The sequence below is a fragment of the Medicago truncatula genome, chromosome 2 (genome assembly GCF_003473485.1).
Source record: "Medicago truncatula cultivar Jemalong A17 chromosome 2, MtrunA17r5.0-ANR, whole genome shotgun sequence".
In the NCBI taxonomy this organism is placed as follows: domain Eukaryota; kingdom Viridiplantae; phylum Streptophyta; class Magnoliopsida; order Fabales; family Fabaceae; genus Medicago; species Medicago truncatula.
In genome coordinates this window covers 40,915,482-40,987,570 of record NC_053043.1, presented here as the reverse complement: position 1 = coordinate 40,987,570, position 72,089 = coordinate 40,915,482, and the positions used below count along the sequence as shown (strand labels likewise).

The window sequence follows — 72,089 nt, the reverse complement described above, 5'->3', positions numbered from 1 at the left end:
CAAAGGATTTAAGATGCTTTAAGGGACGAAGCAAATGCTTATTTATAGGCCAAGGGTCGAGCTTCAATGGCATATAAGGCTTCATTGCAGATCAATGCATCAAACCCTTCAAATCATGCAAAGTGTAACCAATGTTTTCTTAAAATTCACAAGCATTACGATTGTGTTAAACAACACTGGTTCCTATAAGGTGCTTGATTGTCATCTTTTATCAAATTTTCATCTTCAAGCATTTGGCTACAAAGAAAAAAAAGAAGAAGAAGAAGAAGAAGAAGAAGAAGAAGAAGAAGGAGGAGGAGGAGGAGGAGGAGGAGGAGAATGCAACATGAAGATTCGAAAAAGGAAATCTAGTAAAAGACAAAGGAAGAGAAAGGTTCGAAATGTAGTAAGGGATGTTTAAAAAGGAAAAATATTCAAATTTTGGGAGGATATACATGTTTCTCCATATCTTGGGTGACTTAGGGAGTAAGTCACGTAACAAGAGGCTAAAAAAAGGCTACAAATAATCTTGTTGGGATCATTCTCAAGGGATGAACTAATCATATATTAAATCTTATTTTCAATATTGTACTCACGGCAAGTACATAAAATGAAGAGAACGATTTCATTTTTTGAGAGATATAGAGAAAATGGTTTTTGTAATGCCTTAAGTCATGCTAATGAAAATTGTTATTGAATATCGACATAATATATCCTAAAAAAAGACAGTTTGATGAGTTTTTTCTATGAGGATTTGAATACCCCATCAATTTGATGTTATTGATTAGAACATGTCTCTTTTTATGTTGTTGATTTCATTTATAATTTTTTATGTTATTTATAATTTAATAAAATATGGTTTTTGTTTTTGAGTTTTTGATCATCATTTTATTGGATTCGGCTCCTCCTTCTAAAATGAGAAACTTAAATTAGCGTGTAAAGTTGTCAATATCAATCATTAATTAACAAATTAAAGATAAATATTATAGATACATAATAACAACCATTGTATTTTTTTAGTTTACACTTTACCCACTTAAAAGGATCTTTGCCCCATTTTATTAGTTCCCAATTTTTAAGATTAGAACAAGATCACCATACTGTTTAAGATGACCATGCATCTAGTATATGCATTTTTGGACAAATGCATAATGTTATCCTTTAAGTTTAACTTTTGTACTGATTAGTCCTTTTAGATTTTTTTTAGTTTTGAAATTGATCTTTTAGGCTAGTAACAATCAACAAGTTCTGACAAAAAATAAAATAAAAAACAATCAACAAGTTAATTAAAAAAAAAAAATATCTCCTTTTTCGTCATACTTACTTGATCATTTAGTATTAAACTAGAAGGTCCGAAAAATGTTTATGACACAAAGTAGCGAGTACTTGCATACATTTTCTTATTGTTATTCAATCCTGATATTACAAATTAGTATTTCATCAACAACATCATAAATTAAATAACCGTGGATTTTATTTCAAACTAAGATTGATAAATACACTTATATACTATAATTTTGAGAGCAATGAATTTAAACATATCAATTTAACAATAAATATTCACACAAGTATTTTTTTAACATGTATATAATGACTTAAATGATTTGATGCAAACTTTTACAAACATAAATAAACAATGAGCTCCTTCCAAAAACGTATCCGGAAAATATCAGGTTCGATTCACAAGAGGAAGAACGTTTGGTCAGTGCGCATGCTTTTTACGTACGGGCTGGATTAGCCGTCCATCATAGGTGGATCGGAAACCGGTGTGAAAACTAAAAAAAAAAATAAACAATTTAAAATTAAAAAAATAATATGACACAATCAGAAAAACAATAGATCACAGAACCATCAAATTGAGTAGGATTAGTTTAGGCAGCAAAACCTACCGAAGTACTGTGCAAATGAGGAAGCAAAACATACAAAAGAATAAAGATAGACTAACTAATTTTTTTAAAAAATATTTTGGAAGACTATGCACTAAATTTGTTACATCAATCGTACAAATTGACATGAAAGATTTTTTTTGAAAGGAAAATTGAAATGAAAGATTGAAAGTATTGAGTTTTTGCGATAATGATATAAAGGCACTGTCAATTGATGTTAAGTTTTTTTTTCTTCTTGCCGACAGCCAAAAAGTCGTGATTGAGAGGGAGCATGTAGGCATGGTTTGAAATAAAACTTTCCTTATTTGGAGGCTAACCAACACTACATGGATGGAGCTACCAACACTACCATGGAAATACCGATTTTTTTTTTTAATCCCTACTTCTGGTCAAAAAACATAAAATTGTCCTACTTTTTCGAAAAATTGCATAAATGCCCTACTTTTTCTGGGATCCCTGTCACCACACAACCTCAAGTTGCAGGGTACCCTCAAAATTGACGAATTTTTTATCCTTATTATATCTCACAACTCCAAGTTGCGGGGTACTTTTTTTTTTTTTTTTTAATACCAAGCAAGATGGATTTGCGAGGTAGTTTTAATTTTTTTTTTTTTAAATTTAAATACCCCACAACTTGGAGTTGTGAGGTTGTTTTCTCATTTATTTATTTATTTTATAATTAATTAAATATATTATTTCATCTACTATAAATACTTCCTTTCATCTTTCAATTTATCACACCATTTCATCTTTAAATAATTAGTTGCATTATTTTGGTCAGCATATTAATAATGTTATTTTAGGCATTAATAAAAAAGTAATTATAATAATAATCATAATATTTATAAAATAAAAAACATATCAAATACAATAAATATGAAATAAAGACTAGATTGCTACTGATGTCTAATATTAATGCAATTTTTGTGGGAATGACTAGGCATCCTACACACGCCGCATCTTCTCTCAGTTTCCACATCGTCCATCTCGGTCCTAATACGAGTAATTGGTGGACGACCTTTCTTACCCTACGCATGGACTTGTTAGGAACCACCTTTAGTCCTACATAATCAGGCCAATATGTCTGGTGGTGAACAACGTCGAAGTGGATGTTGTATACAGCGTATACACACTCATTTGTGAACTTGTTATCGATAAAAGTCTTGTAGTCGTGACAAAAGCTAGAACATGCGGCAATTACATGTGAGCATGGTAGATGTAACGCTCTGAACCGTCCACAGTCACACCATTTATTTTGCAGATCCACCTTGCATTCGCCCTTTGGTAATCCTTCTTTATGGTCGATGGTTTCACGGACGGAGAAGGTATATCGATCTCGGTCAAACTGAGTGACATTATGACTGTTGGATTTAATCACCTCAGCCTTCAGAAATTTCATGATGTTTGATGAAAATGGCTTACCAGAATTAACCCTTGTCGCTGCCTCATGTCCTCTTTTAGCAAACAAGGCCGCCAACCTGTAATAGGATGCTTTCACAATTGCTGTGATCGGGAGTCCTCGAATTCCCTTATACACGTTGTTTTGTGACTCTACCAAGTTACTTGTCATGAAATAATATATTTAATTAATTATAAAATTTAAAAAAAAATGAGAAAACTACCTCACAACTCCAAGTTGTGGGGTATTTAAATTTAAAAAAATTAAAATTAAAACTACCTCGCAAGTCCATCTTGCTTGGTATTTAAAAAATAAAAAAATAAAAAAATAAAGAAAGTACCCCGCAACTTGGAGTTGTGGGGTATAATAAGGACAAAAAAACGTCAATTTTGAGGATACCCTGCAACTTGAGGTTGTGTGGTGACAGGGGTCCCAAAAAAAGTAAGGCATTTATGCAATTTTTCGAAAAAGTATGACAGTTTTGTGTTTTTTGGCAAGAAGTAGGGCATTAAAAAAAGAATCGAAAATACCCTTTACCTTTTATACAGTGTTTTTAAAAATGGGTCTTACTTTCCTTAAAAAAATGGGTCTTACAAAGGGTGATGGAATATTACTATTATATTATTATTATTATTATAAAAAGGATGCTTGATTAGTAGGCCACTCGGGATGGATCTAGACATTTGGTATATATGGGGCTAAAATTTTAAAGAAACAATAATGAAGACTATACTAAAAATAAGAAATAAGATTTGTTTGATACAATGAATTACAATATAAATTCTTTCATATTCATTTGTTGAAAATGAGTTAAAAAGACGTCATTGTTAATTGTTAAAAGAACATATATTTCTATATAAGTTACAAGACGATCATTTAACCATTAATCACTCATATTATTACATAGTTGACTCTTCACAACTTTTATAATTGAAAAAGCATGTTCAACACTTGCCGTTACTACCGACAAAGGTAAAGCCAACTTCAAAAGTTTAATACCTTTCCATTCTAACTAATTAACATTCTAATTTTATGTAGTTAATACATTTCAAATTCCATTTCAGTTACTAAAAAGTAAAAACTAACGATCCAAAATTCAATTTTAATTCTAATTAACAAAAAAAGTGTTCACAACAAAATTGTAATTCTAATCTAAATAAATACAACTTGTTCATGACAAACAAAAGTGCAATTCCAAATCCAATCATAACAAAATTCCAATTCCCAATTCTGAAACCTTAAAACTAAAACAAGCAATTGGAGAAGGAGGGAGAAATTGAAAAATCAATTGGGTTACTTTAGAGCGAGTTAGACTGTAAGAATTGAGAGAGAAATAACAAGAGATGGAGAATCACTTCTTCTCACGCGAGAGTTGTTGGGTTGGCAGTCAAAATTGTTGTTGAGACTGGCAGAGAGAGAGCAGTTAAGACTGAGAGAGAGGGTCATAATTGTTGTGTCAAAGGATAGGGAGGAGATAGAGGGAGGGAGGGAGTCTAATAGCCTGATTTTCACTAGATTTATTTTATTTGTTTATTATGTGTTTGTATGTGATTATTTGACTGTGTGTATTTTGATTGGGATTAGTAGATTTTGGCGTTAGAAGGGTATTTTGGTCATTTTGTGAGCAAGGGTAAATTAGTAATTCATTGTGAGGATTAATTGTAGCGTTTTAGTGGAATAAATTATTTTTACTAACTTACTAGTGAGTGGGGTAATTAATTAAGAGCCGGTAACTATTCGTTATTTTTACCCCTTAAGTGAGTAGAAATTTTGTGAATTAATTAGTGTGAACTTTGAGCCCATTAAGACAAGTGAGGGTTGAGCACATTTATGGGAGAAAATAGGATTTTCGTGTGACAAATCGACGTTTAAGCATTTTTAAAATTAAGTGATTATGTGAGGTTTTGGAAATCTGTTTTGGGATGGTTGAAACTTGAATTTCTCTGTAGAATATGATAGAGCTAAGTGTCAGGAGCGTGTTGGCGAAAACGGCATCGAAAACAGATTAATGGTTTGAATTTTACGCGCGAAATGGCGAACGGCGAAAAATCGGATTTTCTGTCTGCATAACGAGCACGACCGTGCGTGATAGGGGCACGGACCGTGCGTGGGGCTCGACATTGAGCCGCACGACCGTGCGCCCTGTAGGCACGACCATGCATGCTGTACAGGTGTCCGAAAACTTGATTTTTCGCGTTTGCGTGACTTTTAAAGCATGTCTATGAGTTCCTTATACCTAACCCTATCCAATCAAAGTATAATTAAGCTTCTTAAGAGTGTTATAGCTTGGTTCTATCTTGATTTATATTTGGTTTTCTTTTATGATTGAATTAACTTTGTTTTTGGCAGAAAATTGTTGAGTTAGCGTTTTAAATCACAATTGGCCGATGAGACGAACACGTATATGCAACCGCACATAAATTTGATTACTGTATATGCATAGTTGAGGCAAATGATTTGGTCTTCCTTGTTACTTTAGAGTTAACCGGAAAATGGGGATTTTTACCAAATAGACGGACTTTGTTGAAAATGATTTTTAAGACCGAATAACTTGTAAGTCTCTTTGTGAATAGATTAATATGACTTTATGAGGACGAATGAATGATTGATAGTTGTTGAACATGATGCTTATCATGGTGTGTTATTATAATTCTTTTACTTGAATTATGAGAAAATAGGTGAAGTCGTTGTTTTGTGGTGATGATTGTTAAATAATGATTCGATAATGATGATGTTGTTGATGTTGATTAATGAATATGCTAAATGTTGATTGTGATTGTATATTGTCGTTGACTTGTTGTGAACATATGAAAGGTTGATTGAGTCATATGTTCATTCATCATATGTCATGTCAGATGTTTACATCCATATTGTCTTTGACCGGATACTTGTATGCATATAGCCGTTGACTATGATGTGATGTTTGCATCATGAGGTGACTACCTTGGAGGAGAATGATACCACATGCATATAGGAGTCGTGTCAAGGCGCATTGCATGATTGACATGAGTCCTAATTGCTTATGTGCTTGGTGATTGATTAATTGTATACTCGTAATAACGTGACTTTATATGTGATGATGAATGATGTGGATGTTGAACTATCATTTCGTTTATTCATTTGGAAGTATAAAATGATGAAAACCTTTTCAATTGATTATGTTTATTTATGAAATGTGAACTAACCCCCAAGTGGTCGTTTGGTTGACCGCCTCACTGTATTTAAATATGGTTTAGACAGCGCGCATGATTAGCTTATCTTTGCTTGGTGAGTTGATGAGTTATAGCTTTGGAGCTACCTCGTTTATTTGATTTGGAGTCTTAGATTAGGGCTCTGATTAGGATGTCAATTTTCTTTTATTTTGATGTTGACTCTGTGGTTGAGATTTATATGACGATGTATTTATGATGCTTATGACCTAGCTATTTGGAGATGTATGCTATTTATCTGCTGCGACATTTTTGAGAAATTTTTCATGCATGTTGTTTGAGTTTTATTGAAAACGTGACGTCTATTTCTTGAATATTTGTATTATTCGCATGTTTTATCGCTTTAATAGAAGTAGGGCGTTACAGAGAGAGAGAGAGAGAGAGAGAGAGAGAGAGAGAGAGAGAGAGAGAGAGAGAGATGTTGACATAGAGTTGAGAAGGATGATATGGAGGGAGAGATAGTGACTATCGTGAGGGAACATTAAAGGAAAGAGTTCCGAAAGGTTGTTGACTTATTGTTCTTATTCTTAACATATTGTGTTTTATTTATAATTAAAAAAAAAGGAAAATTGGATCGGTGGCTTTAGCTACGCATAGCCTTTAAGTGGGTGTGCCCATGAGACCACTGAGTCGAGCTATATGAATAAACCTAACCAAATCTGTAATTGTTTTTAGAGGTCTCTCTCACACACACACATAAACACAACAATATTCAATCATCTAAATTCTAAATTAATAAAATATCATTCAATGAGTCTGTAAACAAACTCACTATTTCTTTATAACAACGATGTTGGATTACTTGGCTATTATTTATTAGCGGGATATATGGCTAAAACTAACTACTAACTGTAACACCCCATTTTCCCAACATAAAAATTTCATAACAATTAATCAGAGTTTTCCACATAAACGGAATGCTACACTTTTTAAAAATCATAAATGGAATAAATAACAATTTATCCTTCATAATTCAATTCAACATAAATATTCAAAACTTCGCAGCGGATTTAATTCAACAACTAAAATAGTCTTTGGCACGAAGGCCTCATCATAACATCTCATAAAAATCCAAACTAAATCATAGTCATGTAAAATCATAAGCAATACGTAAGGAATAGAAAATAGCCACAAAAGTTCCTATCCCGTTACGTATCAGAGCACCTAAAGACACAATGAGAGATAACCACTCACGACAGCAATCAACAACTACTTATTCTCGATCACCTGCTAGTTACTCATACGAAGAGCAACATTTCCAAGCAGAAGGGGTGAGATTTCACAAACAATAATATTAAGCATATAATTCAACAATTAAATTTAACAACATAAACATTATTAATTAATAATAATAATTCTTCATATAGTGCTTCATTAATAGTCCAATCCACTTCTAATCATCATTAACTCATAACAAATATCAACAATAACATAATCATCATCTTATAATAACATAAGCAACAACATATTCATCATCTTATAATAATATAAACACAACATAATCATTAATATTATATGGTTTGTCATCAACAACAACTTCAACGATTCAACGACGACAACGTCAACCTGACAATCCAGCTACGTGAGAGTATACCACATCTTATAATACGACAACGTAAGAGTACACCACCTCTTATAAAACAACAACGTAAGAGTACACCACCTCTTATAGAACAACAACATAAGAGTACACCACCACTTATAAACAACAACGTAAGAGTACACCACCTCTCACAAAACACCTGAACATAAACAGTCACCAACAACAGCTTCAACTACGACTTCAACAACTTAGACAACATTAACAACTTAAGACTCCAATACTTTGGAAAGACAACTTACAACTTTACAACTTAGACCAACACCTGCAACTTGATCAATATGCAACAGCAACAGAAACAGTACAAGCAATTCACAACATAACAATATTAATGAAGAGCATCAACAACTTAAACATCATACATTTTTCACATAAGGCATATAAATATTTCACATAACCAACAACAACAACATAGGCGGCACTTAAACATCTCAAGATATAACAACATCAAATGATAATCAACATCAACTTAAACATCTTATATAATTCACATAATGCATATACAAATATATTACAATACTTTCAACATTAAATCATATTATAACAGCTTCACATATCATCAGTAATATTATATTCAACCTCCATTCCTATCCCAAGGATCAACTCATAACATAGGTTAAATACTCTTAAACACCTTAATTGAACTCCTAGTACTTCTAGTTTTGAGGTTTGAAATTATTCCCTAAGTTTTGGATTAACTTAGAAACGGTTATGCTGAATTTTCCTAAGATTTCTCTAAGACCTTTTTGGAGTATTTTCATCATATCTCAAAAACCAAAAATCATTTTCAAGTAAAACCAATGCCATTGGAAAGCTAACAAAATTATCTACAACTTTCATGAAGACTTCCAAACCTAATTCAGAACAGAAAATTCCAGAAAAGTTGATTTTCCTATGCTCGGAAAAAAAGGACGATTGTGCTGACCCCTGTGTAGTAATTTGATCATATCTTGAGTTCTATGTGCTTAAATCGAGTGCCTCAAAAGCCGAGTGACAGATAACATCCATATGTACAACTTTTATGAAGGCACCTAAACCCAGTTCGAAACTTAAACTTGTCAAACTGAGACAATAAAAACGTGTTTTGCACACCGAAAGCAAAATCGCAGTTCAGCTGCGATTTCGCCTTTGGGGAAATCTTTTCGACTCCGTTTTCGATACAATACTCTCCAAACATGACCCTAATCATTACCCTATGATCACCCTATCATTATAACACTAATTATTCATCAACCTACTGTATTATCCACTCTTTTTAAGACTAGAAACTCAATTCGAAACCTAAACTAGTTTTCCTTAATTCTCAACTTTCAATTTCATCTTTTAATTCTAATCTCTCAAATTCTAAAACCTCAACCTAAAACCATGTTAAATTCATCTTCAGAATCACATACTCAAAATTATTGAAGGTTAGTCCCACCCTTACCTTAGTATTGATGATCGGCGGTCTCTCTCCCTCTTGGTTATCTTCTTTTCTTGTTTTCTCCCTTTTTCTTCAAAAAGCAGTTTCACGTAAAAACTTTTCTAAACCTAGTTTCCTCCTTATATATCTCCTCAATCCACTTTATCTTATTTCCTCTATTTCCACTAAACTCTTCTAAATTCCAAAACAGCCCCACATCTCAATATTTATTTTATTTTCAAATCTTATTCTAGTAAATAATAAAACAAGTCTTTAAATAAAATATCAACACATCACATAATCATATAAAATCACATAAATCATCAAAGTGGACTCTAAACTCTATAAAATAATTAAATAAGTAAAGAGGATGTTACACTAACTATATCTATATTTTTTTAGAGGTATATATATATATATATTTTATAAAACTAAGAGGAATTCACATTCCAAATTGTTATCATGGTTTTTGGGTGCCAAGCCATTAATTGGACTTGTACCTTTCGACCGTTGATATCTCTCTTTTTTCTTGGGAAGGGTAAAAGGAGAAAAACCCTTGAGTTTCCGAATTCGGGGGTCGGTTTTACTACGGGAAGGTGTTAGGCACCCGGAGTAACTATAGTCCTCTATAGGAGCCGTTTTCCTAAGTTGATTTCTACGCTTTAGTTTTATTGCTTATTTGTAAAAAGAAGGTGTGATTAGTTAAGAATGGGGGTGAGAAGAAGTAGAATTTGATTTTATTTCGGCTTGGAGGGGTTAAAGTCCCTTGCCTACGTACCGTTTTACGGGATCAAAACCGGCGTAGTTCTTGCTAAAAAAACTTGTTTTTTGTTTTAATTGTTTGATTTTAAGTTTTGAAAAAAGGTTTTGAAGAAGGAGATTGGGAGGCTTCATGAGCGTTAGATTTAGCAAAAAAGTAAGGTTTGATTAGTGATTAGAAAGAAAGTCTAAATGGTTAAGATGGATTGAATTTTTCTTAAGAAAAAAGAAAGGAAAAAAAATGAAGTGTTGACTTCATATTTATTATGAAAATTTTTGAAGTGAAGTTCAATTGTTTTTTTTGGAAAAAGGATGGATTTTCTCTAAGTGTTTAAAACCTAAACGCTTATTTAACCATACAATCCTATGCATACATCTAAGGTGAGTGTGTGCGTGTCGGTGCGTCATAGTGTCCATAGTCCATATTACAAAAATTGCCTAAATACATTCTATGGCCCCTTTGCCAAGCTACAAACCAATGATAACAAATTACATCACCAAATGAATTAAAATTTGCAAAAAATAAATGCTAAACTAAGGAAAGTGGGGGAGGTGGTGAAATGCTATGAATGAAGTCACATAAGGAACAAGATGTTAGTGAAACAAGGCAAAATATAATGGGAATGATGAAAAATGCACCAAATGAATATGCAATAAAAAGGGGTAAAAACATGAGAATTTATCAATCACAATATGTAAAAAATGCATCAAGAACATATATGGAATTTTAATGAGCAAAAATTAAAGAACAAAGTAAAGGAAATAAATGCAAAAATAAGCGAATAAATTCTAATACTTAGAGGAAAAATTAAAATGATAGGGAAATATTTTTTTTAGAAATTTTTAGAAGCATAAAACACCAAGAAAGTGTAAAAAAAGCATTTAAAACACAATTAAAAAGCAATTTAAAAAAAACTCAGCAGGATTTAATCTGGACCGTTGGATGAATCCAGAGGTCCAGATCAAGCTCTCAAGATCACATCACAGCCATTTGATCAAAGATCAAAGGGTCCAGAAAAAAGCATAAAAGATAGTGTAAAATTGCAGGAAGCACAATGACCGTTAGATCAACAATCTAACGGTTCAAACAGAATATGCAACATACTCCACACAAAAGATCATACACAGGAAACAAAATCAAATACACAACAGCCATCAGATCTTGGAACAATCCAGATCTGATGGTTCACAATATGAAGGAGCATAGCAAGAGCATGTACGCGCGCGCGTGGGAACAAAAGAGTATATAAAAGGAACTTCAACAAAAAAAAACACCAAATCCTCAAAAAAACTTCTCTCTACTTTGGATTCTAGAGAGAGAGAGTCTGTCCTCTCTCTAGAATCCGGTTGTCTTCTCCGGTCACGCTTAGCTTCTCCGGCGCGGTGGCCGGCCACCTCAAGGTGGCGGCGCCGCCGCCGGAAAACTTTCCTTGCTCCGATTCAAAAAATTTTTACGTTTTCAAACATCCTTTTTTACGTACTACTCGAATCCGAGCTTAGATTTTTCAAAAGAGCTTTGAATCGGAGTAGATCTAAACTTGAACTTTGAGGAAAACCTTTTTTTTAGAACAAAGAAAAAGGAAAAGGAAAGCGCGGAAAGTTACCTTTCCACTGTGCTTTGCGGTTCTGGCTTGTGCTTGTGATTCTGGCTTGTGCTTGTGATTCTGGCTTGTGCTTGTGATTCTGGCTTGTGCTTGTGATTCTGGCTTGTGGTTCCGGCCTTGCGCTTTTGGTTGCACGGCTCTGGTTTCACAGTTCTGGTTTCACAGTCCTTCGCGTTCTTCTTCTTCTTTCTTCTCTGTGTTTTGCGAGTTGGTTCTGGCTTCGCGTTTCCTCACGTTTTTCCTCTCCTCTGTGATCGGTGCTGGAGTTTCTCGCCTCCGGTGAGAAATTCGTACCTTGAATTGCAGGGGAATCAATTCAATGATGAAGATTCATCGGTGAATCTCTGAGAATTGGTGAATTTGTTGCTGAATCTGGTTCTGGAAACAGTTAGGGTTTTTCTTTGTTCTTGAGACTTTTTCTGTTTTGATCTGTAACTGAATGGAAAGAGAAAAAGAATCTGTTTGTGGTGATTTCAATGATTGTGTATCTGATCCTGAGAATCTGACACTGTGTTGTTTTTATAGCTGACATGTGTGAGTGATTGGACCATTAGAAAGCTGACATGTGGCATTGGACTGAGAAAGGGGCGCTGCCCTGTAATTTTGACTTGAGGGACCTGTTTGCAATTTTAAAAAAATAGGGACTAAACTGCAATTGACAAAAAGGACTGAAATGTAAAAAAAAGAAAATTCTGGACTGACACGCAATTTTGGACCTCTTGGGGACCAAAATGTAAAATAAAAATAAAATTGGAATAAAATTGGCAATCTGACAAAACGTAAAGTGAAACTAAAATAAAATTGACAAAACGGACTAAAACGAACCAATGGCCTAAATGAGGTACTTCAAAGTAACCTCCCCATGCCAAAATTTTATGTGAAATGACCAAAATGCCCCTAGGGCTAAAAAATGACCTAAACAGACTCAAATTGACTTGACACTGACTCAGACGCAAGTTTGAAATGAAATTAGCAGGGTTTACTGATGAAATGTTAAAAATCAATCTGAAAAGACTCAGAGACAGTCACAAGGATGAAAATGGGTCCCACTGCAGGAAATGACCAAAATACCCTTCTGTATGACTTTTTGCAAATTTTGAAATAAACTGTAGAAAAAGCAATGTAATGATTCAGAGACACTTTTGAATGACTTACAAGACAAGTAAAGACATTTCAAAAGGTTTTATGCAAGAAAAACATAGGTAAAATTGTGATTGAAAATACTGCGAGGCAGAGACAATTTGAACTGTGCAGTTGAAATTTGATTTTTGACAAAGTTTGAAATGCAATTGGGCCCAGTAATTTTAGGTCCAAAAACAGGGTATAACAGCTGCCCCTATTTAAGTTTCTTTGTCTGGAGAGTCAAGAGACGGAGTCTTTGGCTTGACAGGACGAAGATACTTAAATATTAGCATTTGCACTGTGTTTGGACGTAAAAATACGCCTTCCCATTTTCAAATAATATGCATGCCATGCATCATTTGGATTATGAATGCAAGACCTCATGGGGATTGGAATTAACAAAATATGTCGTATCCATTGCGGGATTGGTAGACATTGACAAAGATAGTGAATAGCAGAGTAACGGGAAATTAGAAACAAGTTGGACAGGTACAAGCTGTTCTTGGATTCAAACTAAGCCACTTGACCGGGGATGAAACAAACAGACAACTGCGAGTTGTTCTTATGGATTCGAACTGGTCACTTCACAGGGGATAGAGGTTACTGGACAAACATGAGTTGTTCTTATGGATTCGAACTGGTAACTCACTTGGGGATGTTGGAAAGTGCAAGTTGTTCTTATGGATTCGAACTGGTGACCCGACTGGAAAAAGAGAAAATTGGCAAGTACGAGTTGTTCTTATGGATTCGAACTGGTGACTCGACTGAAAACAAGGCAAATAGACAGGTGCGAGCTTGTTCTTGGATGCGAACTGGTTACTCCACCGGACAGAAACAGATAGACAGGTACAAGCTGCTCTTGGATTGAGCTAGTCACTTGACCAAACGGAAACATATTGACGGGTACAAGCTGCTCTTGGATTGAGCTGGGCACTCGACCGATAAGCAAATTGATAGGTACAAGCTGTTCTTGGCCTTGAACTAGCCACTTGACCAAACAGAAACATATTCACTGGGGATTAGTTTGTTGGCAAAAAGTAGATTGAGATTGACTTGACGTCGATTTGATTTGAAAGGTAGAAATTGACCGATATTATTGGCTCACAAGGTTTTGACAGAGAACCTGACATGAGTATTGAATTGAGACTGATGTTGACATTGGAAATGCAATATGTATGGATGATATAACAGATTCATTAATATGCATGGGTACGTAATATGCATGATTATGCATGTATGAATGCTTGTAATGCATGACTGTTGGCATTTTGTAGACACGACTTCACGGGGAAGACAAGACATCAGATCATTGGGCACGTAGTGGCTCGTGCTATATTACACATTCTTGGAAATCCTCTTTGGAGATGACGTCGTTGGGAGACGTATCGGAGCCAAGGCTGAGGGCAGGCAGGTATGCAACTTGCTGGAGATAGAATCTTGGAAGACTTTACTGGGGAAAACGCCGTTGTGCTGGGCATTTCAGTGCTGGGTACGTTGTAGACATTGCATCTGTGGTCAATGCTTTTTGCATGTTATATTCTTAATTTCATTCATTCATTTTTTGCATCCCATTTTTGCCTGGATCGCCCTTTCGGGTTTTCGATCCACCGGGGAAATAAATTCTTTTCAATGCCCCATTTTTGCCTGAACTGCCCTTTCGGGTTGTCAATCCAGCGAGCTCATTTATTTTCATGCATTTTCATTCTGTTTTTTCATTCTTGCCATTGACCACAGACTATCCTGGAGGAGAACCTGCTTGTAACATATATTGAAATAGACATCAACATACTCTCGCTCATGCATGTTTCATTTGAATGTACCCTGTTGCTCAGGTTTGCTTTTCAAAATAGACAAAAAGTTTTCAATTTTCAAAAATGTTTGTTTCAAGCATTGTCATTATCAAAATAGAAGGAAAATGTTTTGTATATAGCTTTGAAAATAGAAGAAAATAGAGTTTTAAACAAAAGCACAGGCTCAATTTGATGTATAAGAGTGGTGGTCAGCCGAAGGCGTGACTCTACGGATTCACAAAGCTTGGAAAATGGTAATTTTATTGGTTGGTGGTACATTGAACACAGTAATCATTTCATTTCCTGGAAACTTTGAATTCGCAAGTGTAGGAGCTTTTGATGAAGATAGTCATTAACAGCTGCAGATGCCCCAAGGGGGACGGTGGTTAGCCAGATATAGTTACTTGCCTTTTGTTTCAATCTCATTTTTGCATGAACCGCCCTTCCGGGTTTTCGATTCATCGAGACGCTCATTCTTGCCTGAGTTGCGTACAATCTCAGCGAGCTTTTCATATATATTTTTTGTCCCTTATTTTTGCCTGGACCGCCCTTTCGGGTTTTCGATCCACCGGGAAGCGCATTTTTGCCTAGGCCGCCCTTTCGGGTTTTCGACCTACCACGCTGTTCTTTTCATATTTCTAGGCAAAGTACTTCTTGACTATATCGGCATTCACTGGATTTGGAAGTTCTACACCATCCATGTGTGTAAGGATTAAAGCACCACCGGAGAAGGCCTTCTTGACAACATAAGGACCTTCATAGTTAGGCGTCCACTTGCCCCTTGGGTCGGGTTGCTGGCTTATCCTCCTTTTCAATACAAGTTCCCCTACCTTGAATTCTCGAGGATGGACTTTCTTGTCAAAAGCAGCCTTCATCCTTGCTTGATATGATTGTCCACGAGCCATGGCATCCATACGTTTTTCCTCAATCAAATTCAACTGGTCATACCGGCTCTGGCACCATTCAGCCTCTGATAACTTTGCTTCCATGATCACACGGAGAGACGGGATCTCCACTTCCAAAGGAAGAACCGCTTCCATACCATATACAAGAGAGAAAGGGGTTGCCCCGGTTGAACTGCGCACGGTAGTACGGTAGCCATGCAGAGCATAGGGTAACATCTCATGCCAGTCCTTGTAAGTGGTTACCATCTTCTGGACAATTCTCTTGATATTCTTGTTGGCGGCCTCAACTGCACCATTCATCTGAGGTCTATAAGGAGAAGAGTTATGATGCTCAATTTTGAATTCTTCACAAAGAGCTTGCACCACATTGTTGTTCAGGTTGGTACCATTGTCAGTAATAATCTTGCTGGGAACACCATATCGACAGATGATGTTGTTCTTGATGAACTTAGCTACCACTTGCTTGGTCACATTGGTATAAGATGCTGCTTCGACCCACTTGGTGAAGTAGTCAATTGCCACTAAGATGAAACGATGACCATTTGAAGCTTTCGGTTCAATTCTTCCAATCATGTCGATGCCCCACATTGAGAAAGGCCATGGGGATGACATAACATTGAGAGCGTGCGGAGGCACATGAATCTTATCAGCATAGATTTGACATTTGTGGCATTTTCTGGCGTATTGGTAGCAATCATGCTCCATGGCCATCCAGTAGTAACCTGCCCGTAGCAACTTTCTTGACATAGTATGCCCTGTAGCATGGGTCCCGAAGGTACCGTCATGTACATCATGCATTAACTGCTCTGCTTCATATTCATCAACACATCTTAACAATACCATGTCGTAGTTCCTTTTGTATAGAATATCTCCATCTAACAGGAATCTACCGGCCAATCTTCTCAGGGTCTTCTTGTCTTGTTTGGAAGCACCCGGCGGATACTCACGGCTTAGCAAGAACTGCTTGATGTCATAGTACCAGGGTTTATAGTCAACCATATTTTCACCAGCCCGATCGATCACATCTCCAATAGCAAACACATGTGACGGTCTTTCAAGGCGTTGCACCTTAATTACTGGCACATCATTCCAATGGTTTACTCGAAACATGGAGGATAAAGTAGCAAGGGCATCAGCCATTTGATTCTCATCGCGAGGAATATGGTGCAGCTCAACCTTTGTAAAATATGTCAGCAAACGTCTCGCATAATCACGATAAGGAATCAACTTAGCATGGTGGGTCTCCCACTCACCCTTTATCTGATTGATGACGAGCGCAGAATCTCCATAGATGTCGAGGTGTTTGATTCTCATGTCAATTGCTTCCTCGATCCCAAAGATACATGCTTCATACTCAGCCATGTTGTTTGTACATTCGAACAGAATTCGGGCGGTAAAGGGAATGTGATGCCCTTGCGGGGATACAATGACTGCCCCAATTCCTTTGCCATAAGCATTGACAGCACCATCAAAGACTAAACCCCACTTGCTAATGGGATCTGGACCTTCATTAATCAACGGTTCTTCGCAGTCTTTGGATTTCAAATACATGATCTCTTCATCGGGGAAATCGAATTCAATTGGTTGGTAATCATCAAGAGGTTGATAAGCAAGGTGATCGGCAAGAATGCTACCTTTGATTGCCTTTTGAGTTTTGAACACAATATCATATTCAGACAAAAGCATCTGCCAGCGTGCGATCTTCCCAGTAACGGCCGCTTTCTCAAAGATATACTTTATCGGATCCATTCTGGATATCAACCAAGTTGTATGATTCACCAAATAATGACGCAGGCGTTTGGCAGCCCAAGCTAAAGCACAACAAGTCTTCTCAAGCATTGTATACCGAGTTTCACAATCGGTGAACTTCTTGCTTAGATAGTAGATAGCATGCTCTTTCTTTCCAGTTTCATCTTGTTGACCAAGCACGCATCCCATGGATTCATCAAATACTGCCAAATACATAATCAAAGGCCTTCCTTCCACGGGAGGGACAAGGATAGGTGGTTCCAGCAGGTAATTCTTGATGCTATCAAAAGCTTCTTGGCATTCATCATTCCATACAACAGGCTGGTTCTTTCTAAGTAGCTTGAAGATCGGCCCGCAGGTTGCAGTCATATGAGATATGAATCGGGAGATGTAATTCAAACGTCCCAAGAAACCTCTGACTTGCTTCTCTGTCTGTGGAGCTGGCATTTCTCGGATGGCCCGGACTTTATCAGGATCGACTTCAATGCCCTTTTGGCTGACAATGAAGCCTAATAACTTTCCGGACCTGACACCAAATGTACATTTGTTGGGATTCAAACGCAGCTTGTATTTTCTCAACCTTTCAAACATCTTTGTTAAATATTCAACATGCTGCTCCTCATCTGCTGACTTCACAATCATGTCATCCACATATACCTCAACTTCTTTGTGAATCATGTCATGAAACAGAGTGGTCATTCCCCTTTGGTAGGTAGCACCAGCATTGATTAGACCGAATGGCATCACTTTGTAGCAGAAAGTACCCCATGGAGTGATAAAAGATGTCTTTTCTCTATCTTCAGGAGACATCTTGATCTGATTATAACCGGAAAAACCGTCCATGAAGGAGAACACCTTAGATTGAGCAGTATTATCAACAAGCACATCAATATGAGGTAATGGAAAGTTGTCTTTTGGGCTGGCTTTGTTCAGGTCTCTGAAGTCAACACACATCCGAACTTTACCATCCTTCTTTGGCACAGGCACAATATTGGCAACCCATTCGGGATACTCAACTGTCATGAGGAAACCCGCATCAATCTGCTTTTGAACTTCATTCTTGATTTTGAGAGCCATATCAGGATGAGTCCTTCTCAATTTCTGCCTGACGGGAGGACATTCAGGCTTGGTAGGGATCCGATGCTCCACGATCATAGGGTCTAGACCTGGCATATCTTCATAGGACCATGCAAAAATATCCGGATATTCCCGGAGGAGCTGGATGATCTTCTGTTTAACCCCTTCCTCTAGAGTAGCACCAATCTTGATTTCTTGCTTGTTTTCCTCGGTACCTATGTTGATAAGCTCAATTTCTTCCTGGTGAGACTGAATGGCTTTCTTTTCTTGCTCAAGTAACCGAGTGATCTCATACGGTATGTCATCACCTTCCTCATCTTCGGCTTCATACACAGGGAAATCAAAACTTGGAGGAACCGTAGGATTACTGTGTTCAACGGGTTTATTATGGTTCAACCTGCATATAATGATTGGATGATTTTAGAAAGAGTTTTTTTTTTTCATGCAGATTTTTGAAATTAATAAGAAAATACAGACGTTTTGGTTTTTTCTGGCATTACCATTGTTTCCAAGGGAAAAAGCACTAAAAAAAAAAAAAAGTAGTCGTGGAAGAAACGACAAAATTTTATTAATCAACGGCAATGCCGAAACAAACATGCCCTTACAGAAAATATCACTCTCGCTTTGGGCAGAGCGAGAGGATTGTTATTTTGAAAACAAAGCATTAAAGCAACAAGACACATTACTCAGAAACATGCATGATTGAAGGAATGTCAATGGCATCCCAATCTGTCGCAATGCCTCCTGGTGTAACAAATACAGGCCTGAGACCAGATCCAGTGGCTTCTTCAGAGATAGCATTAACAAACCCTGCACTGTGGAAGACTCCCGAGGAAACCCTTGATGACGGGGAGAACCCGAGACCTTCTTTACGCTTGTTCTCACAGAGCTGTATCACCTTGCCCCAGCCGGCAGTCTGACCTTCTTGAATGGCTCTCTGAGCATCCTTCAATGAAGCCATAGCAGCCCCAGCTTCCTTTGACTCTGCACCTTCAATGGTCAAACCTTGGAAAGCAGTCCCTTCAGCAGACCCTGCTTCAATACAAGAAAAAGAAGACAATTGGCTGACTAAGTACGCTTCTTCACCATGGATTGTAACGAGTTTTCCATTCTTCACAAATTTCAACTTCTGATGTAAGGTGGAAGTAACCGCACCTGCATCGTGTATCCACGGTCTTCCCAACAGGCAACTGTAGGATGCATTAATGTCCATCACTTGGAAGGTAACCAAGAAATTCTCAGGGCCAATGGTTATCGGCAAGTCTATCTCCCCCAGCACATTCTTTCGAGATCCGTCAAAAGCTTTAACCAAGAAAGTACTTCTCCTCAACGGGGTCCCACGGTAGCTCAACTGATCTAGAGTTGTCTTGGGCATTACATTGAGAGAGGAACCGGTATCCACCAACACATTTGATATCATGTCTGATTTACAATTCACCGAGATGTGTAAAGCCAGATTGTGACTCTTTCCCGCTTCCGGCAATTCTTCTTCACTAAACCAGAGATTGTTACAAGCAGTAATATTTCCCACTATGCCACCGAAACGATCTACCGTAACTTCGTGGTCAACATAAGCCTGCTCCAGCACTTTCAACAAGGTATTCCTGTGAGCCTCAGAGCTTAAGAGTAATGACAAGACAGATATCTTCGAAGGAGTCTGCAGCAACTGATCAACGATCTTGTAGTCGCTCCTCTTTATTATCCTCAGAATCTCATCTAAATTCGAATCCTCTATAGATTTGCCAGGCTGGTTCACATCTGTAGCAATGGGTGAGACAACGGTTGGAGTTGCTTCTTCAACTGGTGGAATGGTCGGTGTAGCTACCTTCTTCTGAAATAACGGCGGACGAACTTTCCCGCTTCTTAGCGCTGCAGAAGTCCCTTCGGCAATATTGCTTACTGTGGCAAAGGAGGCTAGAGGCACCTCTACTCCATTTTCTATCATAGTAGCATTGTATTTGTATGGAACAGCCTTATCCGAAACATAAGGAATTGGTCCTGGCAACCTTATCACCAAAGGCTCAGCATTCTTCTTCAAAGGTGTACTCTTGACAGGCGGATCGTGAAAAACCGGCATAATCACGCAAACATCACTGACAGTCAGAAGATTATCATTCATCAAGCTTTGGATGTCTTCTTGAACAGTATAACAACCCAAAGGATCACGGAGACATCCCAGACACTTGGCATGATCATGATTGAACAGAGAAGCTTTGCACAGCTTGATGTGTAGAGGTACCAGAGGAGTTGCGACGTTGCGGACATCTAGTCTCGGAGCTTCTTCACACACTTCGATCATATTCACAGCGGCATGATTTGGAAGAGGATTGTCGAGGACGTGTGGGACATTATTCTCAAAAGTCAGCTTCCCTTGATCGATGAGCTTCTTCACGATATACTTCAAAGCATAACACCCCTCGACATCATGACCTAGGGCACCTTGATGAAAGTCGCATTTGAGATCAGACCTGAACCTTGGAGGCAACGGATCAGGTGGGGGCTTACCCTGTCTAGTTGTACAATGCCCTCTCTGGAGTAAAGTTGGAAGCAACTCAGCATATAACATCGGTATCGGAGGGAAAGTAGGCCTAGCTTGCTGATTTTGTTGTTGTTGTTGAACCGGCATCTGTTGTTTCATCTGTTGGGCAATCGCATTGACGGGCACTTGAGGCTGGCCCGGCGGCAAAGGGTACTGATGATAAAACGGTGGGAAGAACGGATGCTGAGAATACGGCATATATGGGTATGACGGAGGCATTTGAGCTGCATTGATAGGAGCAACAGTAGCCATTGATTGACCGGCTCCAGCTGACACCATCCCCACTTCCGTTTCTTTCTTCTTGTGGTGTCCATTACCGTACCTTTTCGATGCACTCGTAGAAGATTCAGCTTTCTCAAACACAATGATTCCATCCCTGACTGCTTCCTCAAGACGGGTTCCCATAGTGACCATCTCCGAAAAGTTGTTCGGGGCAGCGATGATCATCCTCTCAACATAATCTTTCTTCAAGGTCTTTAAGAATGTCTGGGTCATTTCTTCCTCATCTAAAGCAGGAGTGATACGGGCAGCCGCCCCTCTCCACCTTTGCGCATATTCACGGAAACTTTCCTCCTTCTTCTGAGATAGGGACCTGAGAAACTCCCTATTTGGCCTCAGTCGAGTGTTAAACCCATAATGGCTCTTGAAAGCGGTGGCTAACTCATCAAAGGTATGGATGTCATTCTTACTCAAACTAGTATACCACTCTGCGGCATCCTCCATCAGACTATCCTGAAAACAGTGGATCATAAGGGAATCATTGTCTTTGTAATTGCCCATCTTCCGGACGTATTTGATGATGTGATTTTGAGGACAAGTTAGCCCGTTGTACCGGTCGAAGTCCGGAATCTTGAACTTTTTAGGAACATCCACTTTTGACACTAAGCAAAGGTCTTGAGTTTTGACAGAGTCTGCATTCCCTCGATTGGCCTGGATCTCGTGACGGAGTTCTTTAGCAAGTTCCTCCATCATCTCTTCCATAGTCTTGGTTACGGGGATGCTTCTGTGCTGTGTGTTGATGTTAATACCTTGAGGCAGAGTGTGCACCAGAGGCTCAGTGACAGCTGCTGTTGTTTGTGGCAAAGTAGCAATGATGGAGGCGGCATTTGTTGCAGGGATCAGAACATTGTTAGCAGTGCCCGAGGTGCTTGCTGTAGCAACGGGAGTGAAGAACGGTGGAAGCCCATACGGAAACCCCACTGGCATAGTAAAGCGGTTGTCTGCAGAAGTGGTAGGGAGCACGCTTGTAGTTACTGGTGCAGCTGTGGTTGTAGGGATAGCTGTAGCTGATTGCTCTTGAGCAGCTAGTAGAGCAGTCATGACGTCATTAGCTTTAGCCAATTCCTCCTTTAGAGAGGCTAACTCGGTGCGAAGCTGAGCGTTCTCTTCTTCCATAGCCCTTTTCTTTCTTCTGTATTCTCTGGTTCGATCAATTCTATCTGGTTCGTAAACTCTCTGAGCACGAGCCACTTTTCACACTGCGGCAGAGGAACCAGGAGATAGTGAGCACTTGGAAGCCTTTGTGACCAATGCATGATGCATATGATGCATGATATGCAAATGCGAATGCAAAAGACTTATTTTTTTCATCGAAGGATTTTAAAACAAATTAGAAATCTTGCAAATAAACAAAATTACACAACATTTTCAACAAGGTAAACAAATAGAGCTCTCAAGCATAGGAAGTAGTCGGAAGATCATCGGACTCGGAATCTGAATCACAGTATCTGTCAAAGAAATCTCGTCGTCCTCGAGCTCTCTTGGAATCCCTCATAAGCAGCTCGTCTTTCTCTTCCAACTCCCTCCGGGCTTTAGCTAGTTCTTTCTTCAACATCAGATTCTCATGAGTCTTCTGCTCATCTCTACCATCCAAAGTCATGATTAGATTCTCAGCTTGATTGTACCGAGCTTTCCACACTTGCTTCTCACGACTCTCCATAGCTAGATGCTCCTGATACATATCCTGAGTCGCGGGGAGCAAAGGTAGAGGCATAGATGGGGTAGATGAAGATACATATCTCATAGCTGGATAAGGCATACCAATCTCCTCAGCTCGATCTATCACCCACTGAGTATAGGCCTCATGAGCGACACCGGATCTCACACCTAGATGCTTCACACTCTTCCTTCGAACCTTGGACCAAGCGTCTATGAAAGCTTTCCTTTGTCCGGTGGGAGCATTCATGTAGAAGAAGAACTCTGGAGATGTGGCAAGATTGATGGGCTTCGATTTCATAGGGAAACCGAACTGTCTCATAGCAAGCTCGGGGTTGTAGTTGATTCCTCCACGGGTACCAAGAAGAGGTACATTGAGAAAGTCTCCGCAACCCATGATGATTTCCTTTACCTGAGCGGCCGGAGTGAGCCAGACGACCTCATTAGGAGTAAGGGCCATAATCCGCTGCGAGTAGGACCAGTTCTCCGAGTTGTCATGGAAGGAACTCGGAAGGTGCGAAATAAACCACCTATACAAAAGAGATGTGCAGCAAAGAATATATCCACGGCCCTTGAGAGTCCTGTCATGAATGGCGTGGTAGGTATCCGCTAGCAAAGTAGGAACCGGGTTCTTGGAATGAAAGATCTCGATAGCATTCATGTCCACGAAGTTGTCGAGGTTCGGAAAGAGAATGAGCCCGTAGATAAGCAAAGCAAGAATAGCCTCGAGTGTATCCTCAGTAATATTATATTCAACCTCCATTCCTATCCCAAGGATCAACTCATAACATAGGTTAAATACTCTTAAACACCTTAATTGAACTCCTAGTACTTCTAGTTTTGAGGTTTGAAATTATTCCCTAAGTTTTGGATTAACTTAGAAACGGTTATGCTGAATTTTCCTAAGATTTCTCTAAGACCTTTTTGGAGTATTTTCATCATATCTCAAAAACCAAAAATCATTTTCAAGTAAAACCAATGCCATTGGAAAGCTAACAAAATTATCTACAACTTTCATGAAGACTTCCAAACCTAATTCAGAACAGAAAATTCCAGAAAAGTTGATTTTCCTATGCTCGGAAAAAAAGGACGATTGTGCTGACCCCTGTGTAGTAATTTGATCATATCTTGAGTTCTATGTGCTTAAATCGAGTGCCTCAAAAGCCGAGTGACAGATAACATCCATATGTACAACTTTTATGAAGGCACCTAAACCCAGTTCGAAACTTAAACTTGTCAAACTGAGACAATAAAAACGTGTTTTGCACACCGAAAGCAAAATCGCAGTTCAGCTGCGATTTCGCCTTTGGGGAAATCTTTTCGACTCCGTTTTCGATACAATACTCTCCAAACATGACCCTAATCATTACCCTATGATCACCCTATCATTATAACACTAATTATTCATCAACCTACTGTATTATCCACTCTTTTTAAGACTAGAAACTCAATTCGAAACCTAAACTAGTTTTCCTTAATTCTCAACTTTCAATTTCATCTTTTAATTCTAATCTCTCAAATTCTAAAACCTCAACCTAAAACCATGTTAAATTCATCTTCAGAATCACATACTCAAAATTATTGAAGGTTAGTCCCACCCTTACCTTAGTATTGATGATCGGCGGTCTCTCTCCCTCTTGGTTATCTTCTTTTCTTGTTTTCTCCCTTTTTCTTCAAAAAGCAGTTTCACGTAAAAACTTTTCTAAACCTAGTTTCCTCCTTATATATCTCCTCAATCCACTTTATCTTATTTCCTCTATTTCCACTAAACTCTTCTAAATTCCAAAACAGCCCCACATCTCAATATTTATTTTATTTTCAAATCTTATTCTAGTAAATAATAAAACAAGTCTTTAAATAAAATATCAACACATCACATAATCATATAAAATCACATAAATCATCAAAGTGGACTCTAAACTCTATAAAATAATTAAATAAGTAAAGAGGGTGTTACACTAACTATATCTATATTTTTTTTAGAGGTATATATATATATATATTTTATAAAACTAAGAGGAATTCACATTCCAAATTGTTATCATGGTTTTTGGGTGCCAAGCCATTAATTGGACTTGTACCTTTCGACCGTTGATATCTCTCTTTTTTCTTGGGAAGGGTAAAAGGAGAAAAACCCTTGAGTTTCCGAATTCGGGGGTCGGTTTTACTACGGGAAGGTGTTAGGCACCCGGAGTAACTATAGTCCTCTATAGGAGCCGTTTTCCTAAGTTGATTTCTACGCTTTAGTTTTATTGCTTATTTGTAAAAAGAAGGTGTGATTAGTTAAGAATGGGGGTGAGAAGAAGTAGAATTTGATTTTATTTCGGCTTGGAGGGGTTAAAGTCCCTTGCCTACGTACCGTTTTACGGGATCAAAACCGGCGTAGTTCTTGCTAAAAAAACTTGTTTTTTGTTTTAATTGTTTGATTTTAAGTTTTGAAAAAAGGTTTTGAAGAAGGAGATTGGGAGGCTTCATGAGCGTTAGATTTAGCAAAAAAGTAAGGTTTGATTAGTGATTAGAAAGAAAGTCTAAATGGTTAAGATGGATTGAATTTTTCTTAAGAAAAAAGAAAGGAAAAAAAATGAAGTGTTGACTTCATATTTATTATGAAAATTTTTGAAGTGAAGTTCAATTGTTTTTTTTGGAAAAAGGATGGATTTTCTCTAAGTGTTTAAAACCTAAACGCTTATTTAACCATACAATCCTATGCATACATCTAAGGTGAGTGTGTGCGTGTCGGTGCGTCATAGTGTCCATAGTCCATATTACAAAAATTGCCTAAATACATTCTATGGCCCCTTTGCCAAGCTACAAACCAATGATAACAAATTACATCACCAAATGAATTAAAATTTGCAAAAAATAAATGCTAAACTAAGGAAAGTGGGGGAGGTGGTGAAATGCTATGAATGAAGTCACATAAGGAACAAGATGTTAGTGAAACAAGGCAAAATATAATGGGAATGATGAAAAATGCACCAAATGAATATGCAATAAAAAGGGGTAAAAACATGAGAATTTATCAATCACAATATGTAAAAAATGCATCAAGAACATATATGGAATTTTAATGAGCAAAAATTAAAGAACAAAGTAAAGGAAATAAATGCAAAAATAAGCGAATAAATTCTAATACTTAGAGGAAAAATTAAAATGATAGGGAAATATTTTTTTTAGAAATTTTTAGAAGCATAAAACACCAAGAAAGTGTAAAAAAAGCATTTAAAACACAATTAAAAAGCAATTTAAAAAAAACTCAGCAGGATTTAATCTGGACCGTTGGATGAATCCAGAGGTCCAGATCAAGCTCTCAAGATCACATCACAGCCATTTGATCAAAGATCAAAGGGTCCAGAAAAAAGCATAAAAGATAGTGTAAAATTGCAGGAAGCACAATGACCGTTAGATCAACAATCTAACGGTTCAAACAGAATATGCAACATACTCCACACAAAAGATCATACACAGGAAACAAAATCAAATACACAACAGCCATCAGATCTTGGAACAATCCAGATCTGATGGTTCACAATATGAAGGAGCATAGCAAGAGCATGTACGCGCGCGCGTGGGAACAAAAGAGTATATAAAAGGAACTTCAACAAAAAAAAACACCAAATCCTCAAAAAAACTTCTCTCTACTTTGGATTCTAGAGAGAGAGAGTCTGTCCTCTCTCTAGAATCCGGTTGTCTTCTCCGGTCACGCTTAGCTTCTCCGGCGCGGTGGCCGGCCACCTCAAGGTGGCGGCGCCGCCGCCGGAAAACTTTCCTTGCTCCGATTCAAAAAATTTTTACGTTTTCAAACATCCTTTTTTACGTACTACTCGAATCCGAGCTTAGATTTTTCAAAAGAGCTTTGAATCGGAGTAGATCTAAACTTGAACTTTGAGGAAAACCTTTTTTTTAGAACAAAGAAAAAGGAAAAGGAAAGCGCGGAAAGTTACCTTTCCACTGTGCTTTGCGGTTCTGGCTTGTGCTTGTGATTCTGGCTTGTGCTTGTGATTCTGGCTTGTGCTTGTGATTCTGGCTTGTGGTTCCGGCCTTGCGCTTTTGGTTGCACGGCTCTGGTTTCACAGTTCTGGTTTCACAGTCCTTCGCGTTCTTCTTCTTCTTTCTTCTCTGTGTTTTGCGAGTTGGTTCTGGCTTCGCGTTTCCTCACGTTTTTCCTCTCCTCTGTGATCGGTGCTGGAGTTTCTCGCCTCCGGTGAGAAATTCGTACCTTGAATTGCAGGGGAATCAATTCAATGATGAAGATTCATCGGTGAATCTCTGAGAATTGGTGAATTTGTTGCTGAATCTGGTTCTGGAAACAGTTAGGGTTTTTCTTTGTTCTTGAGACTTTTTCTGTTTTGATCTGTAACTGAATGGAAAGAGAAAAAGAATCTGTTTGTGGTGATTTCAATGATTGTGTATCTGATCCTGAGAATCTGACACTGTGTTGTTTTTATAGCTGACATGTGTGAGTGATTGGACCATTAGAAAGCTGACATGTGGCATTGGACTGAGAAAGGGGCGCTGCCCTGTAATTTTGACTTGAGGGACCTGTTTGCAATTTTAAAAAAATAGGGACTAAACTGCAATTGACAAAAAGGACTGAAATGTAAAAAAAAGAAAATTCTGGACTGACACGCAATTTTGGACCTCTTGGGGACCAAAATGTAAAATAAAAATAAAATTGGAATAAAATTGGCAATCTGACAAAACGTAAAGTGAAACTAAAATAAAATTGACAAAACGGACTAAAACGAACCAATGGCCTAAATGAGGTACTTCAAAGTAACCTCCCCATGCCAAAATTTTATGTGAAATGACCAAAATGCCCCTAGGGCTAAAAAATGACCTAAACAGACTCAAATTGACTTGACACTGACTCAGACACAAGTTTGAAATGAAATTAGCAGGGTTTACTGATGAAATGTTAAAAATCAATCTGAAAAGACTCAGAGACAGTCACAAGGATGAAAATGGGTCCCACTGCAGGAAATGACCAAAATACCCTTCTGTATGACTTTTTGCAAATTTTGAAATAAACTGTAGAAAAAGCAATGTAATGATTCAGAGACACTTTTGAATGACTTACAAGACAAGTAAAGACATTTCAAAAGGTTTTATGCAAGAAAAACATAGGTAAAATTGTGATTGAAAATACTGCGAGGCAGAGACAATTTGAACTGTGCAGTTGAAATTTGATTTTTGACAAAGTTTGAAATGCAATTGGGCCCAGTAATTTTAGGTCCAAAAACAGGGTATAACACAAATGTTTTCCCCATGCAAGTTAAGTAGGAACCTATTGAGATTATCTCGGACGATGAAGCTGAGATTGAACAAATAAACAATGAGGATGAAGTAGGAGCTGGAAATGAAATTCAAGCAAATGCAAGTGTTGTCGACAACGTGGAAGAAGCTGGCGGCGTGGATCATCATCACTTTGAGAAGAATGTCACAATAGCTTTGGCTTCCGTTGAAAGGCCCCAAGCTTTGGTATGCAAAAATTTACTTTTTATAAATCTAATATCATCTTCTATTATCAAATAAATATTTTTATCTGTTAAGAGTAACAAATAACACACGGATAAATATTTCCTCCAAAAAATTGTGCTGAAGCATTCTATCTAAGTTAACATTTTGATTTTTTATTTTATGTAGCATTTTCCTAATCAAATATCCAAAAGGGTCTTGAAGAGGAAATATCTAAGGATGATTTTGGAAGATGTAGAGACACATAAGACATATAATTGCAAGGTTAGGACTGCTAATAGGAGAAATGCTGAGAAAAATTTGGATGATGAATGGTTTGACTTCGTCATAGACCACGACTTACAGGAGAATGACTTATTGATCTTTGATTTGGAGGATCCACCGACCAAAATGTATGTCAAGCATGTCCGCATCCAGTAAACAACAGGAGGGAGTGGTTAGTTTTGAAATTGAAGATGATCAGGTAGTTTTGGAAATGTAATTTCGTAATCCGTAATGCATGAGTACTTTAAAATCTGTGTTGTAGAGTTTGTGTTTTGATCACAAAATCTGAATATTTTGTTTTAGTTTCCAACCATATTTTGTACTCTAAATTAACCATCATGGTGGACACATCTTAAATTTGGTATGTTATTATAATGTTACTACTATATTAGTAGTATTCTATTTACAACTGAGTTGATGTGTATAAACATGATAATATAGCTGGTAATTGACATTTATATACTTCAACTCAGATTTTCTGGTAAGAGATTATATTAACATTAGTTTCAAATACAATACTACATATTTTTGTAGAATATGTTTAGCTAATAATTTTCAAAAAAGGTAATTCAACCCGTGCGAAACACGGGTTTGTAACCGATTAATTTGATAAAAAAATATGAGATGACAAGAAACAAAGATCTCATATTATTGAATTACCAAAATTTCCCTTAAGAGGGCATAATTGTAAAATCAGCTAGCATCAATTTTAATAAATAATTAGTAGACAATTATATTCATCTTTTTAAACTGATAAAGTTGATCATTCAACATCATTAAACCTTCATTAAAGATGCTCTTGTGTATCTTAAGTTTTACACTCAGATGTCAATTCATCATTTTTTTTTTTATTAAAATACGAATAAAATATTATTTATAAAAAAAATGATATTTATACAATCATTTTGTTATAACTTTTGATTAACTTTCTCTCTTATACTTACATTATATTTTTTTCTCTCTTCATTATTTTTGACAAATAAAAAAAAAAAAACAAGATTGTCATCAAAATTTGTCTTCAAATAAATGTACATATATCACTCTCTCTTTACAGGAAGTTGGATTGAAAGTTTGCAGAATCTTGTGGTCAAAACTTGTGGGTAGGGACAACCAAAATGGTTTATCACGTGGTACTGCATGAGAAATATGAAGAAGATACACCTCTGTCACGTGGTACAGCACGTGCATTATCGGCCTGACGCTGTTTTTCGCGTGGTAATGTTTTTTGAAGACAAACAAAGTCTTGAAACTGAGAATATTATCCGTACCGTAACCGTCTTATTCTTTGTTCCTATTTGTTGAAAAATGATATTTGTGCAATTAATTTTGACAAATTCCATGATACACTACCGGTATATTAAATCATCAAATTTATATTGAAAAGAGTTGTTTTTTCAAAGAAAAAAAAATTATTTTCTATCATTAACAATTACAATAATTAGATCTTAGTTACCGAAAGTGTCGGCGAAATAAAATTTTACATTTTTTGAATTTTTGTTACATATAACAAAGAATATTTATTATTTTTTATGAGAAAATGTTAAAAATTTAATATGATTTTTATAAACAATGAAATGATGTCTTATAAAATATAAATATCGATAAATAACTCTTTATTTCATAAAATAATCGTTAAATTGTAAATATTTGAAGCAGAAGTACTGGCACACCTCAATTTGTGAGGTATACCGTAGAAGTTCCCATTAATTTTTATAATTTTCATAACAATTTTATATTTCATATTTACATTATGTTTTTACTTTTTATTTTCTATTGCTTTGCTTTTTATGCCAATACATCTTTTTATTTGTAAATTTTTTGTTATCTCAAAAGTTGTCATATGGTTGTTCAAATAACACAATTTTTTTTATATCCTTTGCATTTGATATCCTAACATTCTTTATCCATAGAAAAAGATAAAAACGCATTGAGCAAAACATTACACGCCCCTGACCGTTCTAAATTTATTGGTTGTGGATTTGACGATTCGGAATCCTACTTTTAGTAAGCAAATTATTCATATTCATGTTTTGATTCATATACTAAACCAAATTTGTTCCTTCCAATTAGGGCCATTTTCATGGCGTTCTTCTAAGAAATGATGTTTCAATTAGGGTTTTACCGAGTTCTTTACACAAGCATTTCACTTTGGAGTAGTAACTGCTAATAATAAGAGTACCTTGAGTGCACGCACATAAATTACATTCCAATTGCAAAATGTGAGGGTCGTTGCATCTTTGGAAGCGAATGTGAAGATTATTCCAAATGAACCCGCAATAGTGTTGGAGTAGATTATATTGAAGTGAGTTCTCTGGTGATGGATGTGATCTCTAAGAAGCCACAACAAATCCATGCGTGTTCAAAATATCGTCCTCAGCTAGAGTGGGGTATAAAACCATCTATAAAATTGAGTTTATCCTTTCAATTAGGGCCATTTTCACGACGTTCTTTCAAGAATTGAAGTTTTCACTGTCGAGATCATGAGAAATTAGGGTTAATCTTGTGTGATCATTGTCTTAGTCTGTCATAATGAGTAGCACATATGAAGAAGATGAAGAACTCGAACGAGAATTGTGGGGAAGAATAAACAAAAGATAATTCGATCTATCATGCCCTTGATGCAAGTGAAGAGAAAATGATTAAATCTTCATTTAGTAAATTAATTGAATGGATGTTTACACAAGTAACTAACTCTAGCTATACAACTAACTATTTAGCTTAAGGTAAGCAAAGTAAGGGTGAAGCTTAATAAATGTCAACATAAATAAGTCTTTATTTTTTTTGAAGGAAAATAAGTCTTTATTTAACATGTCTCTGCACTAGGAAATTTGGCTTATGAAAATAGGTTTTGTTAACTTGTAGCCTAAAAGCATAGGTTAAAAAATTCAAAAATAAAAATTTTACACGAAAAATATGTTTGGCTTAATGAACAACTTTTAAGATAAATATCTTTTACTTTTAATTTTAAATTCTCTAAAAAAATGTGTTCATTACATATTAACATTTTCCTAAAAACAATTAGTTCCACCCACTTGTCAAAAAAAATAAAATTAGTTCCACCCAAATTAGAAAACATATTTTTTTTTGGCTTAATTGCACTTTTGGACCCCTATCTTTCCAAAAGTTGCAGTTATGGCCCCCTAACTAATTTAAATACAAAACAGCCCCCTATGTTTTGATTCTTTGGCAGTTTTGGACCCCCAGTCCATTAGTGAGGTGCCACGTGTATTATTTAGGGGGCCACGTGGCACCTCACTAATGGACTGGGGTCCAAAACTACAAAAAAATCAAAACATAAGGGATTGTTTTGTATTTAAATTAGTTAGGGAGCCATAACCGCAACTTTTGGAAAAATAAGGGTCCAAAAGTGCAATTAAACCTTTTTTTTTTACGGAATAGAAAACATTATTATATATTTGGAATAAACTGGAAGCATGAAAAAGTATTATACAGAAAAAAGCTATTATTATTTGAACACACAAAAGAAATTTGTGGACCTATTGATATGACTACCAGATCAAACTTTTAGTGCACAAACAAAACGACGGGAAACAATATTCTGTCAATTTTTTTATGAACTTAAGAATTGATTTCTCAAAAGTTATGTGTTTGGATAATTTTCTGGGAGACATATTATTTTACATAACTTTATGACAAAAATCTATTGGCCGTCATAGGAACAGTTTCTTTCTTTCTTAAAGGGGTCAATCTGATATAGACTTTTAAATAATGCTTCAAAATAGACTTTAACAGATTTTAATAAAAAATATACTATATAATAATAGTATATTATATAGTAAAAAGTGAAAATAGGGATAATAATTTACTAAATTTCACTAAAAATTTGACCCAAAAAAAATTGACTAAAAATAGTAGATCCATTTTTTGACTTAATTTATATTAAACGTTGAAACACTACTATTTTTTTTGGTCAAGCAAACACTACTATTTATTTCGTCAAAAGTAAAAATCTATATAAACCTTATGTTGGCAAAATTATTATAGACCTCTAAAAAAAGTACTCTATAGAATAATATTACTTTTCTGTAAAAAAATAGAGAATAATATTACTTAAACTACAAATAGTGTTATTTATAGCATTATATAAAAGAAATTTCGAAATTACTATCATAATTATTAATTTTTTTAGAAAAATTTATCCTTAACAATTCAAATTTTTTATTATAATAAAAATATTAAACTAGCTATAATTTTAATTACATCTTTTTTGTTACAAAATTTTCCTAAGCAAACGAAATCCTTTTCCAAATTTAAATAGGTTTAGATACAACAATAAATATTATAAAATGAAACAAACAAACTAAAACAAATATTATACTACATCCTTGAAAGAAAAAAAAAAAAAAAACAGATATTATACAATAGATTATTCCACGTAACACTAGTGTGTGTATATATAATGTAAGATGTTTATCTATACTAGTAAAATATTGATTATTAATTGTTTATTATGGGTTAGTTTAGTGCTGACTTTGACACTGAAGAGACTGAGTTCCAATAACAATTGTCAAATGGTTTTAGTGCCACCATCACTAATATAATTTCCTCTTCAATTTTCTTTATAAAAAAAATCTCAAAAATAATAATTTAATTAGTTGCTGACCCTCATATTTAATTAAATCTTAATTAAAAATTTATTATGCCAAATGAAAAACATATTCTTATAGAGTGAAAAACATAAGTTAATTCATACAAGTCAATTGGAGATTTTTTTTTTAAATCTTTAGACGAGTTGAGTTTTAAAGCTTCGTAGATTAGAGTATATCTTAAAATTTGAAGATCATTGACATAGATACTTATAATTTATCAAGTAATGATCTTGTCAAAAATAAAAATCAAATAATGATGTTTTTACACCGATACTAAAGAGTCAAACTCACTCGTGTGAAATATGAATTATTTTCTTACCAACAGAACCGACTTTGAGAATCGGTGATGGTACTTAAATCATCACTCATACATAAGGATATAATTTCACATATTCAATACGTCAAATTTTCTAAAACCTAAATGATATATATATATTTTGAATGGACGGATCTAAATGATATTTATACACCTCTAATTTCCTTACACCTATCCAACACTTTATTTGCTATCTATCTCTCTCATCATCAACATAACACATCTATCATATCTCTATCTCTTTTTCTATTTTTATCTTAGTCAAAATGTTATTTAGTACATGAGTGTCCACAAAATATTTTTCTTGTAATTGCCATCCTGTCCACTTTTTATCCGATGGTATGTTTTGCCAAGTGTTCTCTGCTTCAACCATATACTCAATTGTAGTACGATTAATTCCATGCTTCCCGGATGCCTATAAATACCTGCACGCAAAACACCATTTCAATAACAAATATCCAAAGATTCCAAACTATATAGTATACTAGATAGTTGTATTTTCTTTAATATATGAAGTTGGTTTAAATTCCATAATCATCGTTTCATACTCAAGCACTTACAGGTGATCTTAGTATAATTTTTCTTATCATATCTAGTATATGTCTTTGAAGTCTTCAAACTCATAGCTGAATTCATATGTATGTGTGTTTGTGTATCATAGAAATTAAAAATTAGGGCAACACAGTGATAGCTAGAATAAACCCTTAAAATACAGGTTAAGCATTAATCAACAAGGAAAATCTTCATCTATGAACTTGTTTGAAATTTAACACTAGACTATTGAATTGAAGATTCTTTTTGGTAAAAAAGAAATTATATTAATTAGTAAGTGCAGAATTCTAGTAATTTCATTGAATTAATTTAAAATAGAATATAGATTTAACCTAGTAATTAATTGCAGAATTCTAGATCGAACTAGATTTTTGACCATTGATTTTGTTTCAAAATTTAGTTGATCATTGATTAAACAACTAATTGGAAATTCCAAAACATGCATATTTTCTTTATCATTGATTAAACAACTAATTGGAAGTTCCAAATCATCCAGCTTTTCAGAATTCTAGATGGAAATGGATTTTGAACCTCCCTTTTTAAAGATATACAACACTCTATTGGAAAAAAATCTTGGAGATAATTCAGAAAATGATTTGTACTCTAAGGTAGAGGGAAGTGAGGAACTACCTTTGATTGATCTTGAGAAGTTAAATCTTGAAGATCCTAAAAGAGAAGAGTGCATGAAAGAAATAAGTGAAGCTGCTAGTAAATGGGGTTTCTTTCAGATTATTAATCATGGAATTTCAAATGAGATTCTGAACAAGATGATATCTGAGCAAAAGAAATTGTTCTATCAACCTTTTGTGAACAAGTTATCTGCAGAAACTGTCTTTAATTTGTCTCCAAAAACATACAGATGGGGGAATCCATGTGCTACCAATCTAAGACAGCTTTCTTGGTCTGAAGCCTTTCATTTTGCTCTGACAGATATACCAAATATGGACCAGCATATAACTTTGAGGTTGGTTTTCTTCACATCAATTATTTTTTTTGTTTTTGAGGGGATCTATTTTTGTTTTTATTTTTATTTTTTTGCATTATACACACACACACAAAACTTTAGCACATTTACTTATTAGAAAATGCTAACAAGTGCTCTTAGGATATTTGATGAGAAGCCTAAAAAAGAAATAATGTATGAGATTGATATATTCAACACATTGAAACCTGAAAAAGTATTTTTTTTTTTACATAAAACTTATTGATTATTTCTATTTTAGAATCTTTAACAAGTGCCCTAATGACACTTGTTAGCATTTCCGTTACTTATATACTACCCCTTCTGTTTCTTTTTAGTGTCGTTTGATGTTTGATTTTGTGTTTTTAATTAACTATGGTTTTAATATTTTAAAGGTACAATTTATCAATTATACTCTTTCTCAATTACAAACTTACTCTTTTTCAATTAAACTAATTAATATTATGTATTTATAAAGTTCAAATTTGTTTTTTACACAGTTTTAGTTTTTAAACAAAATTTTGTTACCTTTGATAATAGATCCATGAAGAGTAGAAATTCTATAATTAAGACCGTAGTATTGTTAAAAATTTTAAAGGTGTTGAAGCCTAAACTTATGTCACACAATGTAAATCGAGTATTGGTTAAAGTCATAGTTGAAGCCTAAATTTAGATTAAAGGAGTTAGAGGAAAGTTGAAGAAAATAGTTATATATATATATATATATATATATATATATATATATATTTTAAGGAAACTTAGTTATATCTTGATTGATCTGAAGTTGAAATTTTTTAACTTATTAAAAAAATTGTTTGTTAAGGGAGAGATATAATGTCTAAAAAAAGGATTTTGTTGAACAAGTATATCAATTGATTATTTTTTTAGGGGAGAAAATCAAATTGATTGAAAAAAAAGAGAAAGTGTGTTAAAAATAAAATAAAATAATTATTGATGGATTAAAATGAGGGTACAATAGAAAATATCACTCCAAAAATCTATTTTTTAAATTTGCGTATACTATTTTAAAACGACAATTAAAAACAAACAAATGATGTATTGTTTAATTTTCCTATCATAGTTCAACACACAAACTGTGTATTCAATAATATAAAAAAAACCATTTCAACTTAAAATTTAAATATAAAATGAGTTAATGGTAGTTGTTAACATTTTCCATAAAACAATACCTAATTTTGATCCTTTTCCCAATACATATTCCTAGACAGTTTGAGACTTAACTAGGTCTAAATTATGGAGAAAATAGAATGATCTCGTATAGATCCTGGAAAATACTTTTCAACTGCCGTTGTCCCAACAACAACATCCAACGACAATTAAGTGTCGTTGGACACTTTTAAAATCAGCTAAGCCAATTTAAAAAGTGATTGAAGCACTCTAAAAAGTACTTAACGTCACATAACTGCAGTTGAAAAGCCAAAGACAGTTCATTATCGCGGGAAGTATGTTTTTGAGCAATTTGAGAAGTGAGAAGAGTAGCATTCATAGATCTTTGATAAGTTTTAATATTATGTTAGATTTTGGATTTTAGTCAACTCCCTTTTTGTTTGTAAGGTAAAGACAACTTAGACTTTAATTTTATGGAATTTACTCTTCTCACTTTGCAAATTGATCTTTTTTTTCAACTACCATTGGTTCAATATTAGTTAACTGTTGTTCGACTTTTCAGCAATAGTTAAGTGTCATTGAACAGTCTTAAAGATCAGTTTATCTGACTTAAAAAATGAATTAAGACTTGTGGATTGTGGAACTGGATTTTTATTCTCAATATAGAGACACTCTATGATATAATAATTTCTAATTGGTAAACTAAAATAATTATTTATTTACTGGGTGCCCTAATATGGACTTCCGAGTACCGAAAGAGGTCCAAAATAGACCTTTGCCTTTTTAATATTTTTTGTTATAAAATATTGCATGTACATCTCTTTCTTATGTTATAAAATTGATAATCTTTTTGAAACATGATAAGGGTCAACCTTGAAATTTTTTCTATGTGAACAATAGAATGGCCCTATCTTTATTTACTATTTGTTCACTTTTAGTCATTGGATTTGAACCTTAGCAAGCTTTCTTTTTTTGGGGACAATGAAGAATAGATGTTTTAACTTATTATCACTGTATAAAATGTAACTAAGTCCATTACTATTGTGGATGACTTTCCTAGCTTGCTGACTTGTGATACACATCCATTTCCTTCGTTTGTTTTAAGAGAAAACATGAAAATTTTGTTTAATTCTTTCGTTTAATTTTGAAAAAGAAAAGATTGATGGAGAAAAAAGTATATGCTGAAACATTTTATTTTTTCCCCTTTTGTGAGAAAAATAAAAGAAAATAGAATATCCATTTATATATGAGGATTGCATTGAAATCTTCCTTAAGGTTATAAAGTAAATTTTTTAGGAAAATGCCCAAGAGATAATATTTAAAGAATCAAATATAGTAGTAGTATTTGTATCGGAAGTTGTACCGTCAATGCATCAAAAGTTGAAAAAGTATCATTTTCAATTTAAAATTTCAGTTTTTGTCTTCCTTAACCAGTGTCCCGAGACATAACCTAAATTTTTACCCGCTATCTGAAATCTCTTTGACAATGTGAATTTCATCTATTTTTTTTATTGTATATTACAAGGACACCAACTAATTTTGGGATATTGAAGAATTATAAATCAAGCTAATCACAAAGTTAGGCACGATAGAGTAAATTATGGATTTTTGCTACTTTTGCATAGTTCATGTACATATCTAAAAATGACACTTCAAGGTTTAACAAATACATAGTTGTAATCCTCTAAAAGATGCAAATTTTTTAAAATGAAGCCTAAACTTAATATACACAACGTCATAATGTAAACTAGTGTGACACACATTTGTGCACATTATTGTAAAAAAAAAGTTCATATTAGATGCACCCTATAAAAATATATATCTAATTTCAAGATACTTATGTGTGTAAATGCCTTAGTTTGTTGTCATGTGTAGTTTTACTATGCCTTATAGAAGTACACTTTGTGAGTATAGATCAAGCCTTGAAGATTTTGCAACAAGAATGGATACCCTTGCCGAAAACTTGGTGGAGATTCTTGCTCTCAAAGTGAATATGAAATCCAACCATTTTCAAGAGAATTACTTGCCAAAAAGTTCTTTCATTCGACTAAATAGATATCCTCCATGCCCTATATCTTCAGAAGTGTTTGGCCTCTTGGCTCATTGTGACACTAGTTTCCTTACCATACTCTATCAAGATAGTGTCGGGGGATTGCAATTGATGAAAGATGGAAAATGGGTTGATGTCAAGCCTAATCCAAGTGCTCTAGTTGTTAATATTGGTGATTTATTTCAGGTGAATTTTCTTCACTTTATTTTATTTATGTCCTCTCATTATATCTTTTAAATTTGCAAATGTTACTTTCCCTTTCTTTTTTAAATGACAAATCAAGTATATAAGGAAATGTTCTTTTGAGTTTTTTAACATGACCCTTATTGCCTAACACTGTATTTTTAAATAAAAATCTTTTGCAAAGTCATACATGATTTTTTAAAAAAATAAAAATAAATAATAATATTAGTATTGTTAATTTTTATGTTGAGAGTGACATGTCTTATAATAATGTCAAATATGTATGTATCTCCCATTTTCAGTTTGCAGTAGGTAATGGGTACAAAACCCTCCAAATTATTAATATAATAGTCCAATATAGAAACACTGAGAAAACCAGAGATGAGTTGTTGGGGGGTGGGGGAACTCTCCTTCTTATTATTGCCTAACACTGTATTTCAAAATAAAAATCTTTTGTTTTTGGTGATCATTTTGGGAGATCTCCTGTGTACCAGCATTTAAAATTTATACTTCCATTTAAAATGAATTGTTATTTAATTAGAAAATGAAGAAGAAAAAAAAGCATCCTCTAATATGTAGATCATGTCTATACATTTTTATGTTAATATACAAAAGAAGAATACAATTATTTAATATACTAGTCTGTTATATATTATTTAGATACGTTAAAATTAGTTTCCGTGAGCTTAGCGCAGTTGGTAAGAAACAATGCATAATATATGTAAGGTTCAGGTTCGAAGCCCGGACACCACAAAAAAAGATACGTTAAAATTAACATAATTTAATAAAATTGTATCGAACATTAACTCTTAAACTTTGGGTTGAGTGAATATTGCATTTCCTTATAAATTTATGTTCAAGATTTATCTCTTTCAATGTGAGACTCTTAACACATTCACTCACGTTTAGGACTTGATATATGGAGTGTAATCTAAATGATCTAATAGTGGTGACCTGATAGCATGTGACCCAATAAAAATTGGACAGACTCTCAACTATATTTAATTTTTATATTAGGCTCAATTCATTCTTAAAAAATTGACTAATAAAGTGATGAAAACTAATAAACATATTGTCACATCATACATTTTCCATTGTACAAATCTTTACTATGACTTATCTCAATATCATAGAAAATAATGTCATATTAATATAAAATTTATATACATGCATGATATGATATTGACTTTCAATTCTATGGTGAACTTTGTAACACAAATAGTTGGTGAAAAGTTATTAATAAATAATACAACATCAGAAATATTACATCTATGTATTTTCTTCTCAATACTATCATTTATTTATTTATTTTCAATCTTTGTGGAAAAATTAAACTTCACTTAACTTCTTTTTAGACTAAAATTAAAAGGTCATTTAGCTTCCCCTAAAAAAATGATTGGTCTAAATAAGGAAAGAGAGAAAGTTGGGATGAGTTGCATTACTTACTTTTAAAGAAAAAAGTGGTTTTTGTGTGTATCCAAAACCAAAATGTGCAGCATGCTAATGAACACTTTATAATTCTTGAGTGTGTGTATGTATATTTGCCATTCAAAAACAAAGATAAGATAAGATAGCTGAATAACCATATGATATATTCTACTATATGCTTCAGTTAAAATCCAGATAAGACATACTATTATATTTTATATTTTCAATAAACCAAAGAATAATATGATGTATATATTATATATAAAACATAAAAGAACCCTTGTGACAAAATTTGTATTTATATTTTTATATTTTACATTATATTTTATGAGGTGATCAATCAGGAAATTATTTTCTTATTTTATCTTAAACATTAGATTGTGCAAAAGTATTATGATGTATATATTACATTACATTTTATTTGCTTACTATATATCCTACTTTTTTATTTGCCAACCAAGGAGGCCCATAAGGTTTTGCCAAAGTTTTTTCATCTTACAAGCTTAATTTTTTCGGTTAACTCATCATTAGTTGGACATCATAATATAAAAAAGTTAATCATCAGGAGTATGACATTAGTTAATTACTACAGTAAGTAAAAATATTCTCAATATTTTTTGTCTTATAGGTTGACGAAATATGGAACCTTTAATTACTCCAATATATGTGTCCTTGCAGGCATTAAGCAATGATGTTTACAAAAGCATAAAACACAGAGTGGTTGCTGCTGAAGAGGTAGAGAGGTTTTCTACAGCATTTTTCTATTGTCCCTTCAATGATGCAGTTATACAAAGTGAAAACAAGCCAGCTGTATATAAGAAATTCACTTTGAGGGAGTATAGACAACAGACACTGAACGATGTCAAAGAAACAGGAGATAAAGTGGGGCTCTCTAGATTTGTTCTTTAGAAACAAGGTGTTAAAATCAGGATTTTACTTCAGTTTCAAAGGGAATAGTAAAATTGAAAATCGTAAAATCACAATAAAATCTATATAAGATAATAAAGTCGAAAATCGTAAAATCGCAATCAAAATCGATGGATTCTATCCAAACAAAAATAATAATAAATATATGTTATAAATTGTATATAGTCATAAATAACTCAGTTTAAAGTCCACAAAAACTAAAAAATGGACAAAATCCTTTGAAATTATGCGATTTTACTAAGATTTTGCATGTTTTGGTATTCTCCTATGGATTTGAGTCGTTGAAGGTGAATAAAGTCGCAGAATCCTAAATTTTAACAACAATGTTTAAAAGTGTATGATGTGTCATTGATGTAGTATTTTTGCATCAAACAATTGTAAGTATTTATATCGTCTCCTCAGGGACTAGTGCGATATCGCGGACCGTTCGACACCAAATATCATTTCAAGTTAAACGATAGTTGATTGTTTGTTTTAGTAACTAGATTGCAAATGATAAAATTGAGATTAATAGGGCGTAAAACTTGTTAGGATTAGAGTTCCTTGATCGAGCGTCGCACGTAACCTAATGATCATACATGGATTCTAGCTTTTCTTTGATATTATCACGTATCCCTCGACAACACCATTCGTGTCCAAACAATATTGTGAAATCAATTGTATCATTCAATGGTCGATGTCTCAAACTATTGAACGATTCAAGAGTCGATCTTATCGTTCAATCGATGATTTCTCAATCTATTAAATGATAAGAAAGCTTTAGGTTTGGATACTCAAGGTGATTATCAAAACATCGATTCCATGTCTAGAAACTATGTTTTGATAGATGGTTATTCTAAACCTAGATTCAAAAGTATTTCTCAATCACAATTAAATCAAAGATAAAGATTAAAGTGCAAGAATAACATCAATATCAAATCAAATGCTAGAACCATATATTTATAGATCAAAGGATTACATGTTTAAGCTATGATCAAGTACCTCTAGTCCCAACAAAGGAGATTTAGCTACTCATTGTCATGGAAGCCTTGCAAGAATGAATTGAAGAAGCAAGATTCATTACAACTTGTGATGTCTCAACAAAGGATGAAGAATCCACTCTCTATCACTCTCACTCTATAAAGCACAAGCCCTATCTCTCTCTCTAGAAATATTACAAGTGAAAAACTAAGAGAAAAACTATCTAAAAACTATATAAAAAACTAACTTTTTCTGAAATGGTTGAGTGGGCTATTTATAGAATTCTGAGTCTGCCTTCACTCGCCTCGCGAGCTGCTTCATTCGCCATGGCGAGTTGAAGTTTCTTCCCCATTGGGTTTGTGCCACGTCAGCATTTAGAGGCTAAACCGCCCTTACTCGCCTCGCGAGTCCTTCCATTCGCCACGGCGAGTAAGCTCGCCTTCTACTCGCCATTGCGAGTTGGTGGCGTGTGATCTTTGTTGCATTCTGGAATTGCTCGCCTTTGCTGCTTGCCATGGCGAGTTGGAGGCGAGTGATCTCCTTTTTCTGCCTTTTTGTACTTTTCTCGATTTTCTTCTCTTTGCTTGATGTCTTGAGTTCGAATCCTGCACAAATGGGTGAAGTAAGATAGATAAAGCGTAAAAGGGCAATAATCACTTATTTCTCGGCTTTTCCCTTAATAACTTGCAAAACAAGTAACAAAAGTGCCTAAAATATATCACTTAAATTACAACTTTCTAGCACTTATCAAACTCTCCCCAACTTAACTCTTTGTTTGTCCTCAAACAAAATCTTGAAAATCAAACAAGTTAATATGACAAGACACAAGTACAAAAGGTTTGAAAACATTCTTAGATGAATGATTCAAAGAGAATGCGCGGGCAAGTCTGAGTTTCCAACTAATCTGGAATTCTACCACAAATATGAAATGAGTTCTATGCACAAAGTTCATGTCAAATAGTTCAAGTCAATAAAACATTTATTCACGAACCACACCTAACACACTTCTTTGTAAGTAGATATGCAATTGAAATCAAATGAGTGAGGGTTATGAACACACATCCGGCAATCAAGTTAACATCCAAATCAAGTTATATGTCCATCCAATTATCATTTCAAAAAGCATAAAAACATGGATCAAAAGGTCTTTTAGGGTTGTAATTTGGCTTGGCTACAAAAGAAAGGACATTTGTGGGTCAATTGAATTCAAATGGTCAAGCATAAGGGAACATTCCTTCTATTCACATTCAAAAGACAAATTTACTAGAATTCCCTAACAAACCCTTGGTGTTAAAACATGATACTCCTTGATCTTGACAACTTATTCTATTTTTGGATTTTTCTTTCTTTTTCTTTTTCTTCTTTTCTTGTTTTTATCATGTACACATTTTTCTTTTTCTTTCTTTTTTCATATACAAACAATGTTGTCTTGATCAAAATTTCTGATTACACCAATTCACTTGACAAATGATGAACATCTACCTTTTCTCCCCAACTTGAATGAAAACATACCCTATTTGAATGTTCCCTTAATCTATGGCAAAAAGGGACAAATAACAATGAAGGTTTAGGGTTCAACAATTAAAACATATCAAGGTCCGATAGTGCAACAAAAATGAACTGGATTTTGAAAAATATAGGGCGAATTCATCAAGCATTGTGCTTATGAATTGACAGTTCATAATTGAGGACCTTGCTTCATTTGGCTCAAGTGGGTTAACAAATACTCGCTCTTCTCACAAGGTAGGCTATTTGTGGTCAAGTATGTTTCTCTCATTAAACAAAATATGCCTTGATCCTTTCCATGTCTTTACACAATTTAAAACAAATATTGGATTTAACATAAAATAACCGAGTTAAAACAATGAATGCCGGTCTCCTTGCATATAGTACAAATATTTGAGGTTTCCTCACTTTTTGGCTAGTACTAAGTGGTTCACAAACAAACACATTATCGCGGAGAACTAGATGAACTGAAATTTGTGCAAAGTACTCATTTCCTATTCAAGTAAAACCTAGAAAAACTGGAAACTTGTACCTTGGCTTTGCGCTTTATCACAAACTATCTATCATTATCAATCATCTGAGAATTTTTGCTCAAGTTTTGGCTATCTTTCAAGCGCTTAGAAATTTGAAGCTTTGAGCATTTTCTTTTCAATAAGCAAGAGTGATAAACTAGAGAAACTTCCACAATTTTCAAAAACAAAGTACTTGACATAAACCAAAAGTGCTAATATAAAACAACACAATACAACTTTGAACAATGTGAACATCACAATACTAATTAAAGCAATTGTTTAAACATAATATCCCACAATAAGTGAACAAAGTAGTAGTTAAACAAAATTATGAGTCATAAGTGCCAAGATAAAACAACAGAAGCAAATATTTGTCAAAATAGCTGGAATCGAAAGCAAATAAAGGAAATGAAAGAGAAGGGAAAGAATCGACTGAAAGCTTATAAAATGTCACTCAATAAAGGTGAACTTTCACGTCTCTTCTCTTCCTCCTCAACCCTGCATGTCATCATCATCTGAACCACCAGTTGCACTTGGGACTCTGTCTGGATCGTCTCTGTCAGAATCTCCCATCAATATATCGTCAGAAAGCGTCCCGAACGATGATCCACCCCCTCCGTAAGGATCTGGCCTGCCCTCAGGCCAAGAAACATGAGCTTGAAAAGCCTCTGGTGTCATGAATTGTGACATCACCTCCGGAGGGTACCCTGCTTGCTGCTGCACTAAATACTGAGACTGCTGAAGATAAGTATTAGCACGGTTTGTAGCTTCCAGCATATTCCAAGTATGGTTATGGCACTGGTATTGCCATTGAGTGTAGCTGGCAAAGTCAAAGGCAGTTGTGGTTGGCATCTGAAATGGTTCGGACCCTGATTGTGGATGATGTGCCTGAGAAGATGAGGCTTGTTTTCCTTTTTCCGGCTTTGGGTCACTCATGATGTAACGTCTGATGAAGTCATCATCAACGGGGTTCCGGAGTTCCTCATGTACAGCGGTGGGCAACTTCATTCGTGAATCTTTAATCAAGCCCATGATGAGTCCAGGAAAAGCTAGGCGGGTTTTTGGCTCACTTTTTCCTTGAAGGGTGACCAGCCTTAACTCCCATGCTAATGTGCGGGCTATGTCAACCTTGAAGCCCTTGAGAATGTAGTATATGAGTGGGCATACATCCACAGTGCAATCGGACAAGTGGCTGTTAGGTCTGACATTGTGAAGGATAAACTTCAGGATGAATTTGCAAGTTTTGTTCATGAGTTTATATTGTGCTCTGTGATGTCTTCCAGCATTACTCACGTCATAAGTTTCACCCTCTAGTAAGATAGCCCTTTTGATTGTTTCTCTCATTGGCTCAATGTTAAAGGTGCCTCGATTTTGGTTGTCATGGAATTCATCCATCTCATCCTCATCACTTAGTGGGAAGCTGTTACCGAGATAGATGTTAATAGCTTCGCGATCGAAGCGGATGGTGCGACCTCTCACAAAGGTTTCATAGACAAATGGATCGGTGAGGTTTTCAGGAAGAGCATTGGCGTAAAATTCACGCACGAGCTCAGCATTGATTGCGGTGATAGGTTGGAGCAGTCTTCCCCACCCTTGGTCAGTTAAAAGCTTCAAGAGGTCTTGGTAGGGTCCTTGAGGGTTTATGTTAAACACTTTCTCGGGCCACATGCTCTGTTTAAGCAACTCCCGGTATCTGTCTTGGTGGTAACGAGATTTAAATCTCTCTCGGTCAAATGGTTGGTTTCTAGGTGGGGGTTGAGATGCGGATGTTTCACCTTTCTTCCTTTTGCCGGTATTCACGGGTTTCTTAGGAGCCATACCTGCAAACACAACCAGGAAATACCATACACAACAGAATAGATAATTAAACATCAGTATGGAAACAATAAAGAGCAATTGGAGTTTCAGAGGCTTGTTTCACAAAAAAAAAAAAAAAAAATTCAGGTTCTGATGCAACTCGCCTCGCGAGCAATTGAACTCGCCATGGCGAGTTGAGAAAAAATTCTGGGTTTCCAGATGAATACTCGCCATGGCGAGTGATGAATCTCGCCATGGCGAGTTGCCCAGAAAATGGCAAAAACGACCCTTTTTCAAAAGTTGTTCCAGTTTTATGATTCCTAACCCTAATTATGACCATTGCGACCCTGATGATGACAGTAAGATGAACTAAATCATGCATTTGGTGAAAAATCGAATTTGTTCCACAAAAACCCATTTTATTGGAACTTTTTACAAAAGGGTTATCAAAAGATGTGAATATGAATGAAGGACATTACGAATTCATGCATGATTTTGTTTCATCTCAGTCATGTGGGTGCCATTTTTACAGATTTAGTACACAGCAAAATCTTCTACCCTAGGGTTCATACAATAAAGCTTCAAAAACAGTGAATAATTGAATTACGAACCTGAGTCAAGTGAAATGCAAGTGCAGAGAAGATTATGCAATAAGCTTGACTTGGATTGACTTGATGAATTGAAAAAGGGTAGTGTTGATGCTTAGGGTTAATGTTTGTCTTTGAGAAATTTTTTTTTTTGTGAATGGTTTGATGAGAGAGAAAGAAAAACGAAAATGATAAAGGAAAGTTGGTAATGGGTGGTTAAGTGAAGTAAATGAGGGAGTTAGTGGCTTTGGAAACCGTAACTGTCAGAACTGCTATTGCGCGCCTCGCGAGCGGATTTACTCGCAATGGCGAGTGAATTGGTAGTCAACGCAGTCAAAGGACAGTTTACTCGCCATGGCGACTAGTTGTACTCGCCTCGCGAGTAATGACAGTTCAGACTTTGCTTTCTTTTGGCTTCTGAATTGTGAATGGTTTTGGTATGCACATGACTCCTACACCTAGTATGCATTATAAAAATAAATAACTTACAAAGTTGGGTTGCCTCCCAAAAAGCGCTTGTTTAACGTCGTTAGCTCGACGCCTTTTTCGTTAGGGTGGCCAAAATGAAACGGACAACACATCATCTCTTGTAATCCTGCGTGTTGGGAGGAATTCCATGAATTTGAAGTATAATTGATGTGGAGTCCATATCCTCCCTAACCTGGGTTTGTTGAACAAGGCGCATATTTCGTCTATGACTCGATCAATCTTTGCCTCGCTCGTTGTCTTCCCCTTTTGTTCACTTGATTCTTTCTTGCTAAGTATCCATTCCTGTTTCTCTGTAACTATCAACACTGCTCCATTATCAAAAGTTTTGGCCTCTTCAGCATATGACCTTTCTTGAGGAAGTTCTATTGGATGTAGTGGCTCTAATTCTTCCGTCATTTTTATTGTGCTACATTCTTCTAGTATTATGTCTTCCTCGGTATCCTCAACACCTTTTTCAACACTCGTTCCGACTTCCTCACATGTATTTGAATTATTTTCTTGTTTTCCGTGAGTGGATTGAATGTTGGCTTGAATATCCATGATTTGTTCTTGCATCATTTCCATCTGAAAGGATAGATTCTTCAATCTCTGATTGGTATCCTGCATGTTTATCATGGATTGCTGCATGAAGATATTCAAAGTATTTTCCATCTTTGATATTCGTTCATCTTCAGAGGGATATTGTTGATACTGTTGATATGATTCATATTCCAGTGGAGTGTAGAAGTTGTTATAACCATGATCAGCCATGATTTCATTTATGTAGAGAATCTGAAACGGATATAACTAACAAGAAATTTTTCTTTGTATGCAAAGAGGGGTTAGTACCAATAACTATACAAAAGAAAATATATTTACAGAGTATATACTGATGCTTAAAATGATAAAATAGTCGCGATGTCTACGATATCTAAACGCCAGTCCCCGGCAGCGGCGCCATTTTGATGTAGTATTTTTGCATCAAACAATTGTAAGTATTTATATCGTCTCCTCAGGGACTAGTGCGATATCGCGGACCGTTCGACACCAAATATCATTTCAAGTTAAACGATAGTTGATTGTTTGTTTTAGTAACTAGATTGCAAATGATAAAATTGAGATTAATAGGGCGTAAAACTTGTTAGGATTAGAGTTCCTTGATCGAGCGTCGCACGTAACCTAATGATCATACATGGATTCTAGCTTTTCTTTGATATTATCACGTATCCCTCGACAACACCATTCGTGTCCAAACAATATTGTGAAATCAATTGTATCATTCAATGGTCGATGTCTCAAACTATTGAACGATTCAAGAGTCGATCTTATCGTTCAATCGATGATTTCTCAATCTATTAAATGATAAGAAAGCTTTAGGTTTGGATACTCAAGGTGATTATCAAAACATCGATTCCATGTCTAGAAACTATGTTTTGATAGATGGTTATTCTAAACCTAGATTCAAAAGTATTTCTCAATCACAATTAAATCAAAGATAAAGATTAAAGTGCAAGAATAACATCAATATCAAATCAAATGCTAGAACCATATATTTATAGATCAAAGGATTACATGTTTAAGCTATGATCAAGTACCTCTAGTCCCAACAAAGGAGATTTAGCTACTCATTGTCATGGAAGCCTTGCAAGAATGAATTGAAGAAGCAAGATTCATTACAACTTGTGATGTCTCAACAAAGGATGAAGAATCCACTCTCTATCACTCTCACTCTATAAAGCACAAGCCCTATCTCTCTCTCTAGAAATATTACAAGTGAAAAACTAAGAGAAAAACTATCTAAAAACTATATAAAAAACTAACTTTTTCTGAAATGGTTGAGTGGGCTATTTATAGAATTCTGAGTCTGCCTTCACTCGCCTCGCGAGCTGCTTCATTCGCCATGGCGAGTTGAAGTTTCTTCCCCATTGGGTTTGTGCCACGTCAGCATTTAGAGGCTAAACCGCCCTTACTCGCCTCGCGAGTCCTTCCATTCGCCACGGCGAGTAAGCTCGCCTTCTACTCGCCATTGCTAGTTGGTGGCGTGTGATCTTTGTTGCATTCTGGAATTGCTCGCCTTTGCTGCTTGCCATGGCGAGTTGGAGGCGAGTGATCTCCTTTTTCTGCCTTTTTGTACTTTTCTCGATTTTCTTCTCTTTGCTTGATGTCTTGAGTTCGAATCCTGCACAAATGGGTGAAGTAAGATAGATAAAGCGTAAAAGGGCAATAATCACTTATTTCTCGGCTTTTCCCTTAATAACTTGCAAAACAAGTAACAAAAGTGCCTAAAATATATCACTTAAATTACAACTTTCTAGCACTTATCAGTCATCTATTTAATTTGTGCTATTATATATTATGTAAAACTATGGAAAACAGTTTAAGTAACATGTAAGTGTTTTTGTACAAAGTATTAAAATAATCAAATAATGAAATTAAATTGTTTTCCTGTAACATATGATTGTAAATGGTTTCATACCAGGTGTGTATTTGGCTAGAAATCACTTTTTTGTTTTTGTTTTTAAAGAGTCTAATGGTTAAATCAGTGTGGAGAAGAGATCAGTTGTAGATTTGAATTCAGACCTCCATATATCAAATGTTTAGTTATGTATAGGGATGCAAATAGATATCTATATATAAACACATATATAGTATGATATGTGTCTACCTCGTTGGATAAATATGATATTCGTGTTTGACCCATATCCGTGCAGGTATTTACTAAATGGGTAATCCACAAATTTTAAGGTACCCACGGTTATACACATATATTCATGGATAACATTTTAAAAAAAAAAAAAACGATTTTTCATTATTCTTTTAATATAATTATTTTTTTTTGAAGAATTCAAAATGGAATATATTAACAACGGCGGTGTACTCTCTGAAGCACAAGGTGTACTACAGAAGCCACCCCAAAGAACAAACATTCACAGAATAATTACAAAAACAAGTCAGTCGATACCCAAACAAAGTAACGGGTCCGACCACCATCTAAACGTGCCGTAAACAAAATTGGCGTTGTTGGCTTTCAGCCACCACAATGAATGATACTTAACCTTTTCTACAAGATCGAACATATTAACTTGGGAATTCTTGAATATTCTATTATTTCTTTCATTCCAAACTATCCACACACACAAAAGCCAAATCATCTGCATGAATATCCGACGCTTTGTCGACCCACCACTAGAGTAAGTAATATAATTACTTAAAATTTAACAACAAAAGTTCACCACATTCATGCCACTCTCAAAACAAAATAATATCCATACTTTGCATTTTTAAGCAAAAAAAAAAAGTTCATCAATTTTCGTAAAAAAATGTTTTCCCTAATGTCAGGTAGTTTTGTATTGAATTTTGTTTGTGAGTATTGTCGAGGAAATAAATGGTTTACCCACTTCCTAATGAGTGTAATATCATCAAGATCTTGGGTCGGGATAATTTTAATTTTGCGCTATATTTTAGTCTTTTTGAGTGGTTTTGAAGCCAAAATTGAAATTCTTGTTCAACTAATTCCATCAAAATACTTGTTGCCCTAAATGATTCTTCTCCTACTTTATCCCCAATGTCCTAAACCTGCAATTTCTTGGAAATTACTTCTTAGAAGTCTTTATAAGTTTGTGGTCAAGCGTCCTAGCGAGTTTACTAGTTCTGGTGATGGAGTATCTAATATAATCAAATTAATCGACTTTTATTAAAGGGAGATACCTTGTTGGGGTCTTGGATGTAAATAAAGTGGTGAATTTGGAAAAGAGATAAAAAAAAAAAAGGAGTGCTTGATTTTTAAGATTGATTTCAAAAAGGTGTACAATTCGGTTAGCAGGAATTTTCTATACTACACGATGAAAAGGTTTGAGTTTGGTAAAAAAAAAACCAGGGAGATTGGATGAAAGTGTGTGTTATCTTCAATTTACCAGTTCTTGTGAATGGGTACCTTACATATCAAGTGGATATTTGGAAGGGTGTAAAATAAGGGGATCTATTGGCATCATTTTTTTGTCATCATGAAAAAGTATGTTTCGATAGGATGCTTTATGGGATTCAAGGTGGGAAATTTAGATGTGGTGATTTTGAATGTGTTGGAAAACATAACAAAGAGGGGTTTGAATTGTTTTTACCATTTTTAAATATTTTTTGTTGGACATAGGTTTGGTTGAACCACAATCTTTTTTCAAAATCAGTTTTATACGAAGATAAGTTTTTGGGTTAACAGTGCTTTATCTCATGTAATATAGGTTATTTCCGATTTTTCTCCCTGTAAAATATTTTTTTTGAATTTCATCCTTGTAATTTGAAGATTTTTTTGGTTTTGGACTTTCATGGAAAATTTCACTCCATTTAATTTGAGCAAATTTAGGTTTACCCCCTTGTAATTTGAGCAAATTTCAGTTTACCCCCTGTTAATTTGAGCAAATTCCGGCTTACCTCCCTGCCATATCTTTGATTTTGTACAGTCAAAATTCATGAAGGGCCAAAACCAAAAATCTTCAAATTACAAGGACAAAATCCAAAAAATATATTTTACAGGGGGCAAAACCAAAAATGACATATATTACAGGGGGATAAAACACTATTAACCCTAAGTTTTTTCTCAAATGATTTATCTTCATTTGAGATTTTCAAAACAAAGGGTGAAGCTAAACCATAGGGAACTTGAGCAAAGTAAGTAAAGAGAGTAAGACAAGAGAGAATCACATAGTAAGTTTATACTAGTTCATAATCCAATCGATATCTACTCTAGTCCACCCCTAATATGAAGGCGAGAAAAATACAAGAGGATGGAGGTTGAATTGTAATTGATAATCTAACATAATTAAAAAAAATGGTAATGCGGGTCTATTTTAATATAATCAAAATTTGAATACATATTTTTTCCTATTTTTTTATTCACAGTTGCATTAACATATAATTTCAAACCTTATTATAGAATACGAAACAACCCAAAATAAAATTAAAATATATGAAAAATTACTAAAGACAATAAAGTATGGTTATTTAAAAGTTAATTTTTTATTCTAAATTATAAAATTAATAAGAAAATATTCAAATTTAATTATCATTGACATTTAAATTATAAAGTGATGAATTTATTTTTCTTAAATGGTGGTTCAAAATTTGTATATATCATAAAAATATTTATTTATGTTAAAATAGATTAAAGTGTAGTGCATATTTAATTATTAAGGGAGGAGGTTGTAATTCAAGCATCTTATATGATAGGGAAGTATAATTTTTTTTCAAGGAAGCAGAGTGTATATTTTAACATGAGAGGGGAGGGGAGTGTAATTCAAGTATCTTTGAAGGGAGGGAAGTGTAATTAATTTATTCTAAATTTTTAAAAGAAGAACTTTGTAATTTTTTTTTTGTCAGGTAGCCTATTGGCTAGAATTTTCATTTTTCAAGGAGAATAAATGGGGTGTCCGGAGTTCGAACCCCGGCCCTGCATATAACAATGCATATCTCTACCAAGTGAGCTATACTCACGGGTCAGAACTTTGTCATTTATTACGGTCCTACCATACTGAAGAGATTAATATGTGCCGATTGTACACGGAGCATACATGATTCACACCATTTAAATTATTATCCGTTGACAATGTTTGTTTATTTTACATTTCTTTGGCACAATATTATTTTTTACATAAATTGTTTACTGTTATAATACTCCAGATCAACTAATTTTATTTATTTTCTTTCTATTTTAAGCTATGATGCAATGTTTATGAATCAAACTGTACAAATTTAAGGTTGGTGAACGATGTAAGTTACTTTGAGTCGCAACGTACATGTACTGTTTTTCTTTTTGGTTTCTTAAAGTTTCATCCGTTAAAGGTAATTCTATTGTGATTAGTTAAATATTAAATGTGAATTTTTCTTGATGAAAATTTCAATATTGATCTTTCACATTGTAATAGTCTATTTTCTCCATTAAATAAAAACAAGTGAACAGACAAGTTGATCCTCAAAGTCGTAAGTATCAATTAAAATATTGATTTTTTTATTGACAAAAACTCATCCATAAACTTACATAGTGTAAGTGTTGACGTGAGATCAATCTGAAGAGTGCATATAATCCCAAACACGAAAAAAATTGGGGTTAATAATGTTTTTCACCCCTGTAATATAGGTCATTTTCGGTTTTTGCTCCTATAAAATTTTCGGTTTAGTTTTCGTCCTCGTAATTTTTTTTTCTTCGGAAAACCCACTTCCCCATCCAACTCAGCAGATTCGTTTATGCGGCGCTGACTTGACTTTTTCTTTTCATTTTTTATTTTTTTTAATTGGCCACATCATATTTTATTATTAAAATATCTGAAATTTAATTTTTCAAAAAATCCTAAAAAAATAAAAATTAATTTCTATTAATTTAAAAAATTTGAAAATTAATTTTTGAAGAAATGTTTTTTATTACGAAATTATTATTTTTTGTATAAAAAAACCAACTTTTTAATTTCGAAAGAAAAATCTGAACTTTTAAATTCTAGGAAAAATCGTAAGATCTTCATAATTTCGTAAAAAAAATATTTTTTTTCAAAATTTTAATTTCAAAAAATATTTTATAAAAATTATGGAATAAAATTTTCGAAAAAAAAATTGAATTTTTTCTAAATTTGTATCCAGATTTTTAAAAAATAATTTATTTTTTGTAAAAAAAATTTTCGAAAAAAAAGTTGATTACATTTTTAAATTAAAAAAATTATAGTTATTTTCTGATTTTTTAAACTTCAGAAAAAAAATCTAAATGCAAAATTTTTTTTTTTTCTTTCAGAAAACAACTTATTAAAAATCTTCTTAATTTCGTAAAAAAAAAAAATTTAAATTAAATTTCAAAAAAGTATCTTAAAGTTTTTCTGTTTTTTTTTTCGATTTTTAAATTTTTTGGGAAAAAATATGAATATTTTTCTGATTTTTTGAATAAAATCTGAATATTTTTATGATTTTTATTTATTTTTTAAAAATAAATCTAATGTCGAAATGTTTTTTTACATGTGGCCAACTAAAAAAAATGCAAACTCAGCGCCACATAAACGAATATGCTTAGTTGGATGGGAGAGGGGGGTTTTCCAGATTTTTTTTTTATGAGGACGGAAACCTAACCAAAAAAATTTATAAGAGCGAAAATCGAAAATGGCCTATATTACAAGGGTGAAAAACACTATTAACCCAAAAAATTAATAGAGATATTATTTTGACTAATATTCTACAATTTTAAAAATGCTTACAATTTACAAAAATCAAATCCCTTTTATGTTGATTAAGTGATGTTGGTTTGAATCTCAGAAGTGTGTTTATCTCAAGATCTTAGGTTTCATATTTTCTGGTATCAATTTTAATAAGTTATTTGACTTCTTAGAAAGAAAAAAAAAATACAAAAATCAAAAGAGCAATGCATACAATTTGGAAAAACAATTTTTCTATTGACCCCGAGAAAAGATATCTATATAATTTATTAGCAAAAGAAAAATATATTTATATAATCAATTCAAATGGTATACACACCATCAAATCAAACACACATTCATCACTTTGCACTCATTAGTCGATAACCTTAACTTAACCTTCCTTCAACAAAAAAAAAATCTTAACTTAACCTACCAATCAAACAAGTATTTTAATTAAACTCATACTCATTATTGAAAATCAAGAAGAAAAAGAACCCATAAGATGAGAGGAAAATAAAAACTTGTCGAAAATATGAGTGGGAGATGCCAACTTCATCATCATTACTTTGGCTCACTTTTTTCTTACTTCTTCTATTATATTTTCTATAAGAGAAACCTAGATATCCCCACTTTATCACCACCTTCCTTAAGATCTTTCATTGTTTGCTCTTTGTACTCTCCAAATGTAAATTTTCTATAAAGTGGCGGCGTGGCATAGCTCTCTATCACAGCATCAATGGAAGGGCCATAGAAATATGCCAAAGAAAACCTCTCCACTTTCTCAGCAGCTACCACTCGATGTCCAACACTCGTGTACAGTCCATTGCTTAGTGCCTGCAGCATAAGATGGTAGCCACTTGTTAGCCAATATTTCTAAAAGCTATCATTAAATGCAGTCAAAATAGGTTGACCTTGTAATCGAATGAATTGTTCTTTTATCCTTATCGAAGTTGGATTTGTTGGGGATACTTGAAGGCGCGTGTCTCGGTTCGACAGATGGAAACTCTCGAAGGGCAGTTTTTTGGATAAGGTCAAAACAACAGATACTTTCAAAATACATTCGAAATTCAAATCGAATGGATAAGTATTGTTAGTTTACCGCAGTTATAGTTTTAAATTCAAATCTAGGTAGTTATTTCTATTTATATAAATAGTAGTTTTTCCCTAGGAAAAAGGGTCACAATTCAATCATACAAAAAACTTACACTCAAATTATCTGCATGGAAGAGAGAAACGAGTCACAAGTTGTAATGTATGAACATGTGTACCAATTTACATTCAATCAATGCAATTTAAGTTCATTTTCTTAAATGTCTTTACAGTTTACTTGTTTCTTTTGAGCAATTCATTTACCTTTATTTACACCGATTTCGATTGGATTCAAGTGGGTTGAATTCGATTGCTTTTTACTTTCTTTTATCAAGTTCTTCAAGAACAATATTAAATTTCTGGAAAATAACAAACACAATATTTCCTTAAGATTTACTGGTTGATCTTACAAGTAAATATTTTTAAACCAGCGGTTGTTTACCAAAAATCAGTGTAAACACCATTTAATCACTTATCTAGAAAATTAAAAAAAAGGGTTGTTAATTTCCAAGTTGTAATGATTAGTGAGCATCATCATTAGTAGTAAGTTGATTTTTCGAACATAATTGCTTATTGCTAATTTGTCTACCTTGAGGCAATTAGCCTTCGATTAGATAGACTCTATAGCTAGTGGGTTTGTGTCATACTCCCTCCGTCCCTTAATAAATGACCCAGTTGACAATATATATTATTGACTTGACATACTTTGACCACACTTTTATACTAATTCACAAAGATAAATAATATCATGTAAGATGTTGTTGGATTCGTCTCGATGAGTATTTTTAAAATATTGAATTTTTATAATTTTTTTTAATAGAGAATTGAAGATATCAAAGATAAAACATATGCATTAGTATGTGTGTCAGAGTCAACTAGGTCATTTATTTAGGGACGGAGGGAGTATGAATACTAATTGACTAATTTTTTTATAATATAAAATTATGTAAAGAGACAAAAGAGACTAGTATAAGAGTCCGTCAATATATCCCTAAAAAAAAAAAAAAAAAAGAGTCGGTCAATATATAAAATGAAGGCTTAATTAGTTTCCGAGTCCCTTAACTTAATTGTTTGTATCAAATTGGTCCCGTAAATTTAATTTGTACCAAATGCATCCTCAAAGTTTTGCTCCGTTAATGGTTTACGTCTTTTCTGTTAGTTTTGGTCAAAAAACGTTAAGTTATATACCCCACAAATGGTCAAGATTTATGGGTGAGGACTGAATATAATGATCTCCAACCACCTCCCATTAAGAGACAACCAGGAAGGACCATTTGTGGGGTATATAACTTAACGTTTTTTGACCAAAACTAACAGAAAGGACCTAAACCATTAACAGAGCAAAACTTTGAGGACGCATTTGGTACAAATTAAATTTACGGGACCAATTTGGTACAAACAATTAAGTTAAGGGATTCGGGGACTAATTAAGCCTAAAATGAACCATGTACTTTATTATGTTAACCGACTCTTTCACTACTCTACTTGATCACATATACTAACTCGCAAAATAGACTCATTTGAGGACAAATGCAACCCAACAACACAACAAAAAGAAAATTCTATTAGGTCAAGCGGTAGAAGAGTCGGCTAACATAATAAAGTACATGTGGTCAACATTTCATTCAAGATGTGTGAATGGGTTGGACCGAGCTAATGTTGCAAGACCTAAGTTTAATCTCTCAAAAATTTAAAATTAATATGTTTAATTTAGTTTTTTGGTTTAAATGTGTCATTGGTCCCTGCACTTTCATCAGATTTTGGTATTGGTCCCTGCACTTTTTTTTGTTTGGTATTGGTCCCTGCACTTTGTAAAAATATTGGTATTGGTCCCTCTGTTAACTTTCTGTTAAAAAAAAACACAAAACTAACGGAGTGCCACATGGCCTCATCATCTCACGCCACGTGGCACCAATACCAATAGTTTTACAAAGTGTAGGGACCAATACCAATAATTTTACAAAGTGCAGGGACCAATACCAATAGTGTTGTGTTTTTTTTTTTTAACAGAAAGTTAACAGAGGGACCAATACCAATATTTTTATAAAGTGTAGGGACCAATTCCAAACAAAATAAAGTGTAGGGACCAATGCCAAAATATGATGAAAGTGCAGAGACTAAAGACATATTTAAGCCTAATTTTTTTATCCAAGTCTAGTATTTTGAAAATCTTATATAACCTAAATAAAAACCTATTTCATATGAACATCTTTAAATAAGTAATATGATTCATGTTTAAATATAATAACAAACTAATAAACCAATGAGATCAAACTTTCTTTGGATATTTAGCATATCATTTTAGAGAATTTGACTATATATGAAATCATATTTCAATTATAGTTTAAAATACAAAAATCATTGTAGACTAATATGGTTAAATTACTAAAAAAAATTAACAAATATATATATAATTTAATCCAAGGTGAAAATTTATATAATAATAATAATAGTAATAAGTCCATATTGTAACAGCCCGATTTTTAGCTAGATTTATTTTAATTACTTTTATTATGTGATTGTGTGTGATTAATTGTGATTGTGTGTACTTTATTGTCATCGGGTGCATTTACGTGGATTACCGTATTAGAAGGGTATTTTGGTCATTGGCGGGTAAGGGTAAAATGGTAATTTTGGTGAGAATTATTTTAATAGTTAGTGAGAACCTTTATTTTACTAAGTTACTAGTGTAGTGATTAGATTTTACCGTTAGTGACATTTTACCGTTATTAATTAAAATATCGTTTGGAGTGTAGTAATATTTTTGGTTTGAATAGAAAAGGGTTAAGCCCACTAGAAACTAAGTTAAGCCCATTAGTAGAAATAACACTAGGGTTGTGTTAGGAGAACCAATTCATTCATTTCACAAACATTTCTAGAGAGAGGTAGAGAGAGAAAGAGGTGAAGAGAAGAGAAAAAGGGTTTTGGAGAGAAGAACTTGAAGAATCCAATTGGGTAAGCTTAGGAGCTAAATTGAAGCAAGAGTTTGGGTTAATCTTCTTCTAAGGTAAGGGGGTTAGTGATTATCATAATCATGTACAATTTTTGCATTTTCTCATGTTGTATGAAAATGGGTTGATGAACAATTGTTGCTAAATTCGTGCTCTTGCTGTGATGCTATTTTCTTGTGCATGAATTGATGATTATGGTATGTTTGTGGGTGAAATTACATGTTTCAAAGTATGTATAAATGTTAAGTTATGAAATTATTCTTAATTGATGAAATTTGATATGTTTTTATTGAAATGAGATGTGATTCATATTCCATTGATGTGGTTATTGTTAACTGATGCTATTGTGAGTGAATCATGATTTGGGTATACTTAATTGTGGATTGATGATGAGAAATAAATTGTTGTTGGTGGTTTTGTGAAATTGGTGAAGTTAAGTTAAGTGTTCATGTGAAGGACCAAAGTGAACTTTGATATATATATATATATATATATATATATATATATATATGGTTGTTGACTGAAATTTTGTTATTGTTGGATGAATTGAACCTATGAGAATTTCTGTTTTCATGTTGTGGTTATGTTAGTTGAGTCCTTTGGGAGAAAACGGGTTTTTCGTGTGAAATGTCGATGTTTAAGCGTTTTCGCCAATAAGTGATTATGTAAGGTTTTGGAAAATGACTTTTGGGATGGTTGAAACATGAAATTTTTATAGATTATGTTAGAGTCAAGTGTCAGGAGCGTGTAGGCGAAAACGGCATCAAAATCCAATTAACGGTTTGAATTTTACGCGCGAAATGGTGAAAAACGCACTTTTTGAAGAACTGATTTATGAACATGATGCTGGCAAAACGTGTCACGATTTGGCAAGCGTGTCACGATTTTGTTTGCCGAAAATTCAGTGTTTCTGGACGTAAAATCGTGACACGATTTCCAAAATCGTGACACGATTTCTACGAACCAGATCTTGCATATTTCGCTATTTTTCATCCATTTCCGCTTTGAATTAGATTTTGATGTAAACATGAAAGTTTTAGATAATTTTGTTAGCTTTCTAATGACGTTGGTTTGAGGTCCAAATGATTTTTAGAACTTGAGTTATGATCAAATTACTACACATGGGTCATGTGGATTTTTGTGAAAACTTATCGTAACTTTTTCTTTAAGCCGTGAAACTTTTCCAAACTTGATATTGGGTTTAATGAAGTACTTAGAGTGAATAATTGAGTATGCATTTATGTATTTGGGAATGTGAATGTGTTGATGGTTTAAGAAAATATTTTGAGTGGAGTAGAATCGGTGAAAACGAGTTTTGAGCTAAATGTCGTTTTGCTTTGGTTTTTCTCATACGAACTTGAGCTATCCTTTGAACTAATTTCTAATAGTTTGTAAGTGGCTTAATTCGTTGGCTACATGATTGATTAAGATTTAATTGTAGGATTTCAAATTTGAATAAGTTGCCTAACTTTGAAAATTATCAATGTTGGCCGTTTGCCACATGATTTGGACTTTGTCAGAAATGTTTCTTTAGCAAATTGTCTTGTGAGTTATTGAGATTATTCTTGTATGACTAAGTGAAGTTGTATGAATGAATGATTGTATTGAATATGATGTTTATCATGAGATGTATATGCTATCTTACTTGGAATATGAGAATGCTTGAATTGGTGAGCTATATGTGATAGTTGATGTTGAATGATTATATGTTGGATATGATATTTGTCATGAGATGTTGTATGTTCGCTTACTTGGAATATGAGAAATGCTTGAAATGGTGAAACTATATGATATAGTTGATGTTGAATGACATTGTTGATTATTGATAATCATGTTGAAGTGTGATGGTGAATACTATGATTTAATTGTGTATGGGCATGTTTTCTTGATAATGCAATGTTGTGGAGATAATCAATATAATTGGGTGTTGTCCTATATATTGAGTTGAGATTGTGAATTGTTGTCGCATTATCGAGTCCTTATACATGTCCATGCATCATAGTCGTTGTTGCTGTAAAAGGGATGACTCTTTTACTTCGAGATTATTGTAAGGCAGGTGTGAGCCCTTACATTCGATGTGCAAGTGGCATCGAAAGGTGACGACCTTGTTGAGATTTGGTACCACATGCATTTATGTGTCAATAAGTGCATATCATAGCATGAGTCCTATGTGAAATATGTGATTGGTGATGAAATGAGATGAATGATTATTGATGATGTTTGTGATTGATGATTGTGAATGAATATTTGTGAATTGATATTTATTCATGATACATGTAATTGGTGATTTTTCATGAAATGTGATTAGTGATTATTCATGATACAAGTAATTTGTGATTGTTCATGAAATGTGATTAATGATTATTCATGATAAATGTGATTGGTGATTGTGAATGAATAATTGTAAATTGATAATTGTTCATATGATTGATGAATATTGATGTGAGATATCGGGGTGTGATGTAAGTATTAATGTGTAATTATTATTGATCAAGTGCATGATGTTTAAATTGAAATATCCATGTTAACTGTTATTTGGATTATGATAATGTAATACTTACCCCCAGTGGATCTGTTCTGGACCGCCTGCCTATCTATATGGATGGGTAGACGTTGTGCAGGTTTAGTTGCTTGGTGAGTTCTTGTGCTTGGTGGATATCGGGAGCTTCCTCCGATATCGGTGTTGTGTCGGCTCTGATCTAGGCTTGTCGTGTCGGTCTAGATTAGGTTGTTATATTTTTTTCCTTTGAATTATTATTTTGTTGATGACTACCCGTATGTTTGGGTTTTGAGATTTATCTTTGGGATATGATTTATTTGCTCATGGCATGTATATATTTGATCACTCTGATTTATATTCCGCTGTAACTGTTGAGGTTTACATACATGTCTATCGTTTTTATTTTATTTTGAATAAGACGTAATCTCTATTTCTTGAATAAATGTATTATTCGCATGTCTAATTGCTTTAATAGAAATAGGAGCGTTACAAGTTGGTATCAGAGCCGTGGTCAGTCTTGTCTAGACTAATGCTTGTTGTTTTTCCCTGTTATGTGCGAATGGTAGTTTAGTACCTTCGGCACTTGCTTGTTGTGCTGTTTTCTTAGCGGTTAGTGGTTTGTGTTAGTCTAGCAAGGGAAGTATCTTTGGTTGCAGAGGCTCTTTTGGTTGTGTTTTGTGTTAAGGATTCGTGTTGATTTTGAGTTGGATCTTGTTTGTCTTCCGTTGAAGCATATGGATGCGATTTTGGTATGGATTGGTTGTTGGCTTTTGGGGTTACCATTAATTGTTTGACTAAGACGTAATCTCTATTTCTTGAATAAATGTATTATTCGCATGTCTAATTGCTTTAATAGAAATAGGAACGTTACACATATCAGCATAACTCAGTTGTCAGAGACATTGCAATATATGTTAAGGTTCGAAACTTAGATTTTCCACTTACTCAACTCAATGGTGAATGTTTAGCATTTAGACTCTACTTGACAAGATAAAAAAAATTAATAACAGTAATAAAAAATATTATTCTTTTTTATTTAAGTTTGCTGACCTAATATGCTTTAAAGATTTTTTTAATGACATATGTAATGACTTTTTTAGATAAATAAACTAATAGAAATATATTAGTTTTCTCTATTAAGAAAAAACTGGTCTGACCTGATTAGGCTAGATCATATACATCATATACATCTCTAATAATGTCTAACTCATTATCACCCATAAGACCATTCTCAATTGGGGGTCTCAAATTTTAAAACTCGACACCTATGAGGTACCTTTATTGGAGAGAAATAATTTTGGATACCAACAAGGTACAATGTCTCAAAGAAGACCCGAATCTTAAGTGGGGTCCGAACATTTGTAATATTAAAAAATTAAAATGTAATGATATAAAGTTACTGATAGTTGATTGATAAGTTCCGTTTAAGAAATTTGTGTGAAATGCTGAGTTGGAGGGATTAAGTGTTTAATATATATTACTATTTAAAAATTATAAATTAATGACGTAAAACCTATTTAAATTCTTAAAAATGAATTTTTCAATTGTGGATGCTCTAATTCCTTAAAAAAAGGTAATTCGAAAATTTGCATAAACTCATGCATCAATCCCGAATCAGAAATAAGAGTGATGCAAAGATTGTATAGTAGTAGTACTAAGTATAATTTTTTTAAAAACGAATGCTAAATATAATATTTTTTAGGTTAAATTGTATTTTTGGTCCCTTAACTATTTAGGTAGTCTCGCTTTGGTCCCTTAACTAAAATTTGATTTATTTTGGTCCCTTAACTTCTCTCCGTTACACATTTTGGTCCTTTCCGTTAGTTTTAATTTAAAAACGTTAGATTTTCTTCATCTTCCTCTCCTCTTTTTCATCTTCATATCACCTCCATCAACCTTCAACAATAAGAATCCCATAAAAATTCCAAAAGAAAATGAAGAAAACTTAACGTTTTTGAATTAAAACTAACGAAAATGACCAAAATGTGTAACAGAGAGAAGTTAAAGGACCAAAATAAATCTAATTTTAATTAAGGAACCAAAGCGATACTACTTAAATAGTTAAGGGACCAAAAATGCAATTTGACCTTTTTTTTTTTTTATCAAAAACATAATATTATCTATACTATTATTTTAACTAGTATGTTACTTATCCGTAAAATTATTCTACACATATATCTAATGATGTATTGTGACATCAATTAAAGAGTACGACAACTCTTAAGTTTTCATATTCATTAATTGACGTGACAACATTTGATTAGATGTATGTGTAAAACATGTTATACACCGACATAATATACATATTAAATTCATTTATTTTTCCCTCACACATGGAAAAAAAATGGTCTGGTTTGGAGTTTTTAGTTTTTTTTTTAGAGGATCTTGCTTAGAAGTTTAGGATTTAGATCCTCTCGTGCTGTCCATCCTGTCTTATCTCAGCCATTCATTAACTTTTTTCTCTCTCTACCATTCATTAACTTTTTTTTCTCTCTTCTTTATTATTATTCTTTCTTTCATATATCAATCTTCGTTGTATTTTGTCACAATATTAATATCATGACATAACCCAACCCAACCACAATTTTAAAAATTTGAAAAAATATCAAACAAAAGATGTATTTTTTTTAGGGAAGGTAACTTATATCATTCATTGAAAATTAAATCAGCAATACATGCTGTAAATTTCATCAAAGATGTGGAAGCTAGGGATAAATGTGGCTGCCTTAGTTAATTCATAAACAACATGTTTGTCTTCTAATAAACTCGACATGAAAGTTTGTTAAAAGGATATTACAAAACTGGATATTATCATCCATAATGGATCCAAATTCGGTGCTATCTACTCTGCCATTCTTAAAAATGTCAAAATATGGATTGTTTCCATAAACAAAATAATATCAACTGCATTTTAAGAAATTTGGAAGAGTGGTAAAAAGATCATTAATTACCTGGAATAAATCTCCAACATTAACAATGAGAGCTTCAGAATTAGGTTTGACACTAATCCACTTTCCATCTTTCATTAATTGCAATCCCCCAATATGATCTTGATGAACTATAGTAATGAAACTAGTATCAGCATGAGGTAAAAGGCCAATCACCTTTGAAGGAAATGGACATGGTGGATATCTATTCAAGCGAAGATAACTAGTATTTGCTGAACAATTCTGTTGGAAATAGCTGAAGTTTATGTTCAGCTCTTGAGCTAGAATTTGCACCAAGTTCTCTGCCAGAGGGGTAACTACTTTTACAAAAGATTCAATACTTGATCTAAAAAGAAATAAAAAAAATTTATTAGAGATTAACAAATATATAGATGTTACCTTAAATACAAAAGATTCACACATGATGATAACAATGCATTGTAAAAACTATGAAAGAGATATATATCTACCTCAAACTTTTGTGTTGGTCCATTTTTTCTATATCAGGAAGAAATATGTGTAATGCTTCTGACCACATAAGTTGTTTTGGATTAATGGCAGAAGCGTTGCCCCACCTATAAGTTCTAGAAGGCAAGTTCAAAAAATTCTCTTGTGATTTAATTCCAAAAGGTGTTCGGAACACTTCCTTTTCTTCAAACTGCATGTTCTTTAGCACCTCTTGTGAAACTCCATGATTCACAACTTGGAAAAAACCCCATTTTCTAGCAGCTTCAGTGATTTCTTTCATGCATTCTTCTCTCTCAAGTTGGTCAAGTTTTAAACGTTTGAGATCAATTAGAGGTATCTCACGCTTCTCTACATCACTTAGGTCACTAATAAGATCATTGGTGCCTTGCAAAAGGCTCATGTAGGTCTGTAAAAATGGTGGTTCATAATCCATTTGAGAGAGAGCAATAAAGGCTTTAGGGTTGTCCTTTTGGAAGATAATAAACACACAAAGATATACACACACATACTTTATATACTGCTAGTGTCTAGACGGGCACATATTATCCGCTCTTTTTATTACACTAATGCGTATAAATTAAGAAATTTATATTGACGAAATAGAGGTTCAATGTAATTATACCATGAATAGTGTATTATAGTACATTTTTTGTTGACGAAATGATATTATAGTATATGTAGTGTTTTTGTATGTGTGACAATCTTTATCTTCCAATAACATTTTGCAAATTTTAATCCTTTACAGTATCCCGATCTTACATTAATCTCTTACATATATATCCATTTAAACAATGTACCTATCCATTTAAACAATGTACGTACCTAACAATTATAAAATCCGAAAAGATTTTTCACTAATTCGGATTTTATAATCCGAAATATGCGTATGTATAATCAGCAATCAGAATCTCTATCATTTTAGCAGTTTTTGAATTTTGTTTTTAAAAACAACCAAAAAACAAAGTAAAAATGCTAAAAACCTGTCAAATAAAATCATAAAAAATATAAAAATACCACTAAAAAGTTCTAAAAATAAAATAAAACTAGGGTTTTTCTATCATGTGCAAACTTACACATGTTAAGAAGTTTAAGTAGAGAAAATGTTACATGAACACCCTTTATTCACACACCTCATTGTACACCCCATGCACTACGCACATTTTGGTAAATTCATCTCACAACCACACTTTCTCTTCTATTTGTACGGGATCCAGGTTGCCACATGTCAGAATTTTGTATGGGTGTAAGGGGAGCATTGCCACATGGGGGTGTACATGTATCATCACTCTTTAAGCAGTATGTTGGTATTGGAACTTGTGCTTTTTTTTATTAAATATATAACTTTTTAATAAATAATTGTTGTTTTCAATAAATAGTTGATATTTTTAGTTATTTTAATACGTGCAATATTGCATATGTTAGACAAACCCATAAAATTAATGCAAATTTTTTCGAATTTTTCTGAGAATATGAAAATTTAAAAAAAAATCGAAAATGGGTATAAACAATGAAATTTTGAGGGACAGAGTCCCGTAGGAAGTCCCTTATAAAGGAGTCTTGATCCTTGATTTTTTTTCTTTCTAATTTTCTGTGAAAGTTTCAGAGCAATCAGATCAAGTAGCCCGAACCTCGTTTTTTTAACAGGGAACATCTAACAATGACCTAAAACATGAGGATGATAGTTAGGAAGATTAATATGGTCCTTACATTGGTTATCCATGTTACAAACAAGTTCAGAATTGGTGCTGATACAGTTCAGAATTGGTTATCCATGTTATAATCCAAACTGTTTTTCGCTTGAAATAGTATTTAGGGCTGTTCGGGTTCTATAATCCGAAAACATCAAGTAACACGTCCTATTTTTTGAGGTTTTCGAATTATAAATCTAAATTGGTGAAAAAACTCATTTTTTCACCCTATAATAATGGAAAAACTCAGTTCAAATTTTAAAATCTGAAAATCACTGAAGCAATTTTGAAAAATACACAGAACACGCAAGAATAATATACGATGGGGAAAGTGATAGTCTTATTATTATGCAATAAATTTGAAAAAAACAATTGTCGGCAGAAAGCAAAGCAGTGTCACAAACATGAACAAAACTGTTCTTTAATCAAACATAAGCCCATCACATTGACTGTGCCCATGGAATTGTTTCAGATAATTTTCTATGTCACGCATGCATGACAAAACAAGACAAGTAGGTAGATAGCGATAAACTATATTCATAATATATTGACTTTGAGATGATTTTTTTCCACTTTCAATTATATCTTTCAACAATTTCTTCAATAAAAATGTTATACTATTGTTGTCATTTAGAAAGATAAACATTTTATATTATATTTGTTGTATTGTTGGTACTATTGAAAAAAAGAAGTATGGCGGACACACGAATACGGAGTATTCGTCTGAACACTAATTATAATAGTTGAGAAATGATAAATTCGCAGTTGAACACACACTTTTCAACATATTTTTGTTCATTGGTTAAATACCCACACACAATATGACAGAGTTGGAATTCTAAATTAGATCACTAAGTTCGATATAACAATTTTGACATTTTTAATAATTGAATACGTGTGGATTCTTCAACTTTAACTAAAATAAAACATTGGAGGGGGCGATTCCTTAAATTTGAGATAGAGACGTCACGATTTCGTAAAGATATGTCAATGACGACATATAGATGCTTCAAAGTTTATGTAAAAAATAAAATAAGTTTATGGATGAGTTTTTGCCAATCAAAAAATCAATATTTTGATTGATGCTTACGACTTTGAGGATCAACTTGTCTCTTCACTTGTTTCTATTTAAGAAGAAAATAGACTATTACAATGTGACAAATCAATATTGAAATTTTAACATAAAAAAAAAAAAAAAAAAAAAATCACATTTAATATTTAACACATCACAATAGAATTACCTTTGACGGATGAAGCTTTAAGAAACCAAAAAGAAAAACAATACATGTACGTTGTGACTCAAAGTAATTTACATTGCTCACCAACCTTAAATTTGTAAAGTGTGATTCATAAACATTGTATCATAGCTTATAATAGAAAGGAAAATAAATAAAATTAGTTGATCTATTTGTTACTTGTAATTTCGTAAATCGGACAATTTTATTGGTTGAATTGAAAGTCTAAGACTTTTCAATCCAAACTTTTTTTTTATTTTGTGGAAGAAGTAAACAAGATGAATACCCTCATAAGACAAATTCATCTAAAATTTAAATTCACATGACCAATGGAATCCAATCAAAAAGCGACACCGTGCCATTTTTCTAATTTAAAATATGTGATATATATATATATACCTTGTCAACATAGCCACCTTCCAATTTACTTCAGGCGGCCAGAGAGATGAATCCAAAACTGTTGGTACATTTGAAAGGATTGCTAAATTAATCAAACTCCTAAAGTGAAACTTGGTACAATTTCATCCTCTATTTGACTCTTAGATATCTATTTTCTACCTATAAGGAGACATATTCTATCTTTTGAGATATGTGTGGGATTCTTCAATTGACAAACTAAGGACTAACTTCAGCAATGTGTTTTAGTTTTGAACTCATTTATCTTGTGCCACCCATACATAAAGAACTCTCTTATTGATCACCAAGTTTATGTGACCCAAAGTCTACACATTCATAGACTTTGGAGACATAACATTGCTATGCATAGATAGTCCTTAGTTTAGCGATAAAAGATAGTGTGGTAGATATAACATTTGAGGTGGTAGTTTAGCGATAAAAGCTAGTCTTATAGCCTCAAGGTACATAGTTTAAATTTCATCATAAACGATTGTAAAATGATATTATTTTTAACAAGGAAAAATAATTGTAAAATGATGGTTAATGTCATTTTATTTAACTTTTAAAAAATTAAATACACTACTTTATATATATATATATATATATATATATATATATATATATATATATATATATATATATATATATATATATTAAGGATTACTTGCACATGCATACACTACCTAAGAGACATAACATTGTTATGCATGACCATTTGAACTCTATGTAGAAGGTCAACAGTCTCTGGTGTTAGGAACCGAAAGTGTCGAAAGCAAATGGTATAAAAGCATATTGATTGTCAGAACACGCTTTCTCATGTTTGATCACTTTATTTGACGAAGCTTTCATTAAACGAAAATTCAAAATAAAATGTGGTAGAAATAGATACACCTTGCCACTTTTCAAATTGATCAAAAAACGACACCTTGCCACTTTTCTAATTGAAATTATGTTAAAGATAATGTGGTAGATATATATACACCTTGTCACCACAGCCATCGTCCAATTACTTCTAGCAGACAGAGAAATGAATCCAAAATTGCAAGTACACTTGAAAGGATTGCTGAACTACTGCAAACTCCGAAACTGAAACTTGGTACAATTACAACCTTTGTTTGCCTCTTAGATATCTATTTTTTTTATCAATAAGGAGACATGTTCTATCTTGTACTATATGTGGGATCCTTCAATTGACAAACTAAGGACTAACTTCAGCAATGTACTTTAGTGTTGGACTCATTTATCTTGTGCTTATACCAACCAAAGCTATCAGTCGTTAATCATATCTATAATTTATCAGTTATAAGTCATTCGCCATAAGCTATCAGTCGTCAATCATATCTATAATTTATCAGCTATCCGTTATTTTTATCAAACGAAGCATATATTATTGTAAGGGCTTGATTGTCTTTTTTTAGTTATTGCAGGAATCTAATTAGACTTTGCACATACACAATAAATATGAAGATGTTTTACTCCACATTTGATTTTTAAGTCTTTCAGTCAATATTTGTGTTCTAATGTTATGTTATTTCTCAAACTATTTTAACATTGAATATGAAAGAAAAAAATAATTAATTACACTTGAAAGTAATGGTTTCACATTTTATTTGAATATGTGTTGATTTGAACTGAAATCTAAAACTATAGGGTCATATTCAATATTTAAAATCAAGAAATTCAAAATCTTACAAATTTCATCAGTAAAGAAACCGCAGGAATATTCGCAGGAAAGGCCGCTGGAAATTCCGGAGCAATTCCTGCGGAATTACGTGAGGAAACGTAAATATAGCTATTGGATGATAATTCCGCAGGAAAATTCTCAGCTAAATAATAGTTACCTACGGATGTTCCTGCGGCATCTGAATGCGCAGGAAACGTTGTCTCACTTACGTTATCTGCAGCAAAATCCTCAAGTCTTCCTGCGGATTATTGTTTACAAATCGGTGGCGGGCTGGAGAAGTTGATATGTGTTCCGTCCCTGAACCTGCCTCGTTAGTAAAAAGATATTTTAATTTATTATATACATATATTTATTCATTTTATTGATATCTAATTATATATTATAAATTTAATCTCTACTATATAGAAAATATAATTTATATCGAGGGTGAGGCGGGTATTTAAATTCTAACCCTAGAGGAAAACAGGTGCATGTGTGGATTCTCTGAAGGGTGTTATGATGGGGAGGTAAAATATGCTCTTTGTGGTGTCATCTAGAAAATGAACAATGATCAACTTAGTAGTTGGAAGAGTGCTTATACTGTGAATAATTTTGAATTAAAAATGAGTAAAGATCCATTTTAAATCTTGAACTTACATTGGTTTTCACAGATTTAATTTCCTTCACCGAAAGTAATCATATTTGAGACGTTGTCGAATACTAAATGGGAACACCTCTTTTGAGATTCTAATTTTAGTTTGCCAAATTATAGGAGTATTGGTCCATTCACTAGACATGATCATGTTGGTATTTGAAACATAAATGTAACTGAAGTTGTTGTTTGGTCGTCGAATATATTAAAATTATAAAAAATATATATATATATATAAATGTATACTTTATAAATGTTGAGATGTGGCTCAAAATTGAATGTTGAACTTCCTAAAAAATTGTGGTACGATTTGGAAAAATCGTGACACAATTGGTGATGTTGGAAAAATTGGTGTTGTTGAATCGTAAAAAATTGTAGCACAATTTGGAGAAAATGTGGCACGATTTTGCCTGCTGAATGCGGTTGTCAGGATCCGTTGACACCAGTTGTCAACGGATTCGTTAACACCAAATCCTAACCATTGATTTCATTTGATCCAAAGACTAATAAATGAAAACTTAAAAGTATCATATATCATATTTATTGTGATTTTCATTTTCTAATTTATTCCTCCGGATACTCTCTTCTCATAATGAGATTGTAACGAATTCATATGTGTGACTTATTTAAATGAATTGGATGCTTTGAGTTCAAGTATGACTTTTTGTTTGAGAGTCTGTATAGCTTTCAATTCACTAGCATATCAATTGCCATTAACATTGCCAATTTGCAAAGGAATTCAAGTATTCAATTGCAAATTGAATTCAACCTGAATTGATGGAAGCAATTGACGTTTTACTGGAAAAAAACAAAAATTGCTCATGTATACGTACATAGACAAATTAATGTAAATGTCACTAGATGATGTATACGATTAATTCAATTTTGTTTATGTGAACTATTTTTATTGGAGTGCAAGTAAATTCAGTTTATCTCACACCCATCCACTACGGAAATAAGAAATACAATGAAGAAAATTTATGAAAAAATGGTAAAAAAAAATGAGCATGATAAAATGATTTCGAAATTGATAATAAGAGAAAGAGAAAGACAGTGGAAACAAAGAGACAGAAGAAGATGAAGGGGATGAAGAAAGAGGAGAGGGTAATGGCCGAAACAAATTAGGAAATCGCAAATACTGATGGAGAAAACCAATGAAACAAATTAGGAAATGAAAATCATAAAAAGATATACTACATTATACTCTTAAGTGGTTCACATGATATTTAAATGAACAAATATAAACCTTCAGATTAAAAGAAATCAAAGCTTAAGATTTGGTGTCAACGAAATCGACACCTGGTGTCAATGGATATATATATGTATACTTTGTAAATGTTGAGATGTGGCTCAAAATGGAATGTTGAACTTCCTAAAAAATTATGATACGATTTGGAGAAATCGTGTCACAATTGGTGATGTTGGAAAAATTGGTGTTGTTGAATCGTAAAAAATTGTAGCATGATTTGGAGAAAATGTGGCACGATTTTGCCTGCTGAATTCGGTTGTATTATGTACGATTTGAAATCGTGACGCGATTTGGACAAATCGTGTCTGTACACTATATAAGCATTTTTTAACCCACTTGTTGGGGAATCTCATGAAATCAAATGAAGGAACTTTTAGGGAACTTATAGGCTAAATGTTGAGGATATTTGAGTGGGATTCAAACTGCCAAGGTATGAATCTTAGAGAACCAAAAGAGGGGGTTTTTGGAAAAAGGTTGGTGCCTTTTTGGGAGATATTCATAGCTTGGGAAAGATGGGAAACACATGAGAGGTTTAGTCTTATTGAACAACTTAGGTGAATCTTTGGAAACGAAAATCAGATATCCTTAAAAAAAATCAAATGATAATGGTTTGTTTCTTTTGGGGTTAGATTCTAGAGTTAGGAAATAATTTGTAAACATTATCGGTTGGGAAATCATTAAGGATCTTGGCCATGGAAAGAGATTTGAAAAAATGGTAGAAATTAAGATTGCTCTTAGAGAGCTTGTTGAAGCTAATTTATTGTAACTCTTTTATATCTCTTTGTAAGAAACTCATTGATAGTGAAATGAAGATCTTTCTCCTCTTGATGTAGGTCATTATTAAGCTGAACTGTGTAAATAAATTCTTGGTGTGTTGTTCTCTATTTTCTACTCTCTTTATCTTGTTGTTCTTTTATTCGGTTGTAGTTTTACTTTACAATTAGTTGCTAGATTAGATCTAGATATGTTGTTGTTTATGACACAGTTTTGGTTATTTTGTTGTCATTGATACTTGCTACATACATCTAAGTTTATTGATGTGATTTTGAATCTCAAATTCATGATAGTAAGTTGGTTTGTCATTTGAATGGCATTGCATCAGGTAGTTTAGTTTTTAAAATTATTAATGAGTTTCTTAAAAAGAGATGTATATGTACTCATAAGTTCATAACTATTGTTTGGGCATTAAAAGTTGACATTGTTTACCGAGATTTTCAGAGTCTCAAATTAACATCACAAAACCAATCTAAATAGATTACTACCATCTTTTTTTATTATCATCCAAAAAGAGAGTAAAAATAAATAAATAAAACAAAAGTGTATATTTATACGGGTATCTGATGTCAAAATTGTGTCAAAAAACATTTATGATGTACAATTTTGTTACATTTATGGATTACCCTTATTCAACTGAGTTTGACTTCAC

General features: G+C 33.6%; 3 protein-coding genes across 3 annotated transcripts; 1 reads left to right on the top strand and 2 right to left on the bottom strand.

Annotated features, from left to right (window-relative positions):
- The first annotated feature begins 34,687 nt into the window (after nucleotides 1-34,687).
- On the top strand, nucleotides 34,688-40,834 carry LOC11407932 (gibberellin 2-beta-dioxygenase 8). Its single transcript, XM_003596590.2, has 3 exons — nucleotides 34,688-35,139; nucleotides 38,179-38,500; nucleotides 40,604-40,834. The coding sequence occupies exons 1-3, from the start codon at nucleotides 34,688-34,690 to the stop codon at nucleotides 40,832-40,834; spliced, it is 1,005 nt and encodes a 334-aa protein (XP_003596638.2).
- Nucleotides 40,835-46,740: 5,906 nt separating this feature from the next.
- On the bottom strand, nucleotides 46,741-47,318 carry LOC11415614 (uncharacterized). The gene has a single exon (XM_024776554.2). The coding sequence runs from the start codon at nucleotides 47,316-47,318 to the stop codon at nucleotides 46,764-46,766; it is 555 nt and encodes a 184-aa protein (XP_024632322.1). The 3' UTR covers nucleotides 46,741-46,763.
- Nucleotides 47,319-54,262: 6,944 nt separating this feature from the next.
- On the bottom strand, nucleotides 54,263-64,180 carry LOC11416613 (gibberellin 2-beta-dioxygenase 8). The gene is made up of 3 exons (XM_003596588.3): nucleotides 63,783-64,180; nucleotides 63,337-63,658; nucleotides 54,263-54,679 (listed from the first exon to the last, which is right to left on the bottom strand). Exons 1-3 carry the CDS (start codon nucleotides 64,178-64,180, stop codon nucleotides 54,449-54,451), a joined length of 951 nt encoding a protein of 316 aa, XP_003596636.2. The 3' UTR covers nucleotides 54,263-54,448.
- Between the last annotated feature and the right edge of the window lie 7,909 nt (nucleotides 64,181-72,089).

Coding starts and splice junctions, on each gene's coding strand:
- LOC11407932 (XM_003596590.2), top strand. CDS start 34,688: ATGGAAATGGATTTTGAACCTCCCTTTTTAAAGATATACAACACTCTA. Junction 35,140..38,178: donor GACCAGCATATAACTTTGAG/GTTGGTTTTCTT, acceptor TTGTGAGTATAG/ATCAAGCCTTGAAGATTTTG. Junction 38,501..40,603: donor ATATTGGTGATTTATTTCAG/GTGAATTTTCTT, acceptor GTGTCCTTGCAG/GCATTAAGCAATGATGTTTA.
- LOC11415614 (XM_024776554.2), bottom strand. CDS start 47,318: ATGATAAACATGCAGGATACCAATCAGAGATTGAAGAATCTATCCTTT.
- LOC11416613 (XM_003596588.3), bottom strand. CDS start 64,180: ATGAGCCTTTTGCAAGGCACCAATGATCTTATTAGTGACCTAAGTGAT. Junction 63,659..63,782: donor GACCAACACAAAAGTTTGAG/GTAGATATATAT, acceptor ATTTCTTTTTAG/ATCAAGTATTGAATCTTTTG. Junction 54,680..63,336: donor ATGTTGGAGATTTATTCCAG/GTAATTAATGAT, acceptor CTTATGCTGCAG/GCACTAAGCAATGGACTGTA.